The 72,089-nt window shown below is 36.9% G+C and overlaps 2 protein-coding genes across 2 annotated transcripts; one reads left to right on the forward strand and one right to left on the reverse strand.

Annotated features, from left to right (window-relative positions):
* The first annotated feature begins 13,454 nt into the window (after positions 1-13,454).
* LOC121320536 (charged multivesicular body protein 2b) lies at positions 13,455-25,911 on the forward strand. Its single transcript, XM_041258940.1, has 6 exons — positions 13,455-13,649; positions 17,025-17,116; positions 19,858-20,052; positions 20,307-20,409; positions 21,871-21,977; positions 22,965-25,911. Exons 1-6 carry the CDS (start codon positions 13,616-13,618, stop codon positions 23,076-23,078), a joined length of 645 nt encoding a protein of 214 aa, XP_041114874.1. The 5' UTR covers positions 13,455-13,615; the 3' UTR covers positions 23,079-25,911.
* Positions 25,912-30,440: 4,529 nt separating this feature from the next.
* On the reverse strand, positions 30,441-45,707 carry pou1f1 (POU class 1 homeobox 1). The gene is made up of 7 exons (XM_041260208.1): positions 45,438-45,707; positions 43,094-43,243; positions 42,867-42,965; positions 39,525-39,770; positions 38,497-38,661; positions 31,884-31,944; positions 30,441-31,527 (listed from the first exon to the last, which is right to left on the reverse strand). Exons 1-7 carry the CDS (start codon positions 45,577-45,579, stop codon positions 31,314-31,316), a joined length of 1,077 nt encoding a protein of 358 aa, XP_041116142.1. The 5' UTR covers positions 45,580-45,707; the 3' UTR covers positions 30,441-31,313.
* Between the last annotated feature and the right edge of the window lie 26,382 nt (positions 45,708-72,089).

Genomic DNA, 72,089 nt, shown 5'->3' on the forward strand with positions numbered 1-72,089 from the left:
ATTATATATATATATATATATATATATATATATATATATATATATATATATATATATATATATATATATATATAATGAAAATGACACACACACACAAGAGTTCTCTTGTTGTTAAACATAGACATTCTGCTATACTTAATAATGTACAGGCACATAAACAGAGCAATGTGCTACATACCTCTTGAAGAATGACTGTGTTACCTTTCAGTGGGCTATACTGTAATTACAATAAAGTTTGAGTCACAAGAGGTTAAACTAATGTCTCCTGGTTCTCTATGTTAAATAATGGTTTTGTCCGTGGCATCTTAGTATGTAATTCACAAAAGTAACTAATGGTTTTAAAAACATTTGGAGTTTCCCACAATTGTACACTTAAATAAAATGCCTTGTTGTCTGTTTACTGTATTGACCTATAACTTTCAGAAACACAGCATACAGTACATTTGTTTGCCACTAAATCACTGTGAGTCAAATCATTATGTTCCTGCTACTATTTCAACCATATGAAGATATTCATTACAAGCAAGTAACCTGGGCAGTTTAAATAGCACTGTGCATTCATTGTCATATATGGCGGCAAACACTTCAAAAGAAGTGCCCGTGAAATAATGTTGGGAATACAATGTGAATAGAAAATTATATTTAAGTTTACATTATAAAGTGTTGTAAAACTCCTACATTTAACAATAACTTGACAATCCTTATGTCATGTACAGACAGTTATAATGTTATACACAACTTATATTTTTGTACTGCAAATAGCTTTTATCATGCATGAAGGTCTATGTGAAGCCCTGAATTCATATATAAAGAGAGATGTTAATTGACTGTGAAGGGTTTGATGTCTGTAGGCAATATGGAAACACGAGGTAAATGTTTTAAAATACTACACAGGGAATTCTCTAAGTGCCTGAACAGATTTGTACTGCTGTGAGATGTTTTTTTTTTTTTTTTTTTTTTAATATTGAGATAGGCAATTCCTCCTTTGGAAATAAAATATTGTTGTGTCTCATTATTCCACCAGAAATGCTTCAGGCAACATTTATTACCATCGGGGTTATTATCATTATAAGAACATTTACCAGAGGTCCCTGTTGCATATGTTACTTATAATAAGGAAACATCCCCCTTGTAACCTTAACAAGAGTAATGCCTAAGGATGTCCTGTCTTCATCAGAAAGGCCCCAATGTGCCTCTGATGGTACTACAGTGACACGTTTTCCTCAATGTCACCACTTCTTAACTTCCTACTTAACTTTCATTATTATTCAAATTGTTATATAAAAGTGGGCAATATTATTCTTTGTGTGCTAACTCTGCGTTCTCTGGAACGGTGTAAAGTATTACATCTGATTTTCCTGATGCTTTCCAGATAGTATATTTCTTTCTGTCCCCTTTCGATAATGAGCGGTAAAATCTTACAAAGGTAAAAGTTGGAGCCAGACTGACACCACCAGATTGCAACTCACCTGGTCCCATGACCCCGTGGCCAGGTTCAAACCAGGTCCTGCAAATAAAGATCTGTGTCCAAAGACAGGATATTTCTACATTTCCATATTAATTTTGAACTGGTTACTATAAGTTCCTGCTTCTTCTTAAAGCTGCAGTACTGAAGCTTATTTGCAGCTTATTTACTATCCTCTGCTGGGTATTAAATTTCCGGTGAGGGGATGAAGTGGAGTCAGTCATACATACAAATGCCACACTTTGATATCACGCCATCCTAACCCAAGGATATTGTTATACCAAACAGTACTGCTACACTATTCTAACACCATGGATACAGTTATGTTTTGTGTTTGCATGCTTTGTTTGGGTATTGTGGTGGAGTGTCCCGCCCCTTTATGTTTATCAGTCCCCTGAGTGGCTTACCTGGTAAAAGCACAGCTTCATGGTGTGCTAGGTGAGTCATACAGCGTAGGTTCACGTCCTGTATATGTGAAGTCGTTGGTCTTTGCTAGGGATTCTCAAAGGGAGCGTTGCATTGGCTCTGGCACTGCCATAGGTTAGGGAGGGAAAACCAGTAGGGACTGTTTCTCCTACAGCGAATCCTGCTGGCCAGGTGCCCAGAGAGCTCAAAAACAGACACCTGCTGGGCTGGCCTTTGTCCTCCAGAGGGCGGTAGCTTGCTAGGTTTAAAATATTAATCTGGTTCGGTTGTGGGACTGGAGGACGCCTTTAGGTCTCCTGGGCTGTGTGGAGAACTGCTGCGGTGAGGACAAAAATATGACTGGACATTCTAAATTGGGGAGAAAATCAGCAGTAAAATAATTTACTAAATAACTTCTTGGATGCACAGTATGGACTATCATTGACCTGTGGAGGTGCAAGGGAAGACTTGGACTACTTCAAAATGGGATCGCAGCCCAGTCACTTAAACTTCATACACCATTCAGGTATCACTTAGTGTATTTAGTTATTTTTATATATTTTTGTTCAAAGCAATGCTTTGAGTTGATATTCATTTTTGGGTCGACGCACCAATGAGTTAAAAGAAAAATCTGGAAATTGAGCGTGGTGGTATCTGTTGTATAAACTGTAATTTTTAAAACCATCTGCTGCCACTATCAAGAAATGTTTTCCTTTGAAGAGATAAAAAAATTGACGGAGGTTAAGGCCATCACTTTTTCCTACAGCGACATGGATGCAGAGAAAATTCTAGTTCCAGGAGATATTTCTGCTTTTCCCTCCTTTTCCTCAGAGACATTGGATGAATTTACAGAAAAAATTGTTACATTTACAGAATAAGGAAATTCATTTGGACTTACATGCAGTAACACTGAGTGAGTATTACAGGTGCAACAGAATACCAAGAGACTTACTCCTCCAAAAGGAACCTACCATTTTCACAGAAAATGCTGGATTTTGCCAGACATGGTGTCAATTTTTAAACCAGTGTACTATGGACTTGATGTTATTAATTGTGGACTTTACAATGAAAGAAATGGTTATAACAAAATAGTCCATTGCCGCCTGCCAAATGGAGGTGGAACAGAATTTCGACCATAATGCAATGATTTCTGTACAAGAAAAAAAAAAAAAAAAACAAACAAAAAAAAAAAAAAAAATGTTGGGAAAACCTCAAGTCTGAGTTGCAAAAGTTCAAGATTAAGAAATTTCAACGTGATACACTGGATTATAAAGACAATAAAATCTACGTCTGGCTGTCAAGTGGATTACGGAGACAGAACCATGGGGGTGGACGGTCTAACATTAAAATTGTAAATGCATCGGGAGCCTTCCACTTCACTGGATCAATGGTTCAATGGCCTCCTCAACCTCCTCCTCTTTTTTTTTTAGCTCCAATATGAAGTTCATATTGCATTTCTCAATGAAAAAATTCAGCACCAAGAGAAGGGGGAAGAGAGGGGGAACATGGCACTTCATGAGTTAATGACTGATAAGGGTGGGTCTATAGTTATTCAGGATACAGTTAACAAAATAAGGAAATGTTATTGGATGATACATTTTATAAACATCTAACATATGATCCAGCATTGGTTTTCAAAAAAGAAATTGGTAAAATATTACAAACGAGATTGGGTAGTTCTTGGCTTTTGGAACAAGAATTCAAATTCTTAATTACAGAAAATCCTATAAGACTTTTTTTTATACACTCTGCCTAAAATTCACAAACCGTTAATCAATCCCCCGGGACAACCAATTGTAGCTGGCCTAGGTTCATTGACTGAGAAAACCTCTAGATATGTGGATCATTATATTTTTCCCTTAGTTCAATTTTTACCTTCATATTTAAAAGATACTTCAGATTTTTTGAGAAAGTTACAAGGTATTCAGAATGTGTGTGCAAGTGATTGGCTTGTGACCTTGGATGTTTCAACTCTATACACTAATATTCACAGTTTTGAGGGAATGGAAGCTTTGTCTTCCTATTTAGTTAAATGAAAGGTATGTCATCCTCCCACTGAATATATTTTACAGTTGACTAAATAGGTATTAGAGAAAAAAATATTTCCTTTTTGATAAAAAATATATTATTTACAGATACATGGAACAGCAATTGGAACTCCATTAGCACCCAATAATGTACATTTATTTATGGGAAAATTTGAGGATGATTATATTTATAACAACAATCCCTATAAAGGTTCTGTAAAATATTGGGCTTGGTACATTGATGATATCATTATGATTTGGTCTGATACTGACGTTAATTTAAATTATTTTGTTAACTACTTCAATACAAGAGCCGAGTCAATCACTTTCACGCTAAAAAAAAGTTTAAATCAGATATATTTTTGGATGTTTATTTATAAAAAAACATAAATCATTTGAGTACCACTGCATATAGAAAACCAACAGATAAAAATACTTTGTTATCAGCTGACAGTTATCATCCTTTTTCCTTAAAGAGAGGACTTCCTATTAGGATTCCAGGATATGTGATACAGAGACAGTCTAAACACCTGTTGTGATGTTTTCGCTCACGGGGATATATAGAAAAATGGCTGAAGGATGCATTTTATAAAGTCAAAAGTGTCAAACGTGACAGTTTATTTGTTAAAAAATCTAAACAACATTACGCATTAACATTCAACCCTCTTGGTAATAAGACTAAACATTGGCATATTTAGTCTTTGGGCTCTGGTTTTCAAACTCCCCTTCTTTTTACTTTCAAAAGAGCACCTAATCTTTAAACTATGTTGGTGAAAGCAGCTGTACATAAATTGAAAAGTGAAAGAGCGTTTTTAATGGGATGCTTTCCATGTCCCAACTGTGTCTCTAGTAAGAATTCTAGATTATTATTTTTTTTAATTGTCCTGCAACTGGTAAAAAACAAAATATTAAATCTTGTCTAACATGTAATAATATACATGTAGTGTATCTACTGACTTGTCAATGTGGAAAGGGGTATGTGGGTAAAACCACTCGTCAATTAAAAAATAGACTTAGTGAAACTAGAAGCTCCATTCGGCGACTAGATATAACTTCACCAGCTGCGAAACATTTTTTGGAAGAAAACCATGACATTGATACTTTAAGGGGTATTGGAATAGAGAAAGTAAATCACAATAAGAGGGGTGGCAATCTTAATAAGACGTTGTTTTGGATTTTTAATTTAAATATTGTGGTACCCAATGGATTAAATGAAGAATTTGACTTGGCACATTTTTATGAACTATACCTAATTTTTGTTTTAGGAATGACAGATTTTATTTAAGCTTGATTAATAATTAAAATAATGGGTTAGGAAATTGGTTTATTAGTGTATCTATATAACTGGTTTACATGGTATTTGAAGGATAGATTGTGGATAATTAATCGATGCCTATAATTCAATTGAGGAATGGTTCATTTTGTATATAAATTACACTGAGATAGGTTTTAGAATCTAAGAGAAAATTGATGAACAAATATCTGTGATATACCAGGTGTGGTAAATGAAAATGATCATTTCTGTTGTGTGACCATGAACTAACACTTTACTTAATTGTAATTGCCTGTTAAACTTGGTGTATTTAAATTGAGGTATTTAAGCTGTGTATACACACTGATGAAGGCTTTTTGGCTGAAACATGTTTGTGACTTTCCTTATGGATTAGAATTTTAATCTGTTTGTTCTTGAAAAAAATTAAGCTGTGAAATGAAGAATAAATAATGGCAATGACTTTTTTGAATTTATTTGTTTTTTGCAGAACTTCGTCACGTTGCTTTGAATTGATATTCATTTTTGGGTGAGTTAAAAGAGATTTTTGGAAATTGAGCGCAACATTAAAAGATAATTTTGTCTACAGCTTCTTAGAACCAAAGAATGTCCTTGTCTTTTACAATATTAGCCTCACATTGTACAGCTATGCGTTCACTGTGCTGTAACTTGGTCTTCAGTCAAGTGAAAATAAAAGCATGGCACTCCCTAACCATTTCAAAATAATGCCCACAGCCGATCTGTCAACTCGGCCTGTACAATAGGAATATCAGGGCAGCTTTACTTGAAGGCCCCATATGTTCCTAGTTTAAACTGCGCTCACTTAAAGTATCTTAATGGAGACTATTAGGAGCTGAGGATGAACATTAATAACAACGGGCAGCCAGCCTAGTATTAATCAGCTTGTTCTTTTCTGTCTTCGGACAGGGATGTGGGGAGGGGGGGGTGGGAATAATTAGGTAATAATTTGGTTTAACAGGGGGCGAGGTTATAAATGTTTTGTAGTACAAATGGACAGGCTGTAGGCTGCAGCACTTCCTTGTTCAGGGTGATTGTACCAAGTTTTAATTTGTACTGCACTTTATTCAGAAATGAAATCCCTCAATGATGATGCCAAAGGTCAAGTCAAGCAGTCAGACACTGATAAATTGTCTCGATTGGTTTAATAGTTTAGATCCTGGGTTCCCAACATTATTCAACAAAGGTCCACTTACCTCATGAGAAGAAGTCATAATTAAAAAACATTTTAGTCCAGTGGGAAAAATTACATTTATTTTCAAGTGCCAACCTTTTGAAGTCAGGGAGACTGCTGCAGGTGCTTATATCCAGCTGTGGTGTTTATTTTTGATGTTCATTTTGGGAAAGGGTGCTTCACAGGAGTATGTCGATCCAAACATAAGATATGTTGCCAAAGCCAGTCGCCTCAAGGTTGAAAATGACTCAGGATCAATGCATTCAACCCAAAAGATGTCAGACAAGCACTAATGTTCATGAAGCTTCTCTTTCAACATGTCACTTCCACACAGGTTGCACAGCTCCATCTGAACTAGTCCTCTATCTGTTGCACTAACTTTGTGAAACCACTCACTGAATTTGGTGGTAAGCTTACAAAAAAATCTGAAAAACATACCGTAAAGGTTGTGTTCTTCCCCAAAAGTGCACAATAATCGTATATTAATATGTTATATTAATATTATATATTAATCGTTATATATTAAATCTTAAATGCAAGCATGATTTTTGTCTGGTTTAAAAAAGACAATATGGCTACCTTTTGGCTTATTACTTCTAAAATTTGGTGGGGCATTGAAAAAAAAAAATCTGGCTGCACAAGGGCAGGCGTTCATTCCAATCGCTGGGTCTCTGCACTGACCAATATACAAAGCAGCTTTAAACCCTTGTTTATGGCCACAGTCATAGGATACACTTTTGCTGTCTTCTTCATCAACATTTTTACTAAAACAACTGTTAGCCTTCTTAAAGTGGTACTGTAGTTTGTAATAGACGTTCCTATGTTCTCTTTATTGCATCACAAGGACAATTGACTATTCTGAGGGAGATGTGTGACTCTTGACTCTGCAAACTTTTAAAACACGCGCCGGTTAACAAAGACTCTGATTTGGAGTGTACAATCAAAACCGATATGTGGGGAATCGGACACTGATTTCCTATTCAATGGCAAGGTGGAGAACTTGATTTCCCTATGGAAAAGAGATTGCTTCATTGGTGCCCAGGCCCTGTAATAAGAGTGGTCGGGCACCATATAAAGCATTATCATAACAAATTGGTAAATATTCTTAAGTTAATTCTTAAGTCAAGGTTCTGCGAAGTAGAACAAGGTTCTGCAAAGTACAGGAACTATGTTCCAGCGCTTTCCGGGTCGACTACACCAGTGTTAATAACTGTGGACATACAATGTCACAATTGTCGCTTAGTTTAGCACAGAGGACAGACTGGTGGATAGAAGTTTAATTGGTGTCGTGCTGCGCCAGTAACTTGTCTGCAGTGATGCTGTCTTCTGTTCTGTATCCGTTCTTCTGAACCTGGGGAATATTTTTTGTCACACTCTTTATTATTTGTTTTATTTAGCGGACACCTTTATCCAAGGTGACTTACAGAGACTAGGGTGTGTGTACTATGCTTCCGCTGCAGAGTCACTTACAACAATGTCTCACCAAAAGGAGGAGCAGAAGGTAAAATGACTTGCTCAAGGTCACACAGTGAGGTCATGCTGTGCTTAGTTTCATTGTGCCTTGTTAAATCTGAAAATTTGATGAGCGCCACCATCTCCTTACATATTTGGCACTTTGGTTTACTGTTATGACAATCAAGGTGAATGAAAAAATAAACTGACGTCCGTGTTCTTAAAAATCAGTTTTTCTAAATCAGCCTTCCTCTTTTTGGCATCCATTGTTTCTGGACAATTTCTGCAACTGGTAGTCTTTAGCAGCACCAGCAAGAAGGTAAACAAACATAGTCAGCACTTTTTTATTATTATTATTATTATTATTATTATTATTATTATTATTATTATTATTATTATTATTATTATTATTACATATTCCCAATAGTTCAGATTTTTTTTTTAATTCACACATCTATGGGGTGCCAGGTGTAAAAAAAAAAGTGTTAATATTTTAACACGTCTTTTTTTTCCAGATTTAGCTTAAATCTTGTATTTTTTCCCATATTTAAATCTTGAATTTTTTCCCCCATCTACAGCCCGGCACCGACCACGCTACCCCTTTGGCACTGACCTCGGCACCGATTGACTTGGCACCGATTGACTTGGCACCGACCTCTCGGCACCGGCCACTCTCTCCTCGACGCCGATCCTGGCACCGATTAACTCAGCACTGACTGACTAGCTTCGGCGCCGTCTCAAGCCACCACCGAACGCGCTACACCTCGGTGCCGATTGACTCGGCACCGACAGCGCTCTCTTCGACACGATCCCGGCACTGACTGATTCGGCACCGGTGAATTGCGTAGGAGCCGTCTGCAGCCCAGCACTGACTGCACTACTGTCGCACCGAGCGCAGCAGCTTGTGGCTGACGCAAGCAAAGGTCGTGGAGACCGAGAGGGTGGCGCTACTGGATGCCCTCATTACACCGGGGCAGATATTTGGGACGACCATCGATGTGAGTCTTGAGAGGTCCCACAAGGCCACGGAGGTCATCTCCAAATTTTCGCACCTTCTGGCTTACCGTCAGCGCCCAAGATGGCATTCACAGCCTGCTGGGGTAAAAAGGTCTGAACAACGCCCTCCGCCCCAGACTAGACAAGCAGGCAGAGGCAGAGCCAGCAGCAAGGGACCACCGCAGGCCAAGGATAACCTGTTCTCTGGCTGGAGTCCAAGGCCGGGGCCTAAGAAAGACCAGCCCCATCCCAAGAATGCCCCTGAGGGGCCCCAGCTGCCACCAAACCTCCCCACAACCGGACCGACCAACGACAACGACCCATGGCAAGGCTGCACCCAGGTCTCTTGGGTGCTATCGGCAATGAGACATGGATAAGCTCTACAATTCTGCATAAATCCACCACCCTTCAAGGGTGTGCTCCTCACCACCGTCGAACCAGCGAGGGCAATACTCCTTCAACAGGAGATCACCAATCTTCAACAGAAGAATGCTGTACGCTTGATAAGTCCAAGCGATGCCCTCACCAGCTTTTACTCCAGGTACTTCCTGGTGCCCAAGAGGGACGGCGGTTTCCAACCAATTCTGGACCTCAGGGTCCCCAACTTGTTCCTCAAACAGAGGAAGTTCAACATGTTGACAGAACAGCGTATCCTCCAGTCTGTCCATCTGGACGACTGGTTAACATCGATCGACCTGCAAGACGAATACTTTCATGTGCTGATCCGTCCCGCGCACAGAAAATATCTGCACTTCGCCTTTCAAGGCAACACTTAAGAATTCTACATGCTGCCATTTGGCCTCTTGCTGGCGCCCTGCACATTTTCAAAGTGCATGGATGCAGCACTGGCTCCACTGAGGCTGCGGGGTATTCGGATCCTAAACTATCTGGACGATTGGTTAGTTTGCGCGCATTCCAAAGCACGCGTAGAGGCGCACACAAAACAGGTCATAGATCATGTGACAAAGTTAGGGCTCTCCATACATCAACAGAAGAACAACTTCGTACTGTCTCAGTCCACAGTGTTCTGGGGAATCAAACAGAACTCTGTGAGCATGCTTGCCTCACTGTCGGAAGACAGCATTCGGTGGTTGGAAGCCACACTCTCCCTATTCAGAAAGGACGCTCTCCTACAGGTCAAAATATATCCAAGGTTGTTGGGGCTGATGGCAGCCACCTCGAGAATCCTTCCACTAGGGCTGCTGAGAATGCGCCCGCTTCAAGCCTGGGTAAATACGCTCAAGGTGCACCCGGTCCGAGATCGGTACCGGCTGGTACGAGTGTCCAGACAATGCCGGAAAACACTGGAGTGGTGGCTCCGTCCTGGTAATCCGTGCATCGGAACTCCCCTTGTATCCCCCCACAGAAGGGAAGTGGTCACTACAGATGCCTCCAGCCTGGGCTGGGGAGTGGTCTGGAATAGAAGAGGAATAAGAGGTCAGTGGAAGAGACATTGGCAGCAAGCGCACATAAATGCCCAAGAGCTGCAAGCAGTGAGCCTGGCGTTATCCCATTTTCACCAGCAATTAGCGCACAAACATTTGCTGGTCTGGACAGACAATACCACAGTGGTAGCCTACATAAATCACCAAGGCGGCCTGCGCTCACTGGGCCTTCACCACGTAGCGCACAGACTCCTATCCTGGACTCACAGAAACTTGCGTTCCATCGGGGCAGTTCACCTCTCCGGTGTGGACAACAAGGCAGCAGACCTCCTGTCCAGAAGAGCTCCAGACATCTTGGAGTGGAGGCTGCATCCTCAAGTGGTGAAACAGATTTGGGAGAGATTTCAACGTGCACGAGTCGACCTCTTTGCCACAGCCGAGTCCACTCATTGCCCCCTATGGTTCTCCATGGAGACAGACGGGGGGCCCCCTGGGAGTAGACACACTAGCTCACTCCTGGCTACAGGGGGTATTGTATGCATTCCCTCCGCTACCATTACTACCCCTGACACTAGAGAGGATCAGGGTGGAGAGAGCACAGGTTTTGCTGGTTGCACAAAGATGGCCGAGAGGCCCCTGGTTTGCTCTCCTCTCCGACATGTTGTCGGATCAGCCGTGGCAGCTCCTGCTGCGCAAGGACCTCTTGAGCCAAGCGGAGGGGCTATTAATGCACCCGAACCCAGCCCAGCTCCAACTCTGGGTCTGACCATTGAACGGAGCCATCAATTCAGACAAAGTTTGCCAGATGCAGAAGTAGAAACACTTCAGTCTGCTAGGGCGCCGAGCACTAGAGCCCAGTACTCATACAAATGGAAAGTTTTCCAAGACTGGTGCATTGCCGAAGGTCTATTGAGACGATACTAACCTTCTTACAACACCTGTTTGACGCAGGAAAATCTGCGTCCACTTTGAAGGTATACCTGGCAGAAATATCAGCCTGCCACGACAAAATTGACTCTGTGTTCCCTGGGGCACATTTCCTGGCAGTGCATTTTCTTAAAGGGGCTCGTAGGCTTCTTCCTCCCAAGAAAAGTATGGTCCCCAAGTGGGATCTAGAACTGGTACTGTGGGTTCTTATGGATCCCCCATTTGAGCCCATGGCGTCAGCAGAACTGCGCCCTGTTTCCTTGAAGGTGACGTTTTTAATAGCCATTACTACTGCCAGACGAGTGAGTGAGCGGGTAACATTACGAACAAATTCAGCCTTTTTGCCAATGGTGGTATCTTCATTCCATATCAACCAGCCAGTGGTTTTGGAAACTTTCAGACCTCCCCTGCACGAGTCAGAGGAGGACCGTAGACAGCACCAGTTCGGGCTCTGTGTTGTTACCTGGATAGGACGGCGTCTTGGAGACAATCCAACCAGATGTTTGTCTGCTATGGGTCCCGCTCTAGAGGTCAGGCCTTATCGAAGCAATGTCTAGTGCACTGGGTGGCAGATGCGATATGCTTGGCGTATGAACAGATGGACTCCCCCTTACCGGGTGACATTACGACCCATTCTACCATGGGCCAGGCAACTTCGTGGGCTCTCCTTCATGGAGCCTCCTTAGATGAATTATGCAATGCTGCTACATGGACAGGTAGTCAAACATATGTGTGTTTTTACCGCCTTAATGTGGCAAACCGAGCGAGACCCTTTCTGGGCTCTAGGGTGTTGCAGGCAGCATGCCCTTAGGCGTCATGTGGGCTGTCTGGCTATCGCCATGAGGCTGTACTGTTGGTAATCTGGAGCCACGACAGCTTTGGTACAGCTTCAATTGAAAGGGAACGTTAGGTTATTGCCATAACCCTGGTTCCCTGAAAGAGAATGACAACCATTACCCTTCAAGGTTGTGTCCCCAGCTAACCTCTGATTTCAAAAGAAAAAGGCGATATGTTACTGTGAGGACGTCCCTCTTCAACAGGAGGTGGGAGGGACTTCCCCCTCACAGCAGGACCCTGATGGGGCAGCTTTTTTATATATGCTCAGTGATGGACGGTCAGAGAGAGCTCTTTCCCATTTGGTAATGGTTGTCATTCTCTTTCAGGGAACCAGGGTTATGGCACTAACCTAACGTTCTTTTCTGTGCTCAACGCCAGTGTCTCACAACAACATGGCTGGAGAATGCTGCAGCTCTATTAGTTTTACAATAGCCATCTGGTTGATGAAGACTCTTGAGTTGAACTAACATGAATATTTTTTAATTTATTTTTCCATAACAGAGAACTAATATTTAAAGTAAAAAAGGAACATTAATGGCACCTGTAAGCTTGTAACTACCTTAGACTTTAAACGCTCAAGGCGCCTTAAAAACAGAAATGTGAATGGGGCTGCAGACCTAAACACCGGCCCACAGGGTCAGAGAAGCTAAAAGCTTTATACCCTCTGCATGTATCACTTATGTACTGCAATTCCTATTTTTTTTAATGTATGTATTATTTTGTATTGTTTTAAGAACCACAGAAATACAATGTGGGTAATAATTGTAATATTTCATCAGTCTGCCTATTATGTATTACAATTTATGTTTGTACAACTATCCTTCATATTCATACGTTTTGAGATATTGTTTTACATAACGGAGTGATATTAAATATACTCGCAGCAGCCTCTTTTCCCAAAATATAGTTATATATATATATATATATATATATATATATATATATATATATATATTATATTATTATTATTATTATTATTATTATTATTATTATTATTATTATACCAGCACAAATATACTGTACTGCCGTAATTTAACATCAGATTTGAAGAAAGAGAAAAAATATTTTATTGGCCTTTATTGAAAGGGAAACTATTTGCAAATGCTGGCAACAACGAAACCTGTACCTCAGTGCAGTAAACAGTAACTCCAAATCACTGTTAAATATTGCTACTGCCGGTTCTATTGCTGCCGTTACCCTTTACCTGGATGTTTAAATAATACCGAAGCAGCGGAGATGAAAGGCTGTCTGATTAGAGATTGCTCCCAAACCAGAAAAGTGCAAATTATATACTCATTAATTTCACACAAGACCCTTCTGGTCTGGTCTGCTTGTGCAAGCTATCGAGGGAACACAACACTGTGGAAACGCACTAGTATTACCGCATTGATTTACAACTGTATTTGATTGGACCAGCGGCGCCACCTACCGGAGCTTGATAAAACGCCAACCCTGGTTGAACTGACGTCAAAGCCAAAGTGACTCACGGTTGTCATGTGAAGAAAGGGGAGTCAGTTCCTGCCTGGTAAAAAACCAGGAAATCAACTTGTAAATAATCGGTGGACAGAACGGCATTATTTTTTTTTAACAGAATACAGCATAGAGATTTATTATAAAACAAGTAGCGCCAAGCTGAAATCCACATTAGTGTTCCTAACCATGGCTTCGTTGTTTAAGAAGAAGACTGTAGATGGTGAGTTTCTTGTCTGCTTTTTAAGTTGTTTTGAGGGCCTGATTTTTGTTGTCTATGGAACTGAACAGTCAGTAGTCTGCTGCTTGATGTTAGGAAATTAAACTTCACTGAAAACAACAGCTGTATTATTTTAAACTAAAGATTGGGGTAAATTGTGTTATGTGCAAGGGACGGTTTCTCTGCTGTGAACATTTGTGAAAATGTGAAGTAGTCCAACTAGTTTAACTTGCTTAGGCAGATCGCCACCCTGGTGCTGCCAACTCACGAACTGGTTTGTTTCTGTATTTCTGGTGAGGGGAAAGATCCCAGCTAGACCAGCTGTGTAACAGCGATGCAGACATAGTTAACAACGTGTTACCACAGGGCATATTCAGTTTGTGTGCAAGCCAACTGGCGGGGTAATTCTGTTATGTGGATTTACACAGTAAACTAACGTACTGCGATTTGAACCATTTTGCTTTAGTAATGATAATAGTTGGCCTGGCGTTGATGAGTCCTCATCAGGCATAGGTTAAATGGGAACAGAAGCAACAGAATTAAATATTGTACATATGACATACTCGCTTCAACTGTACTGTTAATTTGATAGGATAACTCATATAGGGATCACTTAATTGATAGATATTGATTGAGTAATAAAATGTTGATTAATAGTTTATATAAAAAAAAAAAAAAAAAAAAAAAAAAAAACAACCACATACACTAAATGCCGGTCTAATTGTAATCAGAGTTGTGCTGTAGAATTTAAATCTGCATATTGACTTTGACTAGAATGCATGCCAGCTGTATGAATGGGACTCATTGAAAAGGGTCCGGCAGCATTACAGAAAGTTGTGCATTGTGTTGTAAGATTGTATTCAGGGAGGACCCTATGGGTATGTATAATCCTTTTTTTAAAATTTCCTTTTAATTCATAAGGTGACAGGAAAGTTGATTTCTGAGTATGGTATTACACAGTCGCCTGCTTTGCTTGTGGTTGGTGGGGAGGGTGTTCTATGGGTTTTCACATGAATGGATTTGTTACTGTGGCTTGATGGAAGTGGCCTTGCTGTCACAACATTGTGACAAGCTTGGTGTTGCAGTTAGGGAGTGTGTCAGAAAAAGGTTTCTGCTGCTCTTCTTGCACACCTACAGGAAATGTCAGCTAGATTTATGTAATCGCTCTGCAATGGAAACATACAGTAGGGTGAGCATGAAGCTTCATTAACACACACACACACACACACACACACACACACACACACACACATACATCAGAGTGGGGGGCTTTTTTGAGCATGTCACAAGATATGTAGACTAGGTAAATGAATACAACATGGTTGAGGGTCGTTCCCTGAAAACTTTTAAGCTGGACAATCAAGAACTGATGAAGATCTAATATTGTTCGATACTTGAACTCTTTCTGAATGCAGAATTCACGTGTTTTAGAGACTGTGACTAATTGATTATCCAGTGGCAATGGGCAGCTAGACTGACAAAGAACCACGTGATACTGGGGCTGCTAGCTGTAAAGCCAAAATCATTGAACTCACAGTGGGCATAGAGAGCGGTTAGTGCTACTGTGTGACAGGGAGATTTTGTATGCTCTTATAGCAACTGATGTTGTGCCTCGTGTAACAGGGCAGAGCTTGCAGCAAAAGCAGGGGAGATGTAAAAAGGTTCACTGTTAATTTCACATGAAATGACTCAGAAAAAATTGCAGTTGAGAGTGGATGTTCTCAAATGATTTGACTAATAATTGAGAGGATAGGTGAAGTATCTTGCTTTGCATATTTAATAAAAACTGTAATCTACAAGAGCAGACTTTTTAATTATATTTTTTACAAACATTGAAATCCTTTTTTTTTTGTTTAAGATTTGCGTCTTGTACATAAATCAATTAACAATCCTGCTGCTTGGTGTCTGAGTGGCAGTGAAGCACCTGCTGTGGGCGTATGGCCTGTCTCGCACTGCAGTCAAAAGAGTGCGGAAGTCACTCCACTGCTGTATCAGGCAGGTGGGAGGGAATTTGCTGACTGACCATTAAATAGTTGCCTTTACATGCATTGGTGCACAGTATTAATTTGCTGCTCATTCATTTGAGGGACACCTGGTGCCATTATAAACCACTGTATCATCATGCTTTGTGATGTAAAACCAACACCATTCATTTACTGAAGGCAGTTGAACGGAACACATTCCTTCAGATGAAGTACTGTCTACTCTGAACATTAAAGATCCCATTGACATATTTGCAAGGAGAGCAGTGGTGTTAACCCTGGTGTCACAGATACATTCTTGTACAGGTCTGTGCAATTCTGACTTAACATTCATAAAAAAACATACATTGACCTTACCCCTCTTGTTTAATCGATTCACACCCCTCCTCCTTCCCAATGGTTAACAAAGGGGGTCTATCATCTCGTCCTAATGGATATTGTAGGTGATGGACCCTCAAACTAAGTGGTGTTGAGGCCAAATATTTCAGTATGTACTGTACCATACTCTGCAATCATTAAATAAGTACCTTTCATTATAAAGTCTGTGTCATGGGTGTGTATACTGAACCACTGAACTGTAAACAGGGCAAGGACATTGAAATGCATCTATGTGGTTCCTCTAGTATTGATACCCATACTATAAATAAACGGAGCCCTTTGCAGAGGGGACTGTGTTCCAGTGACCTTGGTGGGAATCACAGTCCCTTCCTGTGTCTGTCTGCTGCTAAAGGACATTATTTCAGTCTGTTGCAGTGCCACTGGCTACTACTATTAAAAACTGTGTTAAAATGTCTTGTATTCCCCAGCAACACAGTATGAGTTGATTATCATCACTGTGAGCCTAGAGCATTCACAGATAGAGGGTATTGATATTTTCTTTTCTACAAACAGACTATTATTTAATCTTCTTCTAATTAAAGTAAACACAATTGTTGGCCTGTCTCATCAGCCTTCCAGTGCTCTTTGGAAATTAGACTATACCAAAAATAGTACTAATTTAGACTTGCAAATTTTGCTGAAGTGAGATCAAATGATTATTTTTTTTCTGTTTCAGACTTTACTTACTTCCAAAAATGGTCAACATAGATTTGTCAAAAATGTAATTATTTATTTATTTATTTATTACACATAAACTAAAGCGTAATTAGTAAAAGATCTGCTTAGTTAAAACAAAATATAATTTTCAATTTATGGAAAGGAACTCCTTTGGAAGTATCATAAAATCAAAATAAAAAAAATCCCAACCGTGTTTGTCTCAAAACGCATCTCAGTTGTATAGCTGTTACTGGGACTCTTGATTCTCAATTCCATGGCTCTGTGTTAAAGGATGATGATACTGAGGCTTCCAGTTAGTACAGTATTTGTGATTGTTTTATCTTTACACTTCTTTTCTCAGATGTAATAAAAGAACAAAACCGGGAATTAAGAGGAACTCAGAGACAAATAGCCAGAGACCGAGCTGCATTAGAGAAACAAGAAAAGCAAATGGTAAGTGGAGCGGAAAATTGAGACACAGCCTTGCACTGCATTCTTTATTCTAATCATGTAGCAGTAGGAGGGATCTGCCTCGTTTAGTCAGCTAGCCTCCTGCAGCACATTTGCACAGTACTTGGCTAGCTTGCTTCAGTTCCAGAAGAGTGTACACCTGTGTCTTGAAAATTCCCCCAGCCCCCAGATTTTAGTAGCCTGCAGAACAGCATCTCTTCAGAATCAGACTAGAGCTTCCCAAGATATAGCTTTTGGTAGATGAATTATTAAACATATGTGTATGCCAGATGTGTACAGTGTTTACGTGTACATGGACATATTGACAAATATATCATAGGAGGCTGGGTGGTCCAGTGATTAAAGAAAAGGGCTTATAACCAGGAGGTTCCCCGGTTCAAATCCCAGTCCCTTGTGCTCAGTCTTTCCGGTGAGACATTGTTGTAAGTGACTCTAAAACTGATGCATAATTCATACACCCTAGTCTCGTATCTTGTAAAGCGCTTTGTGATGGTGGTCCACTATGAAAGGTGCTATATAAAAGTTAAAATTAATTCAATTAAATAAGTAATGAAAAATAAAAAAGGCTACTACTGTAAACATATTTGATGTGCACAATTAACAATGACTCTTTATGCAAAAGCACAAATGTTACCCTAGGTAAGTTAGTCTAAGATTAATGCTATTTAGGATCTGTGAAATTAGCTGTAAAACTTTAAACTCTAAACTATTACCACCCTAATTTGATGTAGACCAGAATTCACAAAGAGCTTTGACTGCTCCAAGCTTGCATACAGTATCTATCTATATAAACTGACTTTGTGGAAAATTGATAAAAGACCCAACCTGATAGCTTTTCAGCAGTACAATTTGTAAGCATCTGAAGTCTGTGCAGTGCAAAAAGAAAGGGTTAAAAAGCACTCCCCACATTCTCTGGTTGTTGTGAGGACAGATCCCATAGCAGCAGTGGGTCCCCTTTTTAAAAGTAAACATGGTAATGCATGTTTGTAATTACCTCTCTCGGGCATTTCATTTTAGCTATAATCCTCCTCCTATCTAGTTCTAGCCAGTGTTGAGGGTTTACTGAACTCCATTTCTGAAGAGAATAAATGATTATTGGAACAGCATGAAATCTTTACTGTACACTTTGAAATGTGTTTCTCTGAATATTGGGGGATGTGGTGTCTTTGATTTGTGTTTGAGTAGTATAAGAGGATTTCTTCAAGGATCTTATTACAGTGCTCCCCTATCACTGCATGATGTTATATTAGGTTAATTCAAAGTCGGGCCATTTTGACAGTACTGTATTTAGATTTGTTGGGGTTTTGACCTGTTTAACATTAAATAGTTTTAGGAAAATTTCTAGAGATAATTAGGCATTTAATTAATTTGTTTTCTTCCAGGACTGCAATATAATTCAAATAAAACAGAAAATAATCAGCTTCCACATTTTTCTCGTCCTGTAATTCTTCCTCCCCAGTCAAAAGAAAAGAAGACTGAAGGAAGTAGAGTCATAATGTGATCAAAATGCGCCAGCAATAAACAAAATACAAAAAAAAAATGCGGGCTGTTGAGCTTCCAAAGTTCGCTAATAGAAAAGCAAAACCTCAAAACTGCTGTAAAATAAGACCAGGATTTTTTTTGCAAATGCAAAATGCAAATGCAAATATATATATATATATATATATATATATATATATATATATATATATATATATATATATATATATTATATATAGTATATATATTACAATGTTACACATGTGTATAACGATTTGGTAGTGGATTTTAATACAACTTTTGTTTATGTAATATGCATTATACAAATAAAAAGATCGAATTTTGTATGCAAGTGAAATTTATTGTGTGATTTTATAGTATTCATATATTACCAAACAGTTTCTTTTATCAGGAAAAAAAAACAAAAAAAAACAGTGCGTCTGACGAACCTTCGAATCCCTGGCTACTGAACAAACCTTCGACCACAGTCCTAGTTTCTTCAGATAATTATTGTTTGTTGAGAAATTTAAGGGACTTTAGTCTTTCTTACAACCATATCGTCTCTTTTTAGGGCACCACTGACATTAACCTTCAGTTGTAGTAAACTGAGTTTGTTCTGTGGAGATGGATATCTTTTTTTATTTACTGTTCTGCTTGGTCTGCAAATATACAAGGTGTTCAAGTGGCACCTGCTTTAAGTGTTACATGATTAGCTCCTTTGTGGATAAAGTCATGCTCTTAGACAGGTCCAACCACCCCAAAGTATTCCTGTTAATAAGGGCATATAGTAAATTCAGGCGTGAATCAGGTAGAATCAAATTATCACGATACCACGATATTCAAACAGGATTGTAACGACTATGTGACATCTGTTTTACACTACATAGACAATGTGATTTTATATAAATATATATAATTATATAGATATATATATAGATATATATATATGATATATATATAATATATATATATATATATATATTATATATGTTACAAATTACAGGCAGGAATCCAGTCCAAATAGCAAAATATACACAATCATTGTGGCAGTACAGTTGCATTATTTTTCAGTTTGGCCAGTCAATAACATTTTTGATTGGGTGAGTGACAGTGACATTTTTTCAAGCTTTCAAGGTTGCAAGTCAATCAAGCCTAGAAATAGTTCCTCCTAATCTTTATTCTTCCAGATTGGGTGTTTAAAGTGCTACCACCTACTAACCAGCATCTGCGTTATGTTTTCTCAGGAACTTGAAATTAAAAAAATGGCCAAGACTGGAAACAAGGAAGCCTGTATAATTTTAGCCAAACAGCTAGTCCAGCTGCGGAAACAGAAGAACCGAACATATGCCGTTAGTTCAAAGGTCACCTCCATGTCCACACAGACCAAGGTCATGAGCTCCCAGATGAAGATGGCCGGTGCAATGTCAACCACTGCAAAGGTAAGATTTATTGTTACAGATTTGTCGGTATTACAATATTTAACTAAACAAAGATCAAACAATCAAGAAGCACTGTTGTCACTCATATGTGTCGTCAAGCAGAGAGTTCGTAATCTGACTTTGATCTGATCTGAGAATCAGTCACATGTTCAGTGTTTGAGTCATTGGGGGATCACTATTACTGCTGTCCTTTTGACTCTACTACGTTCTCCCCTGATTTTCGTTAACATTCATGTTTCTATTTAAATATTCAGACAATGCAGACAGTCAACAAAAAGATGGACCCACAGAAGACTCTACAAACCATGCAGAACTTCCAGAAGGAAAATATGAAGATGGAAATGACGGAAGAAATGCGTAAGACAACTATTATTTTGTTTTTTGTTTTTTTTAATCCAGTAGGGTGCTTCAGACAATGAAAACAGTATTGCAGTTTAACTAATTAAAGGGAACGTTTGTATTACTCCCCCAACCATCTATCCGAGATACCTGCTTTGTTCACAAAGGTAATGTCTTTGTTCACATATACTTTTAACTTAGTATTTGCCAGCCACCAAATATGCCCTTCCCCTTACAAACTTTATTTTTGTCCACAGAAACATATATTCCTAGATATATCTGAATTTAATTATTGTCCTACTACCCGCCTACATTTACCTCTCCCAAGGATAAAATATCATACCTCAGAACTTGTAAATGCTTATTAAAATCACATTCAGATGATACTGTATTTTTGGATAGTATTTTCAGCTTTGTTTTGCATAGCCAGTTTCCTCTTGCTGCACTTGAGTTTTATTTTAATATACCAATTGGCATGTTTGATGCAGGTACAGTAGAGTCTGTACTTTCCCGTGAAAACATGATCCTGTTCTTCATGCAAGTTGGCTTAGATTGGACTTTTCACACCTTGTATGGGAATTAGCTTGGAGTTGAAACCGGACCCATCACCTGCCGTCTGCGAGAGAACATGTAATTACAGTCCTGAGGTGAAGGCTGAGAACAACCTGCCTCCTCTCTGTATGTCCATTTCTGCCACTCTCGCTCTGTCACACACTCAATCAGTACAGCATCTGGATTAGGTATGATAACACTGTGCTGTCAGTTTCCAAGCTGTTGGAGGATTAGAAATGTGCACCTTCACAGGAGTCTATTTTGTGATTGCTTTCCAGACAAAATGGATGGGGTTTTCATATTTTGCATGATGCTTAGCCTAGGCCACTATTGAAAATGAGAATTTGCTCTCAACAGACTTACCTGGGTTAATAAAGGACTGATTGAATGCAATATGCCATCAAGACATACATTGTTATTGCCCCTCTCACCATAGTATTTAGTACGTCAAGCAGTTATAACTGGGAGCAGTTTTGCCTAGTTGCTGAATCCTTCTGGTGTGGTATTGTATACAATGTAATAAGCTGTACATATGTCCCTTTTTTCAATGACCCCGTGATTAGCAGAAAGCTACATGGCACACAGCAAACCTTACATAACTACTCAGAGCAGTACTAATGGACTGCACAACTGGAATTAATATTACAGAATCAGGGAATTTACACTGAAACTAGAATAGAAAAGGAGCAGTGTTTGAAATTCAACCACAGTGTGGAATGAAGGCATTGTCTGTCCATTGAATAGGAACATGATCAGAATAGCAACATGATTTAGCAGTATGCCTCTCTGTAGATCAACAAAGACCTCAATGTGTTTAAAAAAAAAAAAAAAACACCCGTTTTATTTTATATTTTGGTTGATGCGGGCCTCGGACTCCTCTTGTCGGCATGTTTCCACAATCTTGACTTGATTTTCTTCTTCCCATAGTTAACGACACACTAGATGAAATCTTTAATGAATCTGGCGACGAGGAAGAATCCCAGGACATTGTAAACCAGGTGCTGGATGAAATCGGCATTGAAATCTCTGGAAAAGTAAGTGGACAAAATATATATTTCAGTATATGTTGTCCGACATTACAGTTTCCCTTTCCCGTCCGATGTCGGACAGGATCAAAAAGATGTAAAGCACAGGTCTCTAGTTTTGTTTGTTTTTTCCAGAAAAAGCCAAGAAAACCTTTCAATGGCCGATTGAGACCGATAGGAGCCGAATTGGGGGGGGGGGGGGGGGGGGGGGAGTGGATCGCATTATTGAGGAGTTTGGTGATAAAACGAGTGATCAGGAGAGGAACCTGTTTTTCTTTGGGGGGAAAAAAAAAAAAAAGTAAAACAGCTTGTATAAGATAAACGGTGCATGTGAAAATAAATTGGACCTGACACGACTGACAAGCGATGAATAAATGGACCGTTAAGGGTTAAATACTTATGCTTGTACAGTGGTGTACAGATAAAAAAAATAAAAAAATCTTTAATTAACTTAATAAAAACAATTGTCATTGGATTGTCATTGCTCCCTGCCATTTGTGTTCATCATATTTATTTCTTTTTTGTAATGGCTGTTGTGATAATTGTAACAAAAATCCAGTTTATGTAACTTGGGGCAAATCCAGTGCAATTTTTGTTTTCCAGTTTAATTAAAGTCTTTACAGATTTTTCTGTTGGTATAACTCGACATTTCTTTTGACAATAATGATGTTTGTTAAATGGTAGGATTTCCTAAATGTTTTGTGCAAGTACTGGATTTTTCTAATAAAATTACTGCTAATCCCATATTGCAAATAATTTTATTTGAAACATGCAAACTTTTCAAATCCTCTGCAAGGAACAGATGATAATCCCATAAATGAAGTTAGGGATAAATTAGTTTGAGTTTATGCCATTACATTTTCCAGTCAAACTGATAGCGACTTGAACGGAGCGCAGTCTCAAAGAATATCTGGTCCATATTTATAGCCTGGGGTCCATTTTATTCATTTATATGCATTTGCTTGCAGCTAATAATTGCCATTGTTTTCCCTACAGATGGTGAATGCCCCTTCAGCAAGCAAAAACTTGCCTTCAGCTTCCACCTCCAAAGCTGCCACGATTTCAGATGAAGAGATTGAGAGACAGCTGAAGGCTCTTGGTGTAGATTAATCTGCTTGTCTATTCTCTCCAAATGGATCTGCAAGCATTCTGAATGCAGCACTACTTGAACATGCAGATGCATTTATAGATTTCTTTTATGGATTTTATTTTTTGGCTGCAAGGGGTTTGTAAAATGTTAGTAATTGCCGAAGCAAGCAATGTAAATTAATTCTTAACCTGTTGATTAATACCACACTGTACTTCCCGTTGAAGGAATGGCTTGTGTACTTTAATCAGATGTATTCAGAAATACAAAACCTGCTCGACCCGTGGGTAGATTGCTGATTGTTTAGCAGAGTACCGGGAATAAGCTGTGCTGATAAAAACGGAATAATGCAAAACCTTAAAAAATTGAGCCCTTTTACATTTTGGTAAAGGGACCATTATACACACAACTACGGCAATTGCTTGTAACACTGTTAATCTGTTCCTTGTGCAACTTGAGCAGAAAAAAAAAGGTTCTGTTGCCAGGATAATATGTTTAACTTTTTTCTAGATTTGAATAGAATAATACTTTATATACTCTATATTATCTAACCCGGTTCTTAATTATTGATTTCAACATTGTATGCATGTCCGTTAATACTTCCTAAATGTTGTCACAGTAATGTCCAGAGCCAGGCTGAAACTTCAGATGGTGTGTAATAGTAGAACAAGCTTCTTGGCATGGACATTGAAGTGAACTAACATAGAAGCAGAAGGCTGTACAGTTTGGTGATAATCTTTTATTTTGTCACAATGTCTGCTGTGTTTAGCGCATTACAGGATGTAAATATAATGCAGTTCAAGGCATGCTGGAGGCCTTTTCTTATGGACATATTGGAAAGAGAATTGATCTTTCAGGTACAGGGAAGTTCCATTAATGTAATGAAAAATTGTTGCTGTTGTAATTTCATTATTCCTTTAGGACTGACTTTTTTAATTTATTTATTTTTTTTAATTATACAATTCAATAAGTTTGATAAAGGTCCTTAGCTGTTTACTTTCAGTTCAGTCAATTTTCATGCACCAAGCGAAGGATTAGAAAACTAAACCTGACCTTCTGCCAAAGAGTAAGACCTTTGAATTTCCTGTTTGTTATGCATTCAGTATTTCGAGCATTTTAAAGGTATGAAATATCATGTGTTTGTTGCGCTTTGGGCTCAGGTACACTACAAAAAAACGAAACTGTGATCTTTTATTCATTAATCTAACACAATCATTTTTGTAGAACTGTTATAAGTATGTGCCTTTTGGGATATAAGCCTTATTATTTAATATAAAAAAGTAAGACACAAGCAAAGTATGGTTAAATAAAAAGCAACCGATTTACAAAGTAAATCCCCCCTTCCCCCACCCCCATAAAACAAGCAAAAGTTCAAATAATTGGAGGCTGGTTTAATCCCCTAAGAGTTACTTTTACTGAATCTTAACTCCCAGTTTAACAACAGTAACAACACAAATGTAAAAAGGCTGAATAATATAGGTAAGCTTGCAGTAATGGTGCGGGCACCTGTGCTATGTTATCCTTAAAGGAAGTGCTGTGTGTAGATGCAGCAGGGCAAAGGTTTGAAGACGTCTAAAAATATTTTGCATTATTTATACCCATTTTAAGAACACAGGGTTATCTACTTTAAACCTGCCTTACATATGCTGGCAGTTCCAAAAGACAGATTGGTTTTCTATGGTGGCCCTGAAGTTCAAAACACAACAATGGAAGCACTTGGAAACTAACTGTCGTAAGTCACTTTTTCTTGTTTGAATTTTAATGTTTTTATTTGTCCTTATATTAGTAAAACAAGTGTGAAATAAATGAATACAAAACATTATTAAAATTCAAACAAGAAAAAAGTGACTTACCACGGTTAGTTTCCCAGTGCACTTTTACCTATCTCCCCTCCCTTTCCAGTTTAGAGTTAATGTCGTGTTTTCTCATTTGTTAATTTTGTTTTCTAATTTGTCATTGTGTTTTTTAATTGGCTATTTTGTTTTCCACTTTGTTGTCGTGTTTTGCACTTCAGGGCCACCGTAGTTTTCTAATTGAGATTTTTATACGGTTTCTCCCTATGGCTCAAGTGCTGCACTTACCAGAACTGTGGAATTGACTTTTAATAGAGGTGTGCAGATACAGGTTATAAAGATGTCTGAAATTTGAAGTGATCCCATTTGAGTTGCAGTTTGAATTCATTCCATGAAGTCCTGTATACATCGACATCTGGATTCATTAACGGCTGGATTTTAAAATAGTTATTCTGTCTGTTTTAAAAAAATAAAAGGTAAATAGATGTTTACCTTTAGAACATTTGAAGAGGATATTTTGAGGAAGAAGAAGTAGAATGATTGTGAGACTTTTTTTATCTAACAGATATTTTCTAAAACCGTTGCTTCTTATTAAAAGTAAAGTATTAATTTACTGTTAACAAAAATCTGCAGCATTACCTTTTTAAGGAACAATCTCCTTTCCATATGCGAGTAAGATTAGCCACTCTTTACAGACTCAATTACACTGTTAATTAATTCCCTATAAATTTAAGTTGGTTTTTCACTGTATCTAATGGGTATAAATAACAAGCATGATTTATTAATTGTATTATCAGTTTTTTTTTGTTTTTTTTTGTTTCATACAGGAGTGACTGATTTGTTTTTACATGTTTATTTAAACGCACATTTCAGGTTTAGAGGTTTATATAGGATGCATTCTAACCTTTCAAGAAAAAAACTTGGTTTTTTTCGTACTGTAAAGTTACATTTTGTTATTTCTTGCCACAGAATAATTTTTTTTTTCATGTGTGAATTTTTTATACATTTTTAAAAACTGCTTAGCCTTCAAGTTTTATTCATGATAAAAACTCAAGTTACAAAAGACCAAAGAAATGGCTGCATTATTTAGTTTAACTGTGAGCCTGAGCTTGACATCAAAACAAGAAAATATTATCATCGATATCACGTTAGAGCCAGTATCCTGTCTATCTAAATTATAACAATACCAAATGCACCAGAGATAATACGTCATTTAATAAACATTAATGAATTATAATTATTGTTTATAACAAACATAATTCAAATTAAATTCAAAATTAGATTGTTGCTATTCATTTAGGAGTTTGCTAACCCAAGTGGTTTTCTCCACAATGGCAGTATTTGAATGACAGGTTACTTCTATTGGGGTCAGCAGTTCTGCTCAGTTACTTTTCAAAACAAGTCTGTATTAGTAGTATGCTTGAGTTTGTAAATTGTATTTCTGTCTTTTAAGTCTAAAATGCATGAAGGTATTTCTCCGGGCACCCTGCAAAAGGCGGGTCTGCCCAATATGGAAAAGCAAGAGAACTCCAAAACACAGCATGAAACATTGTTCATAACTTTAAAAAAGATGCACAGACAACACCATGAAACTGGCTGTTAAGGGGGATGCATATTGCAGTACATGCTTAAATTTTAGTGCAAAGTATACTTCTACATGTGCAGTAATTATTGTGCACTTTTACTTGTTTAATTTTTTATTTAGTTAAACTTAGATTAAACACAAAATGAAGATGTTAAATTATCTAATTAATATAAAATAAACTGGGATACCTTCTACATAGAGATTTTTCATTACATAAATGTAATAACATCTCAAATTGGAATATTGTATTGGAAAGAAACGTTTCTTCTTAAGCAGTACGTGAAATCCTATCCCGTCCATTCAAATGAAACATGTGAAACGAACAAACAAACAAGAAAAGGTGCACGGACAATCCCATGCATAAATATAGTATGTTAGGGGAACACTGTCAAATAGAATCAGAGAGAGTATATCATCATAATAAAATCTTTATGTATTGTGAGGTACAATCCTGTATTACACAAACCAAAGGTTCTGTCTGGTGTCATAAATTGTAAGAAAGAAGCCCCTGTGATTGAGTCTCTGCCTTGGGTCTGACTCTTGGGTATCCACATGTATAATAAACAGCTAAGAAGTAAACACAAATGTAGCACATTTATGTGAGCTACAGAGTGAGAAATCACAACTGTGTGTAATTGTGTTGCCAGTGAAGATGGATAATACCACCCCTATGATGCTAAAACATGTTTTACAGCTTGACTGGGAATGTGCACTGGAAAATATAAATATGTACTGTATATGGATCTTTTTTTTCTAAACACAAGCATATGATATGTTCTGTTATGTCTTCCACTACGCTCCCTATTATAAATGAGTCAGACTCTATAGATTGCAGGAGTACTGCTTCAAATAACATGCATCAAGTTCAGTTTGATCCTCTGCCAACTGTAGCTGATTAGATTTTTACACCTTGTTCCTTGTTTATATGGTCAAGTAAATTGAATGCCTAAGTCTTGCCTTATACAAACAAGATAGGCATACTTCAACATAAGGAGGATGAATATTAGAGATGCAAGAACAAATTAATAATGGCTTCTTCTTCTTCTTCTTCTTCTTCTTCTTCTTCTTCTTCTTCTTCTTCTTCTTCTTCTTCTTAATTAGCAGACGCCCTTATCCAGTGCGACTTACAATTGTTACAAAGTATCACAGTACAAAGTATCGAATTATAAAATATCACATTACAAGTTATCACTTTCTAAAATATCAAAATATTATAGAATATCATAATACAGGTCAGAGCAGTTATACCCCTACACAACTCAAAAACAGAAATGTATAAGCCTGGTTGTCAAAATATTTGTGGAATGATTTCCCTAATTGCATAACATACAAAAAAAAACACGATTAAGGCAGTAATGTAAGACATATCAAATAGTATTAAATAAATCCACAGTAACATTGAACAAATATTCATCAGTGAAATATTCTATCAAATGAAGATAGGCGTTTACTGTACAAATATGTTGTTGACACAAACCAATGTACAGCATACAGTAGCTCTACTTCTCAGGAATTGCACCCATAAAGCATTAACAAGTCTTTGTTAACAAATCTTTTTTTTTTTTTCCTGCCCAATAAAACTAGAACATCCACATTTGTATAACACTGTACATACAACAATAACAGTAAATGCTTTTCTTTCAGATCATTTATATCATTTTAGAAGGCTGTGCACAAGCCAAAGCGCTTTACAAGATGAAACAGTGAAGTTCCCCTATCAACTAATGTCGGCCTACTGATGATCTCATTATCAATGTATAAATGTTTTAATACATTATGCAGACTGGTGTGTACATCTGTGTATTGTGTTGTGTTTCATATTGTGTATTCATATGTTGTGATGTGAGTTAAATGCTAGAGGTAGTTAACAACAAACTATATATTCTGAAGTTGTAATATTGTGATTAGATTATACATTATTGGATATTCGACTGTAAATATAATTGTGGATAAATAGTAATAACAACTGGAAAAACATGTTACTTTTTTAGTTTTTAATAATAAATCCATAAAATTGAACAGGCTGTAGGGATTAAAACACAACTCATTACTTTTCATATATTTCTGCTTTCTGCTGTGTACATATTCCTGCAATATCTTTTTCAACATAATCATGATTGTTTTGATATTTTTATTAACATATTCCTGACCATAAATCAATTTTGACCAGTTATTTTTGTTTTACATTGGTTACGCATCTGGTCTTCCCATCAAAATATCTTCCGAATCCACAACATCGGCTGATAAAATCCAACCTGTTCAATCAGAAACATTTTATTGGTTCCTGACTCCTCTCCCAAACTTCAACCATCCTAACTGCTCGCTTCGATAAAGGTTCAGAGGGGTGGGAACAGATTTCTGAATATGTATTATATAAACCACATATAATGGCAACAAATAAATAGATCAAATATTTTGGTGGATTTGGGTGGAATCAGAACCAGTAATAAAACCTTAAGCGAGAACTCTACATGCTAAGCCACACAGCAAAGTCATCAGATTTCGCCTAGGTTATAAAGTGTTATGTGTGTCTTGTACGCATTTTCAGTACAAACAAAAATATTGATATGGTCAGAGGTACACCCTCTGTGCATCACATCTCCACTGTAACTGAATAGGGGCATGTAAAGTTATGTGATTACACAGGGCTTGTCATACATACTGTATCCCTCTGAGCTTGTGCTGGTGTAACGTCAGAAAATTGTTATATATTAATTTTTAAAAATCATTTATTGTTTTATTTGGGGAAGAGTTATTTTGTTTTATCCGTTCAAAATGTAGTTTTATTTCCCGACATCAAAAAACCTGGCTTTCTTAACACAGCTAGAATATAAATCCTGCACAATTATTTGGGCAATTAAAAAAAGAAAAATCATGTATAATTATTTGTGGCAATACAACTATTTCAGCTGACTCTTGCTAATTTAAATGATTTGACAGAGGCCTGGATGCAAAAAACAAGTAGGTGGGACAAAAGAGTGAGGTAGGTATTATTGAAACAGGTATTGCTTGCCCATGCCCATATGACCAAGGAATGTATTTTTCTTATGGATGCATTTTCTGACCCTACACTGGAACTTGTAGGTAGAAAACATGAACCAATCAACTGGACTTTGGAAAAGGAGTCGGTCGGGGAACCAAATGAAGTGTTTCTGATTGAATAGGTAGACTGAAGCCACTGATGGTATGAATTCAGAAGACATTTTGACAGGAAGACCCAAAGCAAAACCGAAGTGAAACAATATAACTGGTCAAAACTAATTTATGACCAGCGATATGTTAATAAAAATATAAAAACAATTACCGCTATGTTAAAAAAGATATTGCAGGAAAACGTGCACCAAAGCAGAAAACTAGGAAAAGTAATGCGTTATGTTTTAAACCCTACAGCCTGTTCAGTAACACTTCAAATGAAGCATGTCAATAACTCAAACCCAAAGAAACTGGTTAGAGCTCAAATAGACTTTTATTTACAGTATCCTTTTTGGCAAAATACACACATTAAGGCAGTTTGTTAACAATTTACTGTGAATTATTATCAGGTTTAATAAATTCAAAATAAATAAAGTACTAAGGACAGTTCAGACACATGTTAATGAAACACACAAAACGCAACAGTAAAGGTTGTTCTGTACAGAACTGTTGGCATTCCTGACAGGGCTTATACTCAGTAATCATATAAAGCATAGTGATAGGTACTTATTGTATACAAATAGAATCTACAGTACCAAATGCAGGCCCGGTGGCAGAGTGTGTGCTACGGGGGAATTACCCAAGTCAAATAACACACATTCACCACTATTAAGTGTTACACTTCCATAAATAAATAAATAAATATTAGCATGACTGACTGGACAATGTGTGTGTGTGTGTGTATATATATATATATATATATATATATATATATATATATAATATATATATATATATATATATATATCGAATATATAAGCTCTCGTAATTAAGTTGGAATAACCAGTTGAATTTACTTTCATAAATAAATAAATACATAAACAAATAAATGCACAAATGACACTAAACGATGTGTGTTGCAATATGACTCTGGCCTTGAAATGTGCAGATTAGAAGACGTTGCATATTGTGAGAAAAGGAGACCCTACAAAAGGAGTTGCTAATGGGTGGTGTTAGTGGTACTAATTTGTAAAGATATGTCACCTTAAAATGTTTCCAGAAATAACACATTTTATAATTAACTTACTTGTATTAATGATTTGTCATAGATGGGTGTTTTTTATCTCAATGTGGGATCTGAACAGGTGGGGCACTCGATCTGAACCCCCCTCAGCCCACTCTCCCGCCGCCCTGCTGGCGCCGGCCTTGCGTACATGTAGATTTTATATACTAATGCCCATATGCCTTTACTATCTTCAATATTCCAATTAGTCTAAATTGTAGCATGTCACGGCAATTTGAAGCAATGTAAAAATGGCTTCTGCCACCACTTCTGTATATACATATAAATGGCTGTACATTTGCTGGGATTCCTAAAGGCTTTTTTTAAAGGAGTGCTAATCAATTATTTCAATTCCATTTCCTTAATTGGATTTTTAACACTATTACTGGTACCCCTTTTTATTTTCACTAGATATTTGCAAAATGGTCTTCTATACCCAGCGATGATACATTTGTAACTTGTGCTAAAGTTTTGTCACAATAGCACAAGTGGTTCTCTAGATATGTGAAAAAGTGTAGCATACATACAGGCTTCCAAAGTATCTCCCACCATATAACAGCATGGATGTTGGTTAGCCGTCTTTTAACCCATTAACTACAAGGACATCGTATTGCTGATGTTAGCTGCACCAGGGTGTATTTTAGAATCTCAAGCCTGGTGTTCAGATAATGAAGGGCTGGCCTCCTTATCTGCAGCAGGCTTGGTCCTTGCTGAGGGACAGGAAAGTGCTCTGGTGCAGGCTGGTCTTGACTCGTTTCTCGCGCTGCCTGCGGTTGCAGAACCACACCCTGACCACCTCCTTCTCCAGGTGCAGCCCCTCGGCCATGCGTACGATCTCCTGAGAGGAGGGCTTGCTCTTCTCTCTGAAGTGTCTCTCCAGAGCATCCTTGGCAGTAATACTGGAAGAGCAACAAACACACACAGGACATTGGATACTGTGCATCCTGCAGTGTGCACAGGTTTGTACTGGATTTTATAAGTTAATATGCCCTGTGTAAGGTGTGTCATATTGTTATAAGAGCCGTCAACTTATGCGGTTTGGGTGAGAGGTCTGTCTGCTCAAACTGTGCAAAAGGATTTCTGTTGTGGTAAGAAACAGCCTAATTAAATTAAAATCTCAAAAAACTAAGGATGTACATATGTACTGCTGTTAAACATAAAAAGTGTCTTTGGTTTTTCAAGTTCAATGTACATGCTCTACCTTAAGGTTATTATGTGGTGCAATAATACTAGTTGTTAAATTGTAGTTAATTACCTTATGGTGGTTCTACGTTTCCTTTTCCTTTCATTCATCCCAACCTTTTCATTAAAAAGGGCTGTTGACAGAAGGAAATGTAAACTCTTGAGACACACTTGAAAAGCAAATATTTCATAAAACTGCAGTATCTAGTAATCATATTGCATTTTAAAATGCAATCGGTGGTGGTTATTTATTGGTTATTTTATTGTTTAGTCTTTTGGGCTATACCACCTTGTGAGCCAAATAGGCATGCTATAAATAATATCTTCAAGATTAGTAAGTTAAACACGTTTTAAAAAGTATTAGGAGAGGCCCCCAACCAAGATCAACAACTTAGCACAACCAGGATTAAGATGTTAACTTTAACAGTTGAGCCACTGGAGTCTGTTGTATTACATTAATTGTACTATAGCACATTTAATTTGTAAATAGGGCACAGCTGAGTTGTAATTGACGCTAACTTCATTTTTAACCTCATTATTAAGAGTGCTCCTATCTAAATTAGTTCACTTTGTAATATCCCGTCCTGTCATTGATAACACACATCGGAATGATTTTGACAGATCAATCAATATTCTATCAGAGCACCTCAGTTTTTTCAGTAATATCAAGGTACTGCCAGGTCGCAGGAATAGAGCTTGATAAGGGATTAGAAAAGGAGATTTCCTGTTGAGCTGGAAGGTAAAGGAGTGACTCAACAAAGTAACCTTTCCCATCAGCTTTGTATGATCAAGAGGACCCTCCCACAGCTCACAGCAGAGAAACCAAATACAAGGGTACCACAGGAGCACAGGTTTGTGATTATTCAACACATTCTTAGCATCATTCAATTAAAAAAATCTTTACAAATAAAGCATAAGTACAACTTATTAACTGTTTTATATTACAGGAGCCTTCAGAATTCTAAGGGGCTGATGTAAGGATACTTGCAGTGATTTGCCACTGCAAGACACAGATATTGTTGCTAAAAACTATGTTTGCTAGCGGAAAGTGGGACTTTAGCGGTTATTAAAGATGTAGCGTATGTAAAGAGTGGTTTTCATCTGGCGTTCTGTACCCGCTATCAAATTAGCACTTTGCCATTATTAATCAATTTAAATGGTATTGAAATGTATTCAAATGAACAAAAGGGCGTAGAATTGGGGGGTTATCTGGAATACTAAGCAGGTGCAAACATTATAATGAGATATAAGGATTTTGCCTTGCACTTGGGCAATTGCTAACCCTCCAAAAACTTTACACACCTATGGAGCACCATTTGTGCCAAAACTATTCATCAATTCATTCATCAATTCATCCATCAGTTCACCAATTAATTAATCAATTCATCCATCAATTCATAAATTAATTTGTCAATTCAGCTATTAATTTAGAAATTAATTAGACAGTTCATCAATTAATTAATATATTTGTGCAGCAGTTCATAAATTAATTTGTCAATTCATTCATATGAAAGGCAAACAGGTTTGGGTGAATTGATTGCTCATTGATCAGTGTGTACAGTGAGATCAGAGGGGTAGATCGGTGTGTACAGTGAGATCAGAGGGGTAGATCAGTGTGTAGAGTGAGATCAGAGGGGTAGATCAGTGTGTAGAGTGAGATCAGAGGTGTAGATCAGTGTGTACAGTGAGATCAGAGGGGTAGATCAGTGTGTACAGTGAGATCAGAGGGGTAGATCAGTGTGTAGAGTGAGATCAGAGGGGTAGATCAGTGTGTATAGTGAGATCAGAGGGGTAGATTGGTGTGTAGAGTGAGATCAGAGGGGTAGATCAGTGTGTATATAGTGAGATCAGAGGGGTAGATTGGTGTGTAGAGTGAGATCAGAGGGGTGGATAGGGTTGTACAGTGAGATCAAAGGGGTGGATCAGTGTGTAGTGAGATCAGAGGGGTAGATCAATGTGTACAGTAAGATCGGAGGGGTGGATCGGGTTGTACAGTGAGATCAGAGGGGTAGATCGGTGTGTAAAGTGAGATCAGAGAGGTAGTTCGGTGTGTAGAGTGAGATCAGAGGGGTAGATCAGTGTGTACAGTGAGATCAGAGGGGTAGATCAGTGTGTAAAGTGAGATCAGAGAGGTAGTTCGGTGTGTAGAGTGAGATCAGAGGGGTAGATCAGTGTGTACAGTGAGATCAGAGGGGTAGATCAGTGGGTAGAGTGAGATCAGAGGGGTAGATCAGTGTGTAGAGTGAGATCAGAGGGGTAGATCGGTGTGTAGAGTGAGATCAGAGGGGTAGATCAGTGTGTACAGTAAGATCAGAGGGGTAGATCATTGTGTACAGGGAGATCAGAGGGGTAGATCAGTCAGGTCTACAAGTAAGTTTTTGTGCTCTGTGTATTTATGATCTGACATACCATTAAGGCCTTTAAATCAAAGACACAAAAACTATGACAACGAGTCTACAAAGCTGTTCATTGCCAAGGCTTCAGTATAGCCACCAGTATTCATGGGTCACCAATAAATAACGCAGCGATACAAATGCTAAACAAATGTGGGCTAAGAGAAAACTATTTTAAAAACTATTTAATAGAGTCCCGATTAAAGCTATTTTAATTGGGACTCCATTAAATTAAATATTAGTGCCAATATGACATAAGCAGATAAAACTATTGATTCATTTATGAATTCAAATTAATAACTTTGTGTTTTCCACTATTCATAAGGAAGCCCATATATATTCCTTCATTCTAATCAATATTGTGAATATAATACTATAAGTTACTGTTTTGAAAAAAAAAAAAAGTTGTATGTATATTTACTCTATGCAGTTAACATCTTTGTAGAATCATAAACCCCAGGTGTATACATGCAAGGAAGTCAAAACTAAATTAGTTGTTTCTCTATAGAGGACAATGTTCTGGCTCAACAATCTGACGCTTCAAAAATTCCTGCAACAGGCTGGCAAAACTGAGAGGGTAAAGTCAGTAACATCGGATGGTGTCTTATTTATTGCAAAGTACTGTTTAATGTCCTTGATGAAACGCTTGTGAGATTTTTTATTAATTATTTATCTTCGTGAGTAAAGTGTGTTTACTAAAACAAATTATTTATTTCAGTATGTAATTAGCATTTAATCAAAATGTATCTTAAGGAAACAGTTTTAAAAATGCACCGAAACATTCAAAATTATTTAATTATTTTTATAAGACAAAATAAAAAAAAAAAAACTGTATATTTTTTATTTATATGGCAAAATGGTAATGCGTTATTCATTTTTTAATTTTTTTTTTTTTTTTTTAGCAATAGACTCCCCAAAATGTAATTTTTGCATTGTCCCTAATTATAACATAATAGGTCACAATTTTCTATGTTAAAGGACTGTGGCTATGGTCTGTAACCCTGGGTGAAGACACTATTGAGCAATGCAGAAACCGAAGCTCAAGTTTGCTACACCCATGCCCATGTAGCAGTCCAACTTGTCATCGAGATAACTTTTGGCATTCTAAAGAGTCAGTTTTGCTGCCTGGATCATAGTAGGGGTGCTCTCATGTATGCACCTAAAAAGGTCTGTAGAATCTCATACAGTGCCTACTGCTCTTTGTACTCCTAACTCATCTCACCTCTGGGCTGTAAGTTTGGCTGCTAAATAGCCTGATGCTCATTGCAATCCTCAATCCGCAATCCTGATGCTCATTTGTGAGTGTTGAGTAATTTGCATTGTCCTTAAGTTTACATAGGCTGCAATGCAAAATAATTGCCTGGCCACTGGGCAATTTGGATTTTGCAGGCGCGATTGTTTGCACTGCGCCTGTCCTTATGTCAGCCCCTTAATGTATGATATTTAACAATGCTATAAAATAGAAAGAAAAAAACACACCTTTCATATTTCATGCTGTCACAAGCACTTTGCACCTTCAATGCTTAATAGCTGGGGTTATTTGCATGCTGTAATTGCACAGGCATGATGCTTTCAGCAGCAGTAAGACTAGTATAGTTTCTGAACACTTCGAAACCCTTAGCCAGGAAATTTGACAGCTCACAGTGCTGGGGAACACTGAATCTAAGCTTTAAGACCAGAGGGATATGAAGATTGCTGGTGCTATCAAATGTACTTCTTAGGGACTACAGATAAGACGCGACATTAAGAAATACTGCACAGCTCGCTCGCTCGCTCTCTCTCTCTCTCTCTCTCTCTCTCTCTCTCTCTCTCTCTCTCTCTCTCTCTCTATATATATATATATATATATATATATATATATATATATATATATATATATATATATATATACAGTACTGTGCAAAAGTTTTAGGCAGGTGTGAAAAAATGCTGTAAAGTAAGAATGCTTTCAAAAATAGATATGTTAATAGATTATATTTATCAATAAACTAAATGTAAAGTGAGTGAACAGAAGAAAAATCTAAATCAAATCCATATTTGGTGTGACCACCCTTTGTCTTCAAAACAACATCAATTCTTCTAGGTACACCTGCACACAGTTTTTGAAGAAACTTGGCAGGTAGGTTGGCCCAAACATCTTGGAGAACTAATCACAGTTCTTCTGTGGATTTAGGCAGCCTCAGTTGCTTCTCTCTCTTCATGTAATCCCAGACAGACTCGATGATGTTGAGATCAGGGCTCTGTGGGGGCCATAACATCACTTCCAGGACTGCTTGTTCTTCTTTACGCTGAAGATAGTTCTTAATGACTTTCGCTGTATGTTTGGGGTCATTGTCATGCTGCAGAATAAATTGGGGGCCAATCAGATGCATCACTGATAGTATTGCATGATGGATAAGTATCTGCTTGTACTTCTCAGCATTGAGGAGACCATTAATTCTGACCAAATCCCCAACTCCATTTGCAGAAATGCAGCCCAAAACTTGCAAGGAACCTCCACCATGCTTCACTGTTGCCTGCAGACACTCATTCGTGTACCGCTCTCCAGCCCTTCGGCGAACAAACTGCCTTCTGCTACAGCCAAATACTTCAAATTTTGACTCATCAGTCCAGAGCACCTGCTGCCATTTTTCTGCGTTTTTGTGCATAGTTGAGTCGCTTGGCCTTGTTTCCACATTGGAGGTATGGCTTTTTGGCTGCAAGTCTTCCATGAAGGCCACTTCTGACCAGACTTCTCCGGACAGTAGATGGGTGTACCAGGGTCCCACTGTTTTCTGCCAATTCTGAGCTGATGGCACTGCTGGACATCTTCAGATTGCGAAGGGAAGTAAGCATGATGTGTCTTTCATCTGCTGCAGTAAGTTTCCTTGGCCGACCATTGCGTCTATGGTCCTCAACGTTGCCCGTTTCTTTGTGCTTCTTCAAAAGAGCTTGGACAGCACATCTGGAAACCCCTGTCTGCCTTGAAATTTCTGCCTGGCAGAGACCTTGCTGATGCAGTATAACTACCTTGTGTCTTGTTGCTGTGCTCAGTCTTGCCATGGTGTATGACTTTTGACAGTAAACTGTCTTCAGCAACCTCACCTTGTTAGCTGAGTTTGGCTGTTCCTCACCCAGTTTTATTCCTCCTACACAGCTGTTTCTGTTTCAGTTAATTATTGTGTTTCAACCTACATATTGAATTGATGATCATTAGCACCTCTTTGGTATAATTGTTTAATTATACACCTGACTATATGCCTACTAAATCACTGACTTTGTGCAAGTGTACCTAGAAGAATTGATGCTGTTTTGAAGGCAAAGGGTGGTCACACCAAATATGGATTTGATTTAGATTTTTCTTCTGTTCACTCACTTTGCATTTAGTTAATTGATAAATATAATCTATTAACATATCTATTTTTGAAAGCATTCTTACTTTACAGCATTTTTTCACACCTGCCTAAAACTTTTGCACAGTACTGTATATATATATATACACACAGTATACTTTATATAGTTTAAGAAGATGGAAGCTGTTTCCTCAGGATAGTTTAAATGAGAGTTAATACTGAATCGTAGGAGGTCCATTTGTAGGACAAAGACAAATCTTAGGAACGAACTTTACTGCAACTAATCTACACCGGAGACATAACCTCCTTACCTGCATTGCAGTGGAACAGATAGCTGCAACACAATTAGACAGCAGTTTAAATCTTTGCCCAGTCCCAGAAAGTCAGGTTCAGAGTTAATGGATATTATTCAGTGGCAGAATTCTCACTGTTACAGTGGTTTGGTTACAGGCTGCCAAATGCAATGTAGTACAAATAAAAAACTAAATGCCCAAAAATTATTTAAAAAATCTCTTCTTACGAAAGTATCTGCTAGATACAAGATCTAGGCTTCTAGTCAATTGATGTAAATGACAGACAACACTTATATCAGTAAAAGAAGGGGAATTTGTGACAGCTGACATCTGTGTGTGTGAGTCTTTAAAAGTAAGTAATGTTTAAATGGTGACGGTACCACCACTGTTTAGATTCATTGAATAGATCCAGATGTCTATTAATTTGTCTAGCAAGCAATGTTAAACTGTCATTTTATAGTGACAGTTCCAGAGACATTAAAAATGCAGCTTACCTTAACTGAAGTGACCTTAAGTTTTTGTTATGATGCACTTCAGCTTAAGCCTAACTGCATTACACTGTATTTCATCTCAAATCAATGCCTTATTTAATGCAGTTTAAACTGTGGGGTAAGTTAACAACCAGACTGTGGCTATTCAATACCCTCCAGTTTTCCTGAGATTCCCACCTCCGGCTTGTTCTGCCTCCTCGAGCCACTTCGCGAGGATTGACTTCAGCTTGCAGGCATTTTTGAAACTTAGCTGGAGGTTCTCGAAGCGGCAGATAGTGGTTTGGCTGAACTCAGAACCATGCACGGCCGCAAGGGCCTCTCCAACGTTGGTTTGAGTGTAACCTGAGCAGGGAGGAAAGGATTAAAGACTCAAGGTTCTGTGGCTGGAGGTGGCATTTATATCCACATAGAGTATAAACATCATGCCTCTTTATTTTTGTTCACCTTTAATGGTATTTTAACATAGCTCATAGTGTCATCTGTTGACACCCTTGCTATGGGGCACATCATTCAGTTACTTTAATTTCCTGTGTTCAGTTTTAATCAGTTGTCAGGAAACCAAAAGGTTCTTATCTTAAGGTAGTGATGGGGTATTTATGTGGTGTAATGTGAGACACCACCTCCTTCTCAACAGAATTACCTTCATGAAAATACATTTCATGATCTGGCTCTTGAAAAATGTTAAAAGGAAGCACATTTCTTACCCAGAGTTTTGCATTTTCAAAACTAAATATTACTAGTATAGTGAACCGGTTCTCCAGAGGATTTAGATTCTTATAAATTGTTTAGGTTTGAATACATGTTGTGAAGTTCTGGATGATATTCCCATATATAAACCTTGTTCAAACTTTAAGAAACCCAAGTAGAGAAATGCTGTCCAAAATGTTGCTTGACTTAGGAGTTGAATTGTTCACGCTATACTCCACTGAGACAAACCACTGCTGGAATGTTCTGAACATTTTACATGACCAGGGAATCCCTTGAATTCTTTTTCAGGGATAATGCTGGAATAACCAAGGATAGGTTATTCCCCAGTGCTGTAAAATGCTTTAAAAACCCAACTGTGACTTATCCTAGCAGAGATCAGAATGAGCAAATCAGCCTCTTAGTTTCTTAAAGGTCTAGCACATTTACTCTGCAGAAATGACTTGCATTTATAATTAAAAAGAAGACTGAGGGGAATGTTATCACGAGGTGCAACATACCCAGTTTGATTCGTCTCAGCTTGAAATCATTGGCAAATTTTTCCAGCTCCCTGATTTCAGGTGAGTCCATATCAACAGGCTCGTCCGTAGAGCGACTTTTCCTCCGGAGCTCCTGCTTAAAGTCACTGAGGCAGGAGTCCTCCGCTAGCAGGGACTGATGCAGCGGGGTGAAGCTGTGACCTAGTGCACAGGAGCTGGTGCTCAGGGTGTGCTCAGGAAACTTGTAGAGGCATGGGGTTAGACCACCTGCGAGATATGAGGACAACAATGGAGCGAAACAGATACCAGCATCCCAAATCCTACTACTACAACTACTAGGAGGATACACAAGGATACACGTCTTTACACAGGGTGTGGAATGGGTTACCCAGCCATGCTGTTTATGCTGAACGATTGGCATCCTTTAAGACCCGACTTAACAAAGTTTTAAGATCAGTGATTTACTAGAAACCGGAGAAGCACTGATGGGCTGAATAGCCTCCTATTGTTCAAATAATGGAGTAGAAATGATTAATGGTGAAGATCCAGCAGCACAAATAAAGAGTGTTGTATAAGCCCTCATCCTCCTGCTACTCCACATGCTTTACTATTCTAAATTTAGGATTTTTTTTTCTTAATTTAGTACACATTGCCATCTGGCAGCCAAAAGGTGCAACTGTAGTTTATTTGACCAGAATTATCAATGACACACATGCCATCTGGTGGTCAAATGCTGTAACTGTTATTTCACTTTTGCCAACCATTAATATACACTCTGGCTGTATGTGTGCTCCTTCACTTTTTTTTGCAGTCATTTTTATTGACTGTGTTAGATTTTACCTGTTTACTACAGTCTTCCCAGCATAATGGTTCAGTCCATTGAAACTGAATCGACATGCTCTGCCACAAATACAGTACTTGCAGCAGGAGTAAGTTATACTTTCATGATTCAAGAAACAAAAAGATTTTAAAAAAGCCTCTTCTACCACATGTTTACTTTTAACTTATTTAAAGGGTTATTAAGCATTTGAGAAAACCCTTAAAAAAGTGTATGTAGCAAAACAAAAACAAAAACAAAAATGGTAGTAAAGTACAGGAAAAGAGCAGTGAAAACATTATGAAGCACAGGGAACCACGGTAAGCACTGTAATGGCATGGACCATTGAGGAAAATTCACTATGAATTGGTTTGACTTTAACACAAAGTTTCCCAAGATTTTTATTTTTTTTTTTACTTTATGATATTAAAAAATAGGAAACTTTTACAAAACAAGGCCCAAGGATTCAAAAAGCTTGGACTAATGTTTCAAGTAGAAATGAGCTTGTACACATTCAGGGGAAAGATATGCAAACTCATTTTGCATGTAATCCCACACTACTTGCTGAAATCCACTAGCTAGCACTTTTCTGCCAGTAAATATAAGGCCTGATTGCAATATATGACTTTTGCGCCTCGTTACTCCTGTGTAAACTAGGGGGTCTGATAATTGGAATGATACTTTAGAATCTGAATTTGAATCTGATTACACTATGTAACACAATTTTTGTTCCTGGGTAGTAAGTGTTATTTCCTAATTGCTTATGCCTCAAAAGTATAGAAAACGGCTATTATTCCCCACAAACTTTGCTTTTGTGATCAGGACAGGTACATTTCAAAAAATCACTATTTCCAATGAGAAAACGGGCACTTTTGTGTCTTTTCGTTCACATAAAGTCAGAAAAAAACAACATATGAATCCAAATTAACATGTATTTATACTAAAGTAATACAAAAATGACTACAAAACTTTTAGAAGTGAGTAGTTTTTCGAGATTTACGATTATACTGTATTCATATGTTGTTTTTTTCTGACTTTATGTGAACGAAAAGACACAAAAGCACCCGTTTTCTCATTGGAAATAGTGATATTTTGAAATGTACCTGTCCTGGTCACAAAAGCAAAGTTTGTGGGGAATAATAGCCATTTTCTATACTTTTGTGGCATAAGCAATTAGGAAATAACACTTACTACCCAGGAACAAAAAAATAATAATAATAACTGTTACACATTTTACACATTTTATATTGTAAAAACCTCATTCAATCGCAGTGTATCAGTATCAATTCCAAAGTGTTGATTAACGGAAGTAACCTGAGTTTGTTGATTGGATATGGAGTCCTTTTAATTTAATCATCTTAGTTTTCTGTTTGTTTCAATTAAACAAACTGAGGCAATGCTGAGGCCATAGTTTTTATGGGATTATTTTGTAGTCCCATAAACCTGTCTATTGTACTGAGAGTTTCACAAACAAAAAAGTTTAGAAGAGCATCTAAATAATACATGATGATTCCTTTGATAATGAGAAGTTACTCATAACAAGATGTGTTTTCTATTGAATAATAATGTTCCATACTTTTTTACCCAGGAGTATGTGGACATTAGATAACATTAGTGCCACAGGATTCCTCCTCATGTCTAACTGTGAAAGGCAGACTGAGGGTTATTTCTTTGCATTCAAACAGCAGGACACATGATAGTGCTTTGGCTCAAACTTCTTGTCGCATCAAATGGGGAAAAGTGGATTTGTGCGTCACTCAAGCAACTTTCAAACATCTACAGAATATTACTGTCTCAAATACAGTATCATATCTGCTTTTGAGTCATTCCCTAAGAAAAAGAACTTTCACTTCACTTAGATTTGTAATTGACCTATAATTATTTTAATTGCATCAATGCATAACCTAGAATTTTGATTTAAAGACCACATTCTGTATTTTTGTTTCATCAATAGACCCTACCATTTAACACCATTATCATGTGTTGAATCCAAGGATGTCAATTTCCTTCTCTCGGAACTCCTCATTAGTGATCACAGCTCCCTCTAGTGGACAAGGTGCTTTTGTTTGAGAATGAATGAGTTTCTATTCTTTATTACTAATCAACTAGCTACAGTTTTTGTTGTTTTCACAATGCCTTGAATGTTTTTGCGTTTTTCAATGTATAAGTTAGAAGCCTATAATGCCTAGTATATGGAAAACTACAAGGCAGTATGTAAATCAATATGTTAACATAAAATTACTCGACCTTATAAAGTGAAATTATTTATTCTATACGGTTCTGCAAAACGTTTGCCATAGTTGTACATCCATTCACTACATAGGTTCATGTGTTTTAGATATCATCCAGTTACCTGGTACTACACTAGGTTAAGAAATCTCTGTTTTATAGGCCTTGCTTTCACATAGTCATAGAGAGGGAAATATTACTTCCTGATCCTTTGGTCAAGCTTGTAGCTTGTTTGGGTTTCCATGGGTTTCTGAGTCATGTCCAGGTTTAGTCATATTAGTGACACCTGTGAAAGAAAGATGTATTTAAACACATACCTTGCAGAGTATTCGCTCCATTGACTACGCTGGGGTGAGGCACACTGCAGGTCTGCAGGATTCTTGTCTGAGAAATGCTGGCAGATAACATGTCTTGAGCTGTGAATTTAATACCTGGGTTATCAAAAGGCACAATTACACATCACACTTTCACAAATAATGAAATAGTATTATTAGAACTCGATATTCCGAACATGTCAACGCTCAGTGTCCGTCCCATTGCTCACCTGTCATCATGCCGTAGGTGGCCTGTTGGTTTCCATAGTGACAGGGCGGGACTGAGTAGTGCAGCCCTGCAGAGGTGTTCCCCAGCGTTGAGGAGGACAAGTGCATGTGGGAGCGCTTCGATGACTGCAGCAGAGACAAGCCAGAGGGGACTGGAAAGAAAGGAGCGTAACTGCCATTAAACTCACTCACTAAGAACAAAAGAGCAGTGTGTGCCATTTGCCAATGCTGTTCTGTTGTACAAAGTATCTGCCTCACAGAGTGCTGCAGTCGGTACCTTGTATCATAGGTGACCCCTGTTTGTTTCCACAGTATCTTGTATCCTTGGGATACCCACATTAGGACCCAGTGGATCCACAGTAATTGCAAGGACAATGACTCCCCCAGTTTCCCTTGATGCACCAAGGTGCCACCCTTACCATCTTCTTTAGTGCTCCATGACGCACAAATGACATTGCCCCCGAGATGTCTGTTAACTAGTCAAAATGTGACTTTTCAACCACATTATAGTTGTCTGCCAGGGCTACCAGATTATCACTTAATTTAAGCTAAAATGATAATGTAGATTGTATTTATCAATCAATAAATCATTAATCATCTTTAATCAATCAATCAACTAATTATATACTGTATTGTTTATGTTTTTTTCACTGGCTAACAAAATTCAGTAATATTTCACTGTGTATGATAATTATGTATCACAGATAGTCTGTGTGGTATCACAAGAATGCATCAGTGGATGACTCTCACATGTAATTGCTCAAAATTTAATTGTTATTATTTCACAGATAGCGGCTGAGAATTTTATTAATTTATTTGTGTTGCCAAAACGGTTTGGCAATAACTGTGTCACCTAGGACAGACAGAAAGAACAGGGAGTACAGTCAGACAGGAGGACACTCAGTGATCATCTTTTATTTTCTCTCCCTCTTTTTAAGCTCTTACTATAGTTCTTAATTTAGGCAAAATCAATAATTAGTTAGATATAACTTCATACATTATTAAAATGCACATTACTAAAAATGTCCAATCATTAGATTGGAGTAAAGAGCTTTAGAATTTCAGATAACAGGAACCAAACAACAAAGAATATGTCAAAGTCTCTTAAGTGTTTGTTTCTCGTTTTATAAAATAACGTGGAGTGATGAGAGTTAATCAGGTGGCGTAAACAGCTTCCTGATATAAACATTAAACATCTAAAGCTGAACTCGTGCACAGACTACTTAATTACAAATAAATAATCACCTTTTCATTCCTGTTGGAGTCTTGCATAGTGTTCCGTACCGTTTAAATGAGTTTTAGTCAGCGCTTACACTGATGTCTTATTTTATTTAGGGTGATAGATTCTATTTAACTTTCTAATTGTTTAAACTGTAATGATGAAAGTATTTGTTATCATTGCATCCCATCAGAACAGTCATCAAATACTGCAAGATATCTATATGCTACATGTGTAAAGAGTCTGTGTGTACAGGATTTATGTGGTAAACACTTTGAATAAGTATTGAATATGAAACAAATGACGTTACATTGCACTGTTACTGTTATTTGATAAATTCTGTACAGCTTACCGTTTACCCTTGGGTAATGTTTAACGTTTAAACTCAACGCTAATAACATACCTAATTTCTATAATGTTAATAAAGTTTGTCGTCCACCCCACATTGCTCAGAAAAAAAGTTATTCATACTACAAAAATGATAAAAGAGTAGTAAAAAAGGTAATCAAGAACATACCAGTATGTTAATTGACCGGACAGTATCTTATAACTCTTCAAATGTATTTATTTTTAACATTTTCATTGGATAATATTCATCTATATAGTAATAGAGCTTGGAGCCAACAGTGATAGTTTTCAATACAATTTACTTTTACAGTAACTACAATAACTCATTTGACAGTCTACTGTTTTAAAATGTGTGTTAGGCTTTAAAACCCAGACAAAAAAAAAAAAAAAAAAAAAAAAAAAAAAAAAAAAAAAGGCTGCATGTGTTATTTTCAGAAAGGAAAGCAAAAACATTTAGTAACACTGAAAGATATTCTATTCTATTTCTACAAACTCACAGAAAACTTATTCCCTAAGGCTGAAACCAACACACAAAAAAATTATTAATTCAACACACTACACTAACAAGCATGCATTTTGATTTATATTGTAAGATGTGTATTATGGCTTTGTTAAATTAAACAATCCTTTAATCTATGTGCACTTTGAAAATCTGTCAGTACATATTCAACATGCTATACACGGCAAACATTCCTTTTTCTATTTGCTATCTTAGAGTCCAACACCTTTCAATTTATGCAGTGAACAGGGTACAGGAAAATATTATTGCTTTGAAGTACCTGTGGACACCACATTGGTGGAGTGGTTGGAGACTGGCAGGCACTCAGAAGGGTTGGTATGATGCATGATGAGTGGCAGGGCAGAGGTGTCCGCAGTGAGGGCCGTGAAGGAGTCAGCAGTGGCAAACGCCTGGCACGCCATTCCCTAGAAAGAAGGCTCGCTCTACAGCACAGCAAACCGAGGTACTTCCCTATGACTTGTCCTGTCGCCTTGCTCAGTGTGCTCCCCTGAAGGCCGCTGTGACAGCTAGTTCCTGTCCCCCTTTACATTTACTCATGAGGCAGCTGTCTGCCACACGCAGGTCGTGTGCAGGTATTTATACTCCCATTTGAAGCACCACATTCATTTTAATTTGCTTTCCCAGGGGTATTGTTGTATCAGAGCAGGTACCTTCCTCCCTTTCAGCACAATGCAAGCTAATTAAGAGGAAAAGTGAAACCCGACACGCTTTTCAACAGTTTTGCTCAACCCATGTCAGTTTGTTTTGAATCTCATTATGTGCTCCAGTGTAGTTTGTGCTATCATTTCTCATACGGGAGTAAATAATTTGTTCTTAAACTAGATAGAAACCAACATGAATGTTAACTTGTTTGGAACAACCAACAGTTTTTAATTTTTTTATTTTTTTTATTTAGGACTCTTAGAATGCTAACAGTTTTTTTTTTTTTAAATGCAAGTTGCTTCTTAGATATACATATTTCCATTTCCAGCCAGGCTAAATTCTCAACTCTATGAAAACAGTGCTGGATACCCATGAAACCTAAATATTGCATGTTCATGGTACTACAACACTTACAGGGAGGGCCCAAAAACATGTAGCATGCTGTAGGGATTGTTACTTTTATTGAAGCAAATTCTCAGGTGATGTTCGTTCAAACACACCTGAGTGCACACGAGACATGAGCAGTGGACACCTTCTAACATTGCAGCCGTTCCAAATGATTGTAAATGACTGTCGCATACCCAGACATCACCATGTATGAAGACGCCTTGAGGCACGTCTTGAGACATGGATACGAAGACATCTCAAGACATCTTAAGATGAATTAAGACATGTCTTGAAAATACCAAGATGCATCTATAGACAAGTCTTGAAGACACTGTTGTCTTCTGATAGAGTCTTATTTGTACCATATATGAATTCTGATAATGCGTAAAAAAAAAAAAAAAAAAAAAAAAAAGCATTTAGCTTTTTTTAAAAATGATGGTTGTTTTCAAATTGCAAAATGGTTACTGTTTGTCAGAATTCTAATATTTAGTGTAATATAACATAAGACAACTCAAAGACAAGATTTTTCCAAACAAAATCAAAGGTTTATTAAAAATAACAGTAGACAGTAAAATAAACAAGAGTTTTGGTGGCTAAAGTGAAATAACAATAACTTTAAAAGAAGAAAAACATCCACAGTTTCATGGTGCTGCATTATTTAATATTTCAGATTTTTAAAAAATAAACATTACTATAAACTTCAAGTAAAGCTAGCATATGATTAAAGTTATATTTAAAAACAATCTGTAAACTTTAAGTCAAGCTAAGAATATGATATTTTTAATAAATATAAATCAAAAACATTAAGATTTATTCACGGTATGTATTAATTTACATCTAATTGTAAAATATATATTGTGTAATTCATTTGCAGCATAGTTTTTGGGTTTCCTTTTTGCGTATTTGCATAGTTGGTTTCTTGAATCAATCAACATGATTGTGTAATAATGTATTTAGCAGGTAGACTTTATTTGCTTGATGATGGGTGATGTTGGTATTCTTGGCTTTACAGTATTGTCCAAAAGTGCTAGTTGACTTTATTCCCAAATCTACAAGCACCTGTGGTTCCCAGAAGCATTTGTAATGGAAAAAAAATAAGTGTTTCTGTTATGCTTGAAGGTCTGAAAAAAATTCTGGTGTCATCTTGCTTAAACTCTTCACAACCAAAGAACGGTTCTGCATGGTCTATAAGTGATGGAGATCAATGAATGAGGGAACAGTGAAACTTTTACTCAGTCGTACCTTTTGGTCAAGCTGAATAATTTGGTTTGGACATTTGTATAAATAAAATCAGTGAAAGATTTGATTTCATACTGCAGGTAACAATAGCATTTTATATGTATCACAGCTATAAGAATGTTGAACCAAAAACAAACTCATGGGTAATTAAATAATAACATGAATATGAATAATATGAAAAAAAAAAAAAACTAAACTGTTATAAACTTATACACTGTAACTGTTATACACTGTTTTCTTTTTATTAGCTTGACTAAACAATAAACAAAGTAAGAACTCTGCAGTTGGATGGATATATACTCAACTTTCTCAGTTACCTAGATTTTATTGACTTTTAAATAAACAAGTCCATAGGGTGAATATTGGCCTGGACAAACTTTCTTAATGTTTACACTTTTTTATGGCAAAAATAAAAAAGGAGAGAAAAAATGTTTTAGTTGTAAAAAACAATTGCTATCAGACTTATAACAGATAATAAAATAATAATCATTATAATAATCACGTGTTTTACAGATGTTAGCCAATAATAAAAGTTCTCCTAAAAGTTTAGAAAAAAATAAATCAAACACATATTGTATATTATTCCAGTAAGGTAAATACAATATCTCTACCAACAAGATAATATTATAACAGTTTGGTACTGTATACAATGGCAAGGCTCTTTGTGAAGCAGCATTGTAATATTTTGGCTGATGTTTTTACCTTTCCTCTATACTTGTTCTGAAAGGTATAAGAGAAATAATTTAGTATAAGTAAAGAGTAATAAATTACACACATCTGAAAATATAAATAGCATTCTGAAATTGCCAATTTACAATGTATTTAGACCTGGCATTAACGATTACACAAAGGTTTTTAACCTTCTGTATTTGACACAATGCAATACAGTAATCATGTTATAAAATGTGTGTTACCTTTGCACCAAGGTAGCAGTGGTCAACAGTCAGGTCCAGGTTTTCTGTCTTCCAAATTTTGATGGATCATGTGTTGCACACACTGAAGCCCTGCTACCTCATTCTCATTTGATTTTCTCATTGCGATTTGCAAATAGATTCAAAATGTGTTCATCTTTGTTATGTACATCCCAAACATCGCTTATAAGATGTGTATAATAATATGTACCTTCAACAAAACTCAGTGTAGTGATAAAGCATTACAATGTATTAGTCAACATAAGATATTGGAACAGTATGTATTATCGACGCAGTTCTTTGCTCGCAGTTCCTCAGCTGATACTAGACACAGATCCAGAATGACCATACCTTGCAGCATACCCTCGATGTCCTGGAGGATCTGCAGTTTCTGTGTTTTTAGGGGCATCACTGATTCCTGAGGCTGTATCTGAAACTTGAGCAAAGGCATCAATCACTCCAATTTTTACTGCCATATTTTGTTCTAGGTTGACCCCATTTCGATGTATAATCACTGCAACAAAAGTAAGATATAATTTTAGATCATTAGCTTTCCTGAGGCAATTTTTTTGTGTGTCACTACTAAATAACAGTTTTTATTAATTACATGTGATACATGTACATATTCATTTAGGTACCTTGTTTTTTCATCATAGTATTCATTTACAGAAGTATAGTATTCTAGAGTCAATTTAACAATAACTGAAGTAATTTACGTTTATTGCTAGTCTGAATAACATTTGATCCATACCTTACGTTCACTAAAAGGAACTGAGGTACTCCAAACAAAATTACATGAATTATCCACACGGAACCCGCCTTTATTTTCCACCAACTACTCAAAAAGCATGTAATAAATACCCAAATCTTTTATGCGGTGATGGTGTCATTCAAAACGGTTGCATTTCTCTATCATAGGGTGACCCATTACATCAATCTGCTTTGCTGTGTGTCAACCACAATGAATACTGCCACGATTGGCCACATTATCTTTCCAAATCTAAAGGCAGGACACACACACACACACACAAAAAATAAACAATTTGGAAAAGGTTAACTATTTTTAAATGGATATCTTATTAATTCTTATTTTATTTGCACAACTCACTGCAATTTAAGATGTTACATGGAGATGGCAATAAGACCTGGAAATGTACAGTATGTTAAAAGGGAATTTAGTAATATGTAACACTATAGTAAAAAAAAGTTGCATAAAAATGATAAATGTCTAGGCATAATCATCAATGTGTACAACTGCAGAATAATTATTTAATATTAATGAGTAATTTAGTTTAACCATTGTTATACCATAAGTAAGATTACCCTGTGCATCCTCTGTATTGATGTTCATCAGTCAACTGGCTGTTCAATCCGGACTTTGATATATTATATATATATATATATATATATATATATATATATATATATATATATATATATATATATATATATAATTCGGAATTTGCAGTGTGTACAGTGATCACAAATAAGCCTATATTCTTAACGTCTGAATATATAACAAAGTGTACAAAGGTCATTTTATTAGCATGCAAATCACAACTAATTACATCTCTAAAAATTGCAACAAAGCTTGAGCAAAACCTTAATGAGCAAAACAATACTGATTGCAGAATTACAAACTAGTAAACCCGAAACCCTGACATATCAAGTCCAGCGTTAGAGTCACAGCTAAAATATGTTCCTTTGTCGTCAATAACAAAATACTCCCCCGAGTAACTGTTATATGCTTATAGCAGGTCCTGCAAAAAAAAAAAACATGCATTACCTCACTAAGTATACACTATGACTTGATCAAGTCACTCGCGCTATCTTTAATGGTTAGAATTGTTTTCAGGTGTGTATCATCAGTTTAATAATGTTTTAATAATGACAATTATGTACTTACTACAGTTATGGATCCGCTTTCTGAACTCGGATGTACACGGATGTCTTTATAAATATATATGTATAAAAAAATAAGACAGGTATATTATCCACAAAATAAGTTCATATAATAGGCTACTGTCTGTTGACCTGGCTGTCGCAGTCCCTGTCCCTTCGGCTGAAACTGTCAGTTCACAAATAAACACATCGCAACTGTTCGTCAAGACAGTTGAGAACACTCAATAAAATCAAAATCCCTCGAGACGACATCACTTGAAACAATCAGTCAATCTTTTCTTAATTTCCACTTCAGCTCCCCTTGTTTCATTATTTATTTATTATTTTATCTATTTAATATTCGAAAAAAACACAGCAAGTGAACATGGCAAGACGTTAGTCAGGTTTGGAAATGGCCTGCAATTAGCAGTGGGAGAAAATGTAAATATTAGTATGTATGCATGTATACATGTGTGTATGTTTGTATTAAGAGTGAGCTGTATGATATTTCTGATAATCACAAAGCTTCAAACATATCAAATCATGATTTTCAAATCCAAATACACACACACACACACACACACACACACACAGAATAGACAAACTAGTCATTTAACAAATGTAAATGTGTTTCTTCCTTTTAAATGACTTCTTGCCTCAAATTTAAAATGTCTCAAGACATCTTAAGACATACATGATCTCTGGGTATTTGTGTTTTTAATACAGAACGGAAAGTTTTTCGTTATCTGACCTTGCATAGAGATATCAGCAAACAGTTTACTACTTTGTGATTACTAGTATATAGCTTAGCAGTTTGACAGACATAAAGCTAGTCTTACTTGGCAGTCATTTTAATTATGATTTAATAGGATTATTATTATTATTATTATTATTATTATTATTATTATTATTAGTAGTAGTAGTAGTATTTAGTGAAGCCTTTATCTAAAACCTTATTTTTATTTCTTAGACAGTGCAGTAATTCTGAAAACAGGACAGAAAAATCAGAACACAGGAAAGCATTCAAATATTTTGAAAGCAGTATGTGCAAAAAAAAAAAGAAAAAAAATAGAAAAGGCATTTGAAAATGATCTTGAAAAATTGCTCCTCATAAAAGGAAAGTGACATACATTTAAGTGTTAAACCAAAAATATACATATACACATGAAATCTATAATAAATAAATAAAAAAAAAAAATTCAAAAAGGATATCGGAGTGTTTTCAAGACATGGTCTTTTCTTAATTAAATGTCTTAAGACATCTTAAGACACATAGTTCTTCTGTGAACTGTCTTAAAGACGTGTCTCAAGATGTCTTAAGACATCTTGTAATAGTCAATTTCATTAAGACATCTCAAGACATTAATAATAGATGTCTTGAGGCATCTTAAGACATAGGTGATGTCTGTGTATGTGTGTCCCAGTGTTGTTCATTGATATTGTGCACCGAGTAGCTGTGAAAGGAAGAACATTGGCTTCTTGTCCTCCTGAGGGTGTACAGGCTCAGAGGAAACATTGATTCAGAGATCCCTGCCTGCCTAGCCTTGTTCAGACACAAGATCCTTGTCAATCCATGCAACGTTGTGTCGACTTACAAAAAGGAGCTGTACTGTTTTTATTAGTCATATTTCTGTAACAAGACAAATATTCTAAATTATTATATAGAAATTAGTTCACGTTTAGTGTTTTCTGAATTACAGCATAACCAAGGTACAGTAACTATAAAATGGTTTAATATCTTTAAATGAAATCTGCTGGGTTCTTCATGTTGGGTTACACAGCAATGTAAAGCCAGAGGATGTAGACCATGCAGTCTGTCCCCATCGATAAGGGGCTAAGTGCAAACTCCAGTTCATGGAAATCTAATACCATTGTGTAGTACACAAGTAGTGCACTCACTTATATTAAGGGAATTAGCTATATGTTTCAATTAAGATAAGGCCTTGAATAGGGAAGCACCTGGCCAACATGGATGGAAAGGGATTATAAAGAGGTCCTGGCTTTGTGTTCTGGATTTGGGTAATAGTCAAAATGAAGATGTCATGGGTATCTCCCCTAATAGAAGCACTACCGCTTGGAATGCAAGCTCTCTCACATGAGCGTGGTTCCAACTGTGTTTGTCCCAGTAGTTGATTTTTGCTGTGACAGACAATATTGACAAAAGGGAGTACTGCAGGTCCAGACCACTGACTTGTCTTATTAATCTTTTGCCCTCCTGATCAGCAAGTCGGTTGCAGTAGTGAGGCGACATTTGAAGTAGCCATTTCAAATTTGGTAGAAAAACACAGGTGAAAAATGTGTAAAAACCATGCAAACAAAAGACTCCATGGCACTTTCTCTACACTACCAGTACCCTTCAACAAGTATTACAGGGGATTCACCATGATTGTTAGGTCGTTTACTGCCATCCTCAAGAGTGAAATAACCACAGCACATTATGGGAGTATTCTGGAAAAGATAGACAGACAGAAAGAGAGACAGAAGATATGTTTAAAATGTGCACTGTACCTGTTAGTAGGAGTCATTTAATGTTCTGTGTCTGGCTTTGGAAAGCCTGTTGTTAAAGCAATATCATAATGAGCACTATGAGTTTATCACTTGATCTTGTCTCATGGAGATGGAGCTATAAAGCAAAGTTTGCACAGCTCATTGCATGATTCATTACATAGCTGGGGGAAGGTCTGCTGATGTCTGTATTGTCTGGAGATAAAGGGGCATAAAAGAGGGAGATGGCAGAGAAACTGGAGAAATCGAAAGTTAATACATGGTTGCATAGGCTTGGGAATTTTTTTGTTTACACATTGAAGCATTAGCAATGGAATAGATGGTTTTATTGGAGACATATATATATATATATGATATATATATATATATATATATATATATATATATATATATATATATACTATATATAGCATATATATATCTGTTTGGGGTGTTGAACATTTTTGAAGACTGGACAAGCAAAATCAATCCTCTGGATCTTAGTAACATAAATGTAGTCTTATTTCATTCTAGTTGTTCTACCATGAAATCCTGTTCACAAAGACAGTCAGGAAAGGAGACAAGGCACAAGATATAGAATACAATTCTAGATATAATTATATCAACAGTGACAAGAATGACAAGTATGTTTTCTGGTGTTCTGGTGAAATGAGCAAACAATTCCAACATCATAGTCCTTTAAGCTTTTCGCTGATAAAAACAGAACATCCTTTGCTGACAGAAATATAATATTGGACTTAAGGAACACAGTTAGAGGAAGCATGCTTAACAAATTGGTAGCCAAGTTGGGTTCTTTGTAGTATATTCATTTATCCAAACTACTGCACCTTAAAAGATTCTGGCTTGAGAAGCAAGCACGTCTTTGTCCTTAAACAGAAAACAAGTTGCCCCATTCCACTACATTTTTATTATTAATAATAATAATAATAATAATAATAATAATAATAATAATAATAATAATAATAATTTCATTGAATTACCTCAAATGTATACTATATACATTATAATATAATATGTACAGTATAATATTCCAGTAACACTATGTACATCTCCCTGTTGTAAAATAACCCGTAAAATTATCTTACAAAGTATAAAAAGTACAGCAACACTTTTTGTTCAGAGACATGAACGTGCTTGCTTTGCTGGGTATATTTTAGGTATATAAAATCATTTTGTGCCTTTGAATATGTTTCCATGAATATTTGTTTTAATATTTCAATATTTGTCTGAGTGCAAAATAATAATGTTAAAAAAAAAAAAAAAAAAAAAAAAAAAAAGATTTTAGTCCAGTTTAATAAAAAATTGTGAAGCTGTAATTATAAGTTTTGAATATTTACAAAAATACAGTACTATATGAGGATAGATGTTAGCCTTGTTATTACATTTCTGCTATTTGTTTTATAAATACAATAATTATATATAGCAGGATGCTTAAAAAAGCAAATGGAATGTGTACTCTCTGGAAATATATTATAATGAATAGCTTGTTTTTTAAATAGTTAAGTAAAATAGAACCCAATTTTATCCATTGTTGTGTGTGTGTTTTAAATAAAGACAGACTAATATAGAAAAAAAACAATAGACGCAGACTAGCAGAACCCCTAGTTTTATATGTTGTGGTTGACAACCAAGCAATAATCTTAAGAGGGCATTTTATTAGGACCTATGTATCCATTAGAAAGACTGAAGGTTTTGAGATGGCTCCAAGGCAGGGAAAGGGTTGCCAACAGTAGATTAAGAGATTTGAGCAGAAGACACTTTCCCATGCTAAAGCATAATGCAGGCTGCTTTAGAAAACCTATAGGATGTTTATTGGCTCTTTCAAGCAAATCCCTGCCCATTGAAGAGCGAGTAACAACAAGAGTATGTGAGTTTGAGATGACAAAGCCTTTAACCCTAATTAAAGAGAGGCAGCATGAAGTGAGACAATGTGTTTCACCCCAGCACCTGTCTCTGCGTTGCCCCTGCACTATAGAAACATGGGAGAGCTACGTCTCAATCAGGACTCGCAATTGGACAAGGAGAGGGTGATTCCCACAGGTATCAGAAAACCAATACAGTCCACAACCAAATTCATTAGTTCACCACAAAGAGGTTGTTCAAATTGTCATTCTCTGAAAGCTAACAAGGCCTAGTTCATTTATCTATCAGTGATATGTCTATCTGTTTCTGTGATTTGTGTCGGACTCGAATCCAAGTTACAGTTTTGTACTCTATATAGGGCCCATTCATTCTTACTTTGGTAGTATTTTATATAAGAAGATAATTTGAAGGAGAAAAATCTGTACTTATGTCCGAAAACTAATGACAGTAAACAAGTGTCACCTGACACTAAATGTCACCTTCATGTTTTAGGTAAGCTGTAGCTTCTGTGTAGGCATAAACTACCAAAGCTCCTAATTCAAATACAAAGATGAACTATAGCTGTGGACATAGCACTGATGAATATTAAAGTACATTCATAGATTTTCTTCCGAAAACATCATCTGTTCAGCGGGGCTGCAGCTTTAGATTTCACTGCATAACCAAATCTGGTAGCATTGAGGGTAATTTCATCATCATATTCAAAATGTTGCACTGGGAAGGATGAACCTCAGATATCCATGCTCAAAACATTTTAAAAGGTAAACAAAAAAATGTCCCGTATTTAAAGAAAAACATTTGCTTTCTCCCTGTTTATGCAAAAGTCCATGCTCAGCTTTTGCAAAAAAAAAAAAGTTCAATTAATATTTCTAGTAAAGCATGAATAAATAAAATGTGTTCAAAATGCTCCAATAAGTCACATTCAATGTAACACTAAAACATTTGCCAAATCTCTGCAAAATTAGATGTATTAACAGTGCAGAATATAAATTACATTTGTAATTTACAGCACAAATTGTTTTGAATGAATGCAGAATGCATGTCTCAGCTGCACAGATGTCAATTTTTTGTTTGAACTCCATTAAAAGTATCAAGACAAGTAAGCTTCTGTTCTTTCTGAAGTTTATTTCATGACCATGGAGCAAGGAAACTGAATGCCTTTTTTCCACATTCCATACAAACTTTAGGAAATGAGAAACTTAGTATAATCTGAGATCTAAGAGTATAAGTACTACTAGAGTCACTAGCAGTTTATTAAGATCATTTGGGAATTTGCCAAGGATAGGCAATTATGTAATGTGTTTCGATTGTTGCAAAGATGAAGAAGTCATACCAGCCAATCTATATAAATCACAATGATGAACAGAATAACCTGTTTATAAACCTCAATGCAGAATAGTACAAAGGACCCAGTTTTCTTAAGACCATGGTATTAGATACTAGATACTCTATAAATACTGTTACCATAGTTATTGGCAAAAATGTACTCATGATCAGTTGTTTTCTAGTTTGTTCTGAGAAACAGGATTTATGTCTAAAAATAACCCCATTTCAAATGTTTTTTTTAAGAGCATGTCGATTAATTCCTATCTAACCATACTCCCAAATATGTGGAACTATTTGAATAATGTTGAAAGCTTCCTGCATGTTTTTATGAACCTATTCAAGTGAAGAGTCATTAGAATACAATACAGTATCATCTGCATAAAGATGTAATTTAGAATTTCCAATACCAAAGCCCAGGTTGAATGGAAAGTGTAAACGAGACTGGTGCAAGTATAGGTCCCTGAGGAACTCCTTTTTTTAAACAAAATATAATTTTTTGTTTAAACAAAATATACAGTATACTATTTGTGATGACAAAGTCAAAGACATTATTAATGCTAAGCAATTAAGCAATTACATTGTACCATTATTAGTTTACATATCCAGGCTACAGCTGGTTTCACAGATTAATCTCTGGTAGTTAAAGACAGTTTCAGATTAGTGCTAATCAGGTCTGTGAAGCCAGCCATAGGGCTTAGAATGAATCCGCTGTTTTGAGTGTCCGGGGCACAAGACTGATTCATTCAAAACTTTGAAGGGATTGTATACCATATTCAATCGCATGGTTAGCATGATGATGAAATCTGGTGATGCTGGTTACTGTGGACTTTTTGTTAATTTCTCAGTGTTTAGTTTAGTTAAAACAAGTTACAAATGATAAAATGCAATGTGTACAATTTGAAGATGTTATACCAAAGATGTTAGACTATATACCAAAAGTTTAAAGGTTTTTGTAAAATAGGATTGATTTGTAATGACGGTGTAGCTATGCTTATAGCAGGTTTTAAAAAGCACTGTTGATCATTTGTCCCTCCATATTATATTCTGCAGCTAATGAAGAAGAATAAAACACACACTACAGTAGACACTCACTAATTCTAATGAGCTGGGTCCAAACCAATGTTCTTTCTGCCTTGTCTAGTCATTATTTTATGTTTTATACTTCGTGTTTTTTTGTAGTTTTAATATATTTTCTTAATCTTAAAATATATCATTATTTAAGTTAAATTACATTAATTATAATACAGCATGGTTCAGATTATAGGTATATCGAGTTTTTATTAGCGAATCTACTCCCTATCAATTTAAATACAATATATTTGTACATTAAACATTTCTGTAAAATATTATTAAAATCACAAAATACATTCATGTATAAAAGTGAACGAATGTCTTACATTTGAAAAAGATGTTTCCGAGCATGTCACAAGGGTAGTAAAGGAATCTTTAAGAAGAAGTTATCCAAAGCACCTGCCAATAAACTGCTGTCCACATCATATTTACAAAATACTCGTTATATTCCAGTTCTTGTCCCCCAGGGTCATCTCTTGGAAAAGGGCTTTCTAACTTAGGCACCAGTTTTGCTTTTACCCATAGAGTGCTGGCAACTGAACATTTCCTGACAAAGCATACATTATATGGTGGACTAAATACATTTATTGAACCAAATGCTGAATGTTTAAAGAGAAAACTGATTTCAACACCTGCTGTAGTGTTTGACTTGTGTTACCACCGGTTTTAATAGTAATGGGAGCAGGACAGCTGTAAATTAGGCTCTGAAATAAATAAGGTTCACATATGTGCCTCCGACAAGCAATCACATAACAATATACATTTAAAACTAAATCTGCATTTTATTCATACATTATCAGTGCAGCCACCAGTAAGTGTTGTTGCTGCACTGTGAGGCCAGCAGAATAAATCGTTTGAGAACCACAGCGATAGATGTCCATTCCCTCATGAAAAAATTCATCAGCAAGACAGCGGAGCACAAGTCAGCCTTTGGAGCCCTCTGACTGTTCTTGTCTACAGTGACTACTGTAAATAAAATACAAATGTCCAACTTGTTTTTACAAGCAAACAAGACATTTCTACATTGCAGTATTTAACTGGAGCACAACATTACAATCTACTTTTCAAATGCTTTGCTCTAAACGTTTACAGTAAGCACATTAATATTGTATCAAGGATTTAAATTGATAAACAGGTGTTGATTCTGGCTTCGTTTTATTAACATGCTTAACATAAAATCAACCTAATGCATGGCTTCCTTCATATGCAGGGGTTACCATTTTGTTCAGTGGCATTCAGCACCTCCACTATAAATATTGTTCCAGTGCCACTCCATAAACCGCATCAGCAGTATTTTATTAAATAGAACACATTGGACTTGAGATACCGAAGCCAAAAGCACACATTTGGTAAATAGTTTTTGAAAACGATGTCATGAATGTATTGCTGTAATGTTTTAGAAGCTATTTGGTAGTTCTTTTCTTTTTTTTGAAGGTATGCATTCAAGTGGCTGCTATGTGCTCCAATCTGCTACTTTAATTGATATCAGTGTGCCTTTCTTTTAGCTAGAAGAAAAAAAAATGTATATATATATATATATATATATATATATATATATATATATATATATATATATATAAACTGTGCATTTATTAAAGTATGTGTATGTGGAGAAATGTTATTTTTTCTTATGCCATCAATAATGTCTCTGAATTCTCTAAATTAATATTTTCCTAAAAATGCCTTTTCCTAGCTAAACATCAATTGAGTTGGACCGCTTATCTGTAATTTGGTACAGAATGTAGTTGCAATAGTTGTGAATGCATTCAGACTTTATTTTAATGGCCATTGTATTGGCTTATGGACTGTTATAACAAGCTATATTAACATATTATTCATGTTTTGTAAATGGTTAGTTAACACATAGTTAACACAAGTTTACCACAGTAATGCTGTACAGTCTTTTTGCAGTTATCCTTTGCTTCACCCAAGTGCTCTTCATTCCATGGACTTACTGCCCCTCCTGTTATTAAAAAGTGGAAAATCTGTTTGTTAGTGACGTTTCACCTTTACTTACTGTTAAATCATGAGTTTAAACCTGTTACTTTTTAATGTATTTTGAGGTAGAGCTCTATATTTCCATATTGTTTTGTCTCTTGTTGTATTTTGTTATATTCTTCTTTTATTTTAGTGTGTGTCCAAGGCTTGTGTCTGCTTTGTTACACTATGGGCTTAATTTGTGACATCCTATTATATTTCTCATCAACGTTTCTCAGCATGCTACTAAAAATATACTAAGGTTGTCCAAGTCTTCTTACCAGCAGTACACAATTAAGCCGACACCATTTTTTAAGAAGCTTGTACTATATTGTACTGTTAAATATGCTGAATGTTGAAATGTCTCTGGAGTGGATAATTGATAACTACTTTCTACATTTCTTCATGTATGTTTTCCATCCTTTAAAAAAAGAAGAATCTGTCATTTTGCTACCCTCTTATGGGGGAAAATAGTACATCAGTTAGTGAAACACCAGCTGCAATGTCTGCTCTTTTTACCTTCAAATGCTGGTTTTCAATGGGATTACACTGTTCTCCTGAACACATCTCCGCCTGGTGGTAACAACAAAAATAACAACTTGCTGGCTGAAAATACAGATTGATTGATGTGCAAAGCAAGTTTATGCGCTAAAAACTAATGAAAAAAGACAGATCTTAAGTTTACTGTTAAAACTGAGATCCTATTGTATCTTCCACAAATAAGATGCAACACTGATAAAAGAGTGACATTAATAACATTGATACTAAGAGCCTTGTTCTATTAATCCTTGTATCTGTGTAAAAAAACATTTTATGAAAATACAAATTACTCATTAAAAAAGAATGTGGAGAATTATTTTTTATTAACCAGACCATTTTGAGACTTGAGACTCTGGGTCCTAATACACTGATACTGACAAACAGCCTCTATTTTACAGCTGCAAGTTGGGAGTCAAGCTTAGTTCTAAGATGAAATGTTGTATGTGGGTTGCAGTTCTCTCTGCAGTACTGTGAAGCAGCTGTATAAGACAGGTAGACGGGTAACCAGGCATTGCAGTAGTCCAGACTGAAGGGTGGATTGCACTGAAGGGTATTTTACTGTAGTTTGCTAACACCGGTGAGACTTAAGAAAGTTTATAAACAAGAGGAGGCCATTTCTTGCTCGCTTGGTTGTTAGTAGCTTATTATTCCCAGAATCTCATCAAGCAGCTTCTTGACAGATCCCAGGGTTTTAGCTTTAACAAAATTGCTGGGGAGTTGGTTCCAGACTCTCACAATTCTCTGTGTAAAAAAGTGCATATTTTCTGTTCTGAATGCCCCTTTATCTAATCTTCTTTTGTGACCCCTGGTCCTTGTTTCTTTTTTCAGGTCGAAAATGTCCCTTGGGTCGACATTGTCAATACTTTTTAGAATTTGAATGCTTGAACCAGATTACCATGCAGTTTTCTTTGTTCAAGACTGAATAGATTCAATTCTTTTAGCCTGTCTGCATATGCCATGCCTTTTAAACCCAGAATAACTGTGGTCGCTCTTCTTTGCACTCTTTCTAGAGTAGCAATATCCTTTTTGGAACAAGGTGACCAGAACTGAACACAGTATTCTAAATGAGGTCTTACTAATGCATTGTAAAGTTTTAACATTACTTCCCTTGATTTAAATTGAACACGTTTCACTATATATGAGCATCTTGTTGGCCTTTTTTTTATAGCTTCCCCACATTGTCTAGATGAAGACATTTCAACATAAACTCCTAGGTCTTTTTCATAGATTGCTTCTTCAATTTCAGTATCTCCCATATGATATTTATAATGCACATTTTTATTGCCTGCGTGGAGTGCCTTACACTTTTTTGTATTAAATGTCATTTGCCATGTGTCTGCCCAGTTCTGAATGCTGTCTAGATCATTTTTGAATGACCTTTGCTGCTGCAACGATGTTTGCCACTCCTCCTATTTTTGTATCAATTGCAAATTTAACAAGTTTGCTTACTATACCAGAATCTAAGTCATTAATATAGATTAGGAATAGCATAGGACCTAATAATGATCCCTGTGGTACTCCACTGGTTACCTCACTCCATTTTGAGGTTTCTCCTCTAATCAGTACTTTCTGTTTTCTACATGTTAACCACTCCACCAATCCCTTGAATTCCTACTGCGTTCAGTTTGAGAATTAATCTTTTATGCGGGACTTTGTCAAAAGCTTTCTGGAAATCTAAATAAACCATGTCGTATGCTTTGCAATTATCAATTGTCGATGTTGCATCCTCAAAAAAAATCAAGCAGTTTAGTTAGACACGATCTCCCTTTCCTAAAGCCATGCTGACTGTCTCCCAGGATAGTGTTACAATATAGGTAATTTTCCATTTTGGATCTTATTATAGTTTCCATAGGTTTACATATAATAGAAGTGAGGTTTATTGGTCTGTAGTTACCTGGTTCGGTTTTGCCTCCCTTTCTGTGGATTACGTTTGCAATGATCGGTCTTGTATGTTCAACTGGTCTTGAGTCCAGTTGAACATACAAGCATCTTATCCTGGTAGATGACTGCAAAGGAAATGATCTCGGCAGAATTTTGGACCAAAGTGAAAGGCAAAGATATTCTTAGAGCAGCAGGAACTGCTATTCGCCAGCAGCGGTCACAGTCTGTAAAACCAAACAACAGGTTAGAATATTGAGGATGTTGTACAAAGCAAACACATGTTCTGTTTTGCTTTGAAAAGCTGGTCCTTGAGCCGCACCTTTTTAGAGAGAAGCACAAATATGCTGTAAACAAGGTCAAAAGGGATCTCTTTATTTGAAAATCAATTAGGACAGTAAAACATGGATGCCAGACTCGTCATTTCTTTTGTCTTGTATCTGATGTGAGCTCATACTAGTTTCTAGAATCATTTCTTTATTGGGCATACATTGCATTTTCTAGATGAACTGTTCAAAATGCTGGTAGAAAGTATAATGGAAAGCTTACAACGACATTCCTACAGTTTTTGTGCCAGGAATTATATTTTTTTGAGTGAGTGGAGAGGTAGAAAATAATAGACTGAAACATGATTTTCTGGTCAGCAACATTACAACTGACCATTTCTATCTGAATTAACTTTGCTGAGATGAAAATAAATGGGCAAACTTATCATACCAGTAATATGTTTAAATGTGCACAGAATAGCAGCACAAATGCCTCTGTAACACTATATGGAGTATGCTATGTTAAGTGAGTGGTGTCTATTCCCTGTATCTTCACTAGGTGGTGTTGTATCTGTTTACTTTTGTCTGAACCAAAATAACTGCTGCAGATTTGTTAAAGGTATTATATGTTTACTGAGTATTTCCTTAATTGCATACATTGAAACAAAACAAAAAAAAGATTTAAGCTGGCCATCTCATAAAGCTTCTCTTTATAGAACACCCTGCTAAATTTATAAGAAACGCACTATAAGACCTGTGTCCCATGTCGTCTGTATCACAGCATTATATTTTTAAACATGCTATCGACTCTTTTGAAATTTGTATCACACATCACATCTGGGAAACACATTTCTCAACATTTACTCAGGAGCGTTTGCCACAAGAAAAAAAAAAATTAAATCTCTTCTAAGGATCGCAGTGTATCCAGATCACGCTCCAGAATACAACAGTGCTGCATTTCTGTACCTACTATACGGCACTTATTTCAACCAGAGCACCAGCATTGTTGCAGGAGGGAATATGAACTGAATACACTGCAATGTTTAGAAGACGTATTTTTTCTCTTAGCAAACGTTCCTGAGTAAACGTTTTTGAAAAAGTAATTCCCTAGTTAATTTACATATGATGTGTGAAAAAAAAAAAATCAAAACAATCAGGAATATATTGAAAACAAATTGCTGCGATATGGACATCACAAGATACAGCAATGGATTGCTTTCCTGTAAAATATAGCAGGGCTTCTGTAGCACCACTTAACTCTATTTCCTCCTGTTTTTGATTGTTTTCATTTATGTATGTTTAACTACTGAATCGTTTTTGCTGCATAACATGTCAAATGAAAGGATACAGCCTGTCCTCTTTGGGCAGCCATGTCTGCCTGTGTCGGCTGGTCTCGATGGCCAGGCTGTGCTGTCTCTGTTTACTGTCTTTCACCCTGGTCAGATATTCAGCCAGGGTGTAGTGTCTTTTTAGGGCCTGGTAGCATTCCAGGTATTCTTGTTTGTTTTGTGCTTTAATTTGGTTGACTCTGATTGTATGTGTTAGAGTGGAGCTGTCCTGAAGCAGGCTGGTATTAGTGTGGCTCTGTGCAATGAGCTTCAGGAACAGCTGGGTGACAACAGAACCAGATTATCTGCATAGAGCAGAAATTTAAGAGACTGCAGACTGCTCCAGCACTGTGGCCAGTTCGTTGATATAGATGTTGAACAGTATTGGACTCAGACTGCAATCCTGTCTCACTCCTCGCCCATGTGAGAAAAATGGTGTTCTTTTATTGCCAATCTTAACTCCGCATTTATTTTCTGTTTACATAGATTTGATGACATCATATACTTTACCCCCTACATCGCTTTGGATAAGTTTGTAAAATAACCCTTCATGCTAAATTGAGTCAAAAGCTTTTTTAAAATCTATAAAACAAGCAAATATTTTCTTTTTACTTTGGTTTACATATGTGTCTATTAGGGTGTAAATATGGTCAGGTGTCGGGTGTTTTGGTAGGAATCCAATCTGACTCTTACTCAGGACACTGTGTTTGGTAAGGAAGGCCAGTATCTAAAGTTAAAGTTAAAACCTTCTCCAGGTTACTGCTCTCACAGATGCCCCCAGTAGTTATTGGGGTTGAATTTGTCTCGACTTTTATACATGGGGGTAATTAATCCTTGATTCCAGATGTCAAGGAAATAACCCACCTTTAGAATTATATTGAGGAGTTTGAGCAGGGCCTCCTGAAGCTTCGGGCTAACCCTAACCCCCTCCCCCTCCCTGGTCTGAAGCTTCTCCAGCTCACTCTCTCTCTCTCTCTCTGAACTGTGTATGCGGTTATTGCTGGTATCGTTGAAAAGCTGAGATTCCAAGCTTTCCAACGATACTTTTCATCTAGCTGCTAAAATGACGGAGCAATTGACTCAAAACCAAACCTAAGCTATGAACTGGCTTACCTTCAGACGATCATAGCTCTGGCTAGGAATAGTGGTGTGGTGAAACCCTGTCAAAGGCCTTCTCTTGGTTTAGGGAAACCAACCCCACATTAAAATTCCTAAACTCATTTAAAATCACAAATCAAAAATAAATTGTCAAAAATTGAACGTCCAGGAACACAGTGTGTTTGATCTGTGTGTACTATAAGTCCAATACAAGTCTATTTGTTAAGGATCTTAAAATTAATTTAAAATCGGAACATAAAAGTGCCACAGGTCTCCAGTTATTTAAAAAAAAAACATTACAGTTCTTTTTAAAACAAACTTTAAATTACAAGCTCTCTTGCAACACCTGGAAGAAGTCTCTCTCCCCTTTTTTTGCCTAAAGCAAGTATTCACCCCCCTTGGACGTTTTCACAGTTTGTTGTGTTACAACTTGAAATCTTGATGCATTTAAATTGGATTTTTTTTTTCCTTTGGTTTTCACAACTTACCAACACTTTCAGTGAGGTTTGAAAAAACAAATCAATTAAAAATAAAAACCTGAAAAGTCTTCATTAGATAAGTATTCACCCCCTTGCTATGACACTCCTAAATAAGCTCAGGTGCAACCAGTTGCCTTCAGAATCCACACAATAAGTTAAATGGAGTCCATCTGTGTGCAATAAAAGTGGTTCACATGATTTCAGATTAAATACACCTATCTCTGTAAGGTCCCACAGTTGAGCAGTGCATTCAAAGCAAAGATACTATCATGAAGACCAAGGAGCTTTCAAAACAACTCTGGGAGACTTGTGGAAAGGCAAAGATCAGGGGAGGGGTATAAAAAGATTTCAAAGGCATTGAATATCCCTTGGAGCACAATCAAGTCGATCATTAAGAAGTGGGAGGTATACGGCACCATCCTGAATCTGATTAGAGCAGGCCGTCCTCCCAAACTGAGCAGCCGGGTAAGAAGGCCATTGGTCATAGAAGCCACCAAGAGGCCAATGACAACTCTAAAAGACCTATAGCGTTCCATGGCTGAGATGGGAGAAACTGTCCATGTGTCAACAATAGCTGAGGGACTCCACAAATCTGGTCTGTATGGAAGAGTGGCAAGAAGGAAGCCATTTCTGAAAAAAGCCCATGCTGTCCACCAACGATCCTCATCCAACTTGACAGAGCTTGAACAATTTTGCCAAGAAAAATGGACGAATATTGCACGATCCAGATGTGCAAACCTGGTAGAGACTTACCCCAAAAGACTCACAGCTGTAGTTGCTGCCAAAGGTGGTTCTACCAAGTATTGACTCAGGAGGTGAATACTTATCTAACCAAGACATTTGATTATTTTTTTTTATTTATTTCATTAACTGTTGTTTCACAATAAAAATTCTCTTGCCTCTTCAAAGTGTTGAGTAGGTTGTGCAAATCAAAGGGAAAAAAAAATCAAATTTAAATGCATCAAGATTTTAGGTTGTAACACAACAAACTGTGCAAAAATCCAAGGAGGGTGAATACTTACTATAGGCACTGTAATTCTGATCAGGTAATTAAAATAATTTTGATTGACCTCTAGAGTTGAGTTTGTTACAACATATCAAGGAGTCCGATATAAAAAATATTAGCCATATACATATGTATGAACGCAACTGATAACTGAATTATTTTTTTTCCAGCTTGGGGGGGGTCTGTTGCCATGGTAACATAGACTATATTAACTAATAATTTAATATTTTATTTAATATCATTAATCAAAGAAATTACAAAATTACATTGTAAGTCTACTGAAAGCCATAATTCAATATCTATCGTTAGAGTGGAATCTAACCTTTTCATTGTAAGCAGCGTCCGAAGTACTATGAATACTTTATTTTATTCTATAGGGATGCCCACTACGTTAAAGCCGGCATCGACATATAAACGTTAAACTAAAAGTGTCATATATCGTGGAACGGACACAAACGTCCATTAATATATATATATAATATATATATATATATCTATATATATATATATCATATATATAATATATATCTCCTGTCCCTGATACTGTCCACACCTGAGAGTTTGATTGAAACACACTCATTTCTTTTTTCCAGTTATCTGCTGACCGCAGGCTTTATTGACTCGGTAGTTCCATTATTACTTTAAACAAGCCACAGCAATACCATTAGCCCTTAAGCAAGGCATGCAATCTGATGTGCATTCCATGCATTTCATTACCAATAGCCATTTTAATATCTCTATTTCTTTATAATAAATTTGTACTTATCTACCAGGAGCAAGGCAGCTTTTCTTAACACACTCCATATGGGAACATTTGGAAAGGATTCAAATGCATTCCTCGCCTGGATTAAAGGCAATCTAATTAATTATTCAGAGGAAACATCACTGTACAAGTCACAGTGCAGGCCCTCTTTTAGTCACTACAGTCCCCCATCTCTATTTATAATGTGGTGACTGAATGAGTTTACTGACTGGGACATTCCATGGGTGCACAATTCCTGACTTCTGGGTCTTTAGTACATAAGTACATAAGACTCGGAGGCAGTTTGTTCAGTCAAAGGCACAATTATATTCTCCTTGGTTTTAGACAATTATATTCTCCTTGGTTTCACAATTATATTCGCCTTGGTTTCAGCTGTGCTGTCTAATGTAGCACAGCTGATCATAGTAATCTTGTCCCCTAATATGGTCATTCCGCCCTGCACTAAGATGGCCCACTTCCTTTTCCGCCTCTCTCTCCAAGCCGGCCCGTCTCAGCACAGGCGTACAAGTACCTCTGCTTAGCACCCTCTTGGGTCAGGAGGGAGATTTACAGCTCAGATCCTCTCGCTCTCTATCACTCTTCCCCAGTATTCCAATGGCCCCCTCTTCACCTGTGTACTAGGGTGTGGGGGCCTCTGCCTGACCTTTAGCACTCACATCTCTACCTTTTTCTTTCTTTTTCTTTTTTTGGAGGGGAATGGGGCATGTCAAGCTGCTTTAATCTGCTGCCTTTTTTTCAGCTTGATCCCATGTTATGGCCTGGCATTTATTTTATTTGCAATTTTCAGTCCTTTTCATCCCCTTAAGGAAAAAGTTACATTGTTACTTTTACAAAACAAGATTTCTTTATTAATTCTTCTTCTTCTAGCAGTACAATATCTGTAAGCTAGCTCTGCTATGTTTTCTTTTATTGCCGTTTCAGCAGATGCCTTTACTGATTTTCCTGTCCGGTTTGTCTCCTAACACAGCCCACAATTTCCCTGAATAACTAGGGTCATTATATTTCCACAACACAATCAGAATTATAAAAACAGCAGAAATCTGTAAAACAAAATCAGCTGCATTCTAAATGTACAGAATGCTTATCCATGCATACCGATTTTTAGTAAGGCTTCAGATGTACTTCAGCAGAAATGCAGACTACAGCAACTGAAAGAAAATTAAAACAAAAGCCTAAGCAGGCTAATATGCACATATGTATATGCACTTAATGACCTAATTAGTGAGACAGTTATTGGACAGTGGATATGGAATGATTTCAGCTATTGAATTGCAAGCTTGGATAAAACCACATAGAAAAAATAAACAACAATATGCCACGTCTGTCAAGAGAGCAGCACCTTTGCAATCAGCATGTTAGAGGCTGGACTAGGGCAGCGTACTGTGGCTCCTCGTCTTCGGTGCTCACTGCCAGCAATTTCAAACCTGGCAAGATGGTATAGCCAGAGACATTCACTGACAAGCCACAACACCTGCCCAAGATCGACAAATCATTTTGCAGCATCTTCGTGATTTCAATTGTTAATCAGCACAATAAAAAGTCACTGCACCTGCTCTAAAACAGAGTTTGGCATTTTTCAATCACATCTACTTAATTTTACCCAAATATAAGTGATAAGTTTCTTCTGATGCTCAAATATAAGTGATAGTTATAGGCAGCACGTGAGTCTTTTGTTTGGGGAGGCAAGTATTCCACACTTTTCCCTCTGCATTTACTGAACCCAATGATGTACAGTAAGATACACACAGACACAGACACACACACACAGACACACAAACACACACACACATACACATATATATATATATATATATATATATATATATATATATATATATATATACACACACACACACACACACACACACACACACATATTTAATTTTTTTATTACTCTGTTACGAGCGAGTCTTAATACTAAGTTTCATTCATTGGGTTGAGCTTGAAAAATAGTGGAACTGACGGACACAAATAAAAGCTGTAAACCGGATTCATTCTCCTGCGTCCTTTTGAGAACCTGTATAATTTATAGCACAAAACAGACCTCGGAACCACTCAGGGATGCTGCATATATATTTGATATTTGTTTTCTTTTTCCAACATAAGGTGGCCAAATAAATGAAGTTTAACACAGCACTAGCATATACTTTAAAACATGTTATGCCTATTTAAGCAAATTAGAAAAACAGTAAGGATAACAAGCTGCACTGTTTTTTAAAACCTTTAAATCTGTTAACCTGTTCTGCTGTACTATAATACCTATACCAATTTCAAACACCATTTCCATCACTTCACACCAGTTCAAATCAATTATTAATACTGACTATTAAGCTTCTAAACACACACTTACTATTGTACTTATAATCAAGGGGCACTCAATGTATTTCATAAGGTATATTTGCAAAAAAAACCAAAAAAAAAAAAATAACTGTACTCTTAATGGAAACTTTTGAATAGGCCTATCTCTATGATGCTCAGATTGGCGGGAAGAATTGACATTAAACCAGCCAAGCATTGTCTCCACGAATAACATTGAAATGCAACTAAATCTTGTATTTTGGACCTTGGTGATACTGCAATAGATCCATCATAGCCTTGTTTACCTGTGTATCTTAAAACTGTCTGTGCTAAGCAAAACCATTCATTTTCATCAGAATATTAAAATATGTTTTCATATTTAGAGTACAGTAAGCAGGCAGGTGTGGTTTTCTGCTTTCCTTGCAGACACTTTTTTTCAAAAGTTCAAAAGAAAAAAACTTCAGAAACATTCATAATCTGACACCACAAACAGAGTTCTGAAAGGTGGCATTTGTTCAGGCAGTCGAAGAAAGTATGGTCTGACTAGCGTCACATGCAGTTATCAAATTCTCACAAAACGGTGGTGCGTTAAAACAGACCGTATGCTACAAAAATATTTTGGCACAGGTTCTGTAAAACTGGATACAGATCAAGTTGTTTGAGTAAATGTAGAAATGTAGGCAAGGGAATGAGCGAAAAGGGGTCAGAGTTTTCGTCGGCTGCCTCCTTCAACGGTACGTGGGTCTCAGATCGGCGGGAAGAATTGACGTTAAACCAGCCAACCATTGTCCTCCAATGACATTGAAATGCATCTAAATCCTATATCTGCATGGCAGTGTTAATTTTGATATCCCAGTTCCCCTAGTGGTCTCGTTAAACCTGCTTTGTAAGCTTGCAGGAAAAAAAAAAAAAAGGTCTTCTCTCACATATGTTTTGTGTTGGTCAGAACAATTTCTTGCATGGATCCTCTGTTGTTGTGGCTCAGTTACTATAAAAAAAAGTAAATATTCATCTCAAGTCTTCACCAGAATGAATGACTTATTAACCAGTTTACCTTTCTTTTTGTCTATATGCCACAAGCCATAAACAGAAAATAAAGTTTGTCAGTATGTTTCGCATGATCATATAACCCACCATTTATGATAAACGGCAAGACTTTTAAAAATGAACAAATTTTGACACACTACAGACAAACAAGTCAGTTCTGCAAACGTGAGGGGAATGCATGCATAGGTGTCTCACACAGGGCCGCATGTTTGAATGAGCCTGGAAACAAATTAAAATAAAAGTGTTTCCAGCCAATGTATCATCCTCACCTCTTGTTATGCTCGACTACATCTAAGGGAAATTTGTTAGACCTGTATCCTAAGTTCAGTATTGACTTGTGTCTGCTTTTGACTGTGGCTGTCATGTCAGGAGAGAGAAGCTTCTCATACCTGAACATGAAGTTAATCAAAAACTGTTTACTTTCTACAATGTCACAGAACAATGTGCACCAGATTTGCTGAAAACTGGATTATTCAGCTGTAATTGTAGACTCTACCACTACAAAAGCACAAAGGTTAATTTCTAACTGTCTCTGTGAGTGTGTGTTGTTTTTTTGCGACTGCTTTGGTACTCACCCATATGGTAATTATTATTATTATTATTATTATTATTATTATTATTATTATTATTATTATTATTAGCAGAGACCCTTATTCAGGGACGACTTATAGTTGTTACAAAATATCACAATACAAAGTATCATATGGAAAAATATGACATTACACAATATCACATTACAGATAAAAGTAGTTATACCGTACACTAAAATCAGTAGAAAATAAGATAAAACTCAAATAAGTGCAAAATAAAGAATACAGTAAATAATTACATTAAGAGTGAATTTGACTAAGAGCAGTTAAACTTATAGTAAAAATATTTGCTTATAAGAGTAAATTGCATTAAGATCATATAGTAAGTGTGATAAATGGATAAGAATGATTTGAAATAAGAGCAATTACAAAAAGCGTGAATACGGATACCTATAAGAATAAAATCAAGTACAAGATACAGAAATAGTTATAATTAAGAGCAGCATTAGAATACAGCATAATATGAAGTGGTTCAGTGCAAGTACAAGATGAAGCAAGTACTGGTACAATTGGGTGCCACTAGTCCAGTATAGTTGAGAGTTGTGAGGTTTACAGATGCTGTCTTAACAGATGTGTCTGGCACCGGAAGGTGGTCAAGGACTGAGCTGTCCTGATATCCGTAGGTAGGTCATTCCACCACTGAGGCGCGAGGGTGGAAAAGGAGCAGGATCTGGAAGCAGCCAGTGGCAGAGGAGCGGAAGGGGAGAGAGGGGGTGTAGAAATAATTAATAGTCTGGGGATAGGAGGGAGCAGAAAGGTTGAGGCAGCGAATCCAGTAAAGGCGCTCTGCGTGAGTGCAGGATGCACCCTATAGCCTGGACGTTGACGGTTTGATTCTGGGCTATTCCACAGCCGACTGTGCACGGGAGTTCCTAGGAGGTGGCTCTCAATTGGCTGAGCATCGCCACGGGGTGGGGGGTGGGGGGGGGGGGGTGGGTTAGGTCTGCCAGGGTGTCCTCCGCTCACCACGCACCAGCGACCCCTTTAATCTGGCCAGGCACATGCGGGCTTGCGTGTTACCAGCCTGCTGTAGCTCCTGGATGGCTGCATGGTGAATCCGCAGTGTGTAAAGTAGCAGTCGGCTGACGGCACACACTTCGGAGGACAGTGTGTGTTCATCTTCGTCCCTCCCGAGTCAGCGCAGGAGTGGTAGCGATGATCTGAGCCTAAATAATTGGGCATTTCCAATTGGGAGAAAAAATAACTAAAATAATTGGCAACAACAAAATTAAAAAAAAAAGAATTTGAAATAGGTTTGCATTCTGCGGTAAATTTCTGCATGGAAGCATATGGGCATAGAGGAGAGTCCATTTTTGATAGCTGAATACATTTGCCTTTCCAAAGCTGATCCATTTTGGAAATGCGCAGGAAGAGGATAAAGTGGGAATCTAAGATGAGTGTGAGATCACTGCAGCGAATACCCAGCATAGGAAAGTTGGCAATAGAAGGAATTGCATATTCTTGCAATAGCATCTTAAAAAAAAAAACAACCAAAAAAAAAAAGAAAACAGTTAGGCATATAGTTTCCAATGTTTGGTCATCAAATGTAGAGAAGCAGCCTTGACGGAGAATTTAAATCAAATTGCTCAGAATATCTATAGCGATAGGCAGGTGAGAAGGTGAAGTGGTCAGAGAGCTCTTAGAGATTCCACTCAGAAGACAGACAGCTGGTATTGAGAGGAGAAGAGGGGATGTAATGGACATCAAGCAAAATTGGTATTGTATTCCTGACAGATAGGATTTGATTGTAGCTGGTGCAAGACATAAAGAGTTATTTGTGTGTACTATAAAAGCCATAATCCAGTCCTGGTTGAAT

The sequence above is a fragment of the Polyodon spathula genome, chromosome 9 (genome assembly GCF_017654505.1).
Source record: "Polyodon spathula isolate WHYD16114869_AA chromosome 9, ASM1765450v1, whole genome shotgun sequence".
NCBI classification, from domain to species: domain Eukaryota; kingdom Metazoa; phylum Chordata; class Actinopteri; order Acipenseriformes; family Polyodontidae; genus Polyodon; species Polyodon spathula.

What these genes read in the sequence shown, in the direction of transcription:
- LOC121320536 (XM_041258940.1), top strand. Translation starts at nt 13,616, where the DNA reads ATGGCTTCGTTGTTTAAGAAGAAGACTGTAGATG. An exon ending in TAAGAAGAAGACTGTAGATG is followed by an intron (nt 13,650 to 17,024) that starts GTGAGTTTCTTG and finishes TTCTTTTCTCAG; the next exon opens with ATGTAATAAAAGAACAAAAC. An exon ending in GGAAATGACGGAAGAAATGC is followed by an intron (nt 20,410 to 21,870) that starts GTAAGACAACTA and finishes TTCTTCCCATAG; the next exon opens with TTAACGACACACTAGATGAA.
- pou1f1 (XM_041260208.1), bottom strand. Translation starts at nt 45,579, where the DNA reads ATGGCGTGCCAGGCGTTTGCCACTGCTGACTCCTTCACGGCCCTCACT. An exon ending in CACCTACGGCATGATGACAG is followed by an intron (nt 42,966 to 43,093) that starts GTGAGCAATGGG and finishes TTAAATTCACAG; the next exon opens with CTCAAGACATGTTATCTGCC. An exon ending in TGGAGCGAATACTCTGCAAG is followed by an intron (nt 39,771 to 42,866) that starts GTATGTGTTTAA and finishes CATATCTCGCAG; the next exon opens with GTGGTCTAACCCCATGCCTC.